The following is a 72089-nucleotide window of genomic DNA, read 5'->3' as shown; positions in this document are numbered from 1 at the left end:
GACCCTATGGACTGTTGCCAGCCAGGCCCTCTGTCCATGAGATCCTCCACATGGGAATACTGAAGTGGGTTGCCCCATCCGCCTCCAGGGGATCTTCCCAACCCAGGAAATGAACCTGTGTTCCTTCTGTCTCCTGCATTGGCCAGCAGATTCTTTAACATTAGCACCACCTGGAAAGCCAGATGAGCCTGGGAGCATTATTACAATCTCCTCCCAGGGGGATTTATATCATTGCTTGCCAGGGGATACTGTATGCCTCCCATTCTTTGCCTTTTTTAAAGGGAATGATTACTGCATGTACCCAGTGCCTGCTCCATCACTGCCTTCTGGGTGTTTGTCCTGGAAAGGGAAGATAATTTACATTTACAGTTGTAGGTCTGTAGACTTTAAGGGAGTCACATCTGCATCTGATGGCACCTAGAGATGTGGACTCTAAGCAGTAATCACTGACCAGATGGAACTTTATATCGCTTTCTCAGGAAACAGTGAAAGTGCTGCATATGTGAAAGTAGGATAAAATTATCTCATAACCAAAATGCAGTGTCAAAGATAATAAGATATATTCATATCACTATCTTCATGGACACACAAAAATCTTTCAAATCTTTCTTGCAGTTAGGTCAGAGATCATATGATTGAATTTTGGCTAGTAGTATACAGGCATAAATAATATAAAACACTTCCAGATTAGGCCAATTGTACAACATCCCCCTTCCTCATTTTCCCTTCAGCAGAGAGTTCAGATCTGAGTATTCCATATCTACATCTGCACAATGGAATGGCCTGATTCCCAAGTCACCAAAGAGGAAGGACCAGACTGCAGCAGGCTGTGATATAATAGGAAGCAAAGACATACTGTGCTAATCCACTGATATTTTGCAACCTATTTGCCATAATAAGAAAGCTACTCTATCCTCTCTAATGAAATTATATAACATACTGATAAAAATACCAAATAAACACAAAGATATAAAGTCCTAATGAGATGACTGAAATAAAAGAAAAATATCCACAAAGTTTCATATAATTGTCTTCTGCTGTCACTAAAACCAAAATCTGCCCTTTGTTTTTCCCTGTCTGTTTTTTGTGATGATTGAGAAGAGAGGAGCAGTTTCTGGTTACATGTTGGCAATGGGAGGATATAAATATCAGATTTATATCTAGCATTGGCAAAGGCTCAGGAGTGTATCCTGAATTGAAGGATTATCCAGTGTCCTTTTATAGAAAAGAATAAATCTTTGCACAGTACTTTCAATTCAATAACTGAAAAAATGTAGAGAGTAAATCCAACAAATGAAACTAACAGCAGTCCAGCTGAGCCCTACTTTCCAAGACCATTGGAAAACAGAAAACTAGACACCAATAGCTCTCCTAAAAAATGAGGAACTGATGGTAAGGGACATAGTGGACCAACATGAGTGGGGTGCAAAATGAGAAGGACACAAAGGAAATGTAGAACTCATGGCCAAAGATGAAAAAACAGGAAATATATATCAAAGTAGTAACCCAAGGGAAAAGAAAGCCAGAGTAAAATAAGACAATAGCAATAATACCAAATATATAGCTCAAAGAAATAATTTTAGTGATATACATTCATTTATATAGAGAAAAATATATTTAGCTATCCCACATATATATGCAGAATGAAGTAAATGAATGGAAAGAAAAAGGCCAGAAAAATGTGAGTATAAGAAATGAGAGAGATCATTAATTTTATATAACATTAATTTAAGGAGGAAAAATTCAATGATAAAAATGTACATTTTCAAATGATGTATAAAAGATTCTATACTGCAGATGTAAGTGACAAGAATGTTTATATACTAAATAACTTTAATAATAGAAAAATACATAAGGCAAATTAAAATGTGCAAATAAGAGACTAAAGACACAAAACAAAGACAAGACTCAGTAGATTATCTGTATCTGTATCTGAACACTAAAATAAAATATGGAAGGAGGAAAATATATATGCATACATATGTATGTGTGTATATATGTTTATAACCAAATATAAATATTTTAAATTGTGTCATAATTGATATATATTTTTCCACTAGTATATATAATTTTTAAAATTTTGTAATAAAGTTAAAGGAGTAATATTAAAAAAGACTTATACCACTGTGTGTTCTGTGTGCCAAGTAATTTCAGTCATGTCTGACTGTTTGCAAACACATGGGCTGTAGCCTGCTAGGCTCCTCAATCCAGTGGGGTTCCCCAGGCATAAGTTCCCATGCCCTTCTCCAGAGGATCATCCCAACCCAGGGATTGAATCTGAGTCTTCTGTGGCTTCTGTATTGCAGGTGGAGTTTTTACCATTGAGCCAATGGGGAAGCCCTTTATAGCTCTATAAGCACTTATAAAAATATAAAATAATGTAAGCATATAATATATTTTATGTGCTCACATATATAATACATATAATACATATCACACACATATCTGTATAAAACATATACAGATGTGTATGTATACTCCCATAAGTCACGTAATTAGTAGAAATTTTTCCAATATTCTGCTGTCATGCCACATATACTCCCATATTCTGATTAAGTCACATGAAACTAAACAATTTTTAGCATTTTATTTTTTCACACAAATTTTGCCTCTAAAATTCTTTCAGTGACTATTTTTTCTCATGAAATTGTTATTTTATGCTTTCACTTAATGACATACTGTTCACACTCAATTTTCTGTTTTATTTTATTTGGAATATTTTATTTCATTAACAGTGTTAAATGACAGGTTTTTTCCTATGTATACATTTTCTCACAGTTATTTTAAGATATCATTTTATTAGTTTCTGGTTTCCATTTTTTTCCTCTTAAAAAATTGTTGTTTAGTCTCATTATTCCTCCTTTTTAGATGCTCCTTTGCTTCTCTGTGTCTAATATTAAATGGTAATTTCTAGTGTTTTGCAGTTTCTTTATGAGCTTTAGATTTGTCTTCCACTTGGACTATATTGTGATCCTTTAATATATGGATTTATGTCTTCATTCAACTTTGGAAATTTCTCACAATTTTTCAAAGTTTTCTTCTCCTTCATTATTTCTATGGACTCTACCTAGTTAGGCAGATTAGGGCTTTCTATCATCCTTGGATCTTAAGTCTCCTACATATTTTCTGGGTGACTCTGCTGATCTCTAGCTGAATCAATAGCTTGAGTTTTAGATTTCTTACTCAATGCTGATGGAAATATTTATACTGTGTGTTGAAATAATGTCTAAGATGTCCCATGCAGAAAAAATAAAGGAAATCTCTCTTCTGCTCATGATTAAATTCTGCTGTAGGGTGTTTATATCCCTGGCAACTTTGGTCTCATCCATGTTAACCCTGAAAGAAATCAGGAGTTTCAGTGGTTTGTAGTAGGACAGAATGAGTGCATATGGAAAAAGCCATGCAAAGAAATATAAAAATGTGGAGACAGTTCTGTACACATAATTATGAACAGAGTTACTCTAAATAAATGAAGTTTCAGAAGTAGGCAGAATAAAATTTTACCACACCATATAGTTTCTACAGGGAACAATACAAAAATGAAATAATTCTGGTATATAACAGGTAAAATGATAATACACAATTAGAACAGGCAATTTCAATCCAATGAAATCATACCATAAATTACTAAGAACATAATAAGTAGTTTGGCAATTCCAAAATTTACTTTAATAATAATTTCAAATAATAATATAATTGTCTTGAAACTCTATGTGCCAAAAGAAAGTGCATTATATAGAGAAAGAATTGTTGAAAATTGTGAAAACAAATTTTTATATACAAAATAAAGGTTGACTCATTTGCCTTGATAAATTAAGCAGACAAAAATAAGTATAGATATAAAATAGAGTGCCATACTGGCAAAAGACATCATACTTGTGATCATTCCCTGATGATATATATATGCATTGGCAGGTTTCCTTCATCATTGATATTAATTTTTTAATCACCACGTTTTACATATTATATTTTTACTGATGACTATTTAGGCTAGTGATAAAATAACTAACATAGTTTCCATTTTTCAAAAAAAAATTTCATAATTCTTGATTCCCTCTTATCTGCGTGATCACTATCATATGAAAAGTTCATGAATATGATTATCTATCATATAATTATATTCCTACTGCATGAATTGGTTTTCTACTCCTTATGTTTATATTCTTGCAATAAATCTCATTTAGTAATGATGAATTATTCTTTTAATTCACAGTTTGACATTTTTGCATTTTTAAAAAATGGATTTTGAAACTATTTCTGTTCAAAAGGAAAATTAACGACCCTGAATTTTTTTTCTGATTTCTCTCTCTCCCTGTGATTTCAGTTTTCTGCTATGGATATAAATGTTTTCAAATAGGCTTTTTGTTTTTCTTTTTTACTTTTTGTCTTGGATGTCCCACACCATTCAAGTGTGAAAATTACTTAATCCTGAATTTCTTTGTTTCATCCTCGTGATGCTAATGCAATATTTGCTTAATGCAATGCTCACATTATCTTGCTCTCTACAGTTAATGTCCTAAAAATTAATATGGGCTCCAGGTGGGCATATTTGGATAGTTTGATCTTGAATTCTCCTGTGTCCATACCTCTCATACCACTTCCAGTTTCCCTTCAATCTTTTCTGATTCTAACACATCAGAAACTTCTCTAAACTTCAGATAGGAATGGGTCAGCTTCTATATTTTGCATCAAGCATGTCTAGGCCTTGTCAGCCTGTCATGTCAAGGCCTGTCTTTGGTTTAGTTCCTGTATTCATGATTATACCAGTGGTTTTTGCAGGTGTCAGTATTTTGATTTCAGATAGAAAGGTAAAATCTTCAAAGCATCCATTGGCAAAAATTGGAATAGCAACAGATAGCCTTTAAATGAAATTAGAAATCACCCATGAGCAGTAGCCACAAATTATGAAGAAACACTCATTCAGTTCAGTTCAGTTGCTCAGTTGTGTCCAACTCTGCAACCCCATGACCATAGCCTGCCAGGCCTCCCTGTCCATCACCAACTCCTGGAGTTTACCCAAACTCATGTCCATTGAATTGGTAATGCCATCCAGCCGTATCATCCTCTGTCATCCTCTTCTCCTCCTGCCCTCAATCTTTCCCAACGTCAGGGTCTTTTCCAATGAGTCAGCTCTTCACATCAGGTGGCCAAAGTATTGGAGTTTCAGCTTCAACATCAGTCCTGCCAATGAACACCCAGGACTGATCTCCTTTAGGATGGACTGGTTGGATCTCCTTGCAGTCCAAGGGACTCCCAAGAGTCTTCTCCAACACCACAGTTCAAAATAATCAATTCTTCCATGCTCAGCTTTCTTTATAGTCCAACTCTCACATCCATACATGACCACTGGAAAAACCATAGCGTCAACTAGACATGCGTTTGTTGACAAACTAATGTCTGTTTTTTAATATGCTGTCTAGGTTGGTCATAACTTTCCTTCCAAGGAATAAGCAACTTTTAATTTCATGGCTGCAATCACCATTTGCAGTGACTTTGAAGCCCCAAAACTGAAAGTCAGCCACTGTTTCCACTGTTTCCCCATCTGTTTTCCATGAAGTAGTGGGATCAGATGCCATGATCTTAGTCCCTTGAGTGTTGAAAATAAGTCAAATTTTTCACTCTCCTCTTCACGTTCAATAAGAGGTTCTTTAGTTCTTCACTTTCTGCCATAAAGGTGGTGTCATCTGCATATCTGAAGTTATTGATACTTCTCCTGGCAATCTTGATTCCAGCTTGTGCTTCCTCCAGCCCAGCGTTTCTCATGATGTACTCTGCATAGAAGTTAAATAAACAGGGTGACAATATACAGCCTTGACATACTCCTTTTCCTATTTGGAAGAAGTCTGTTGTTCCATGTCCAGTTCTAACTGTTGTTTCCTGACCTGCTTTCAGTCTTCTCAAGAGGCAGGTCAGGTGGTCTGGTATGCCCATCTCTTTCAGAATTTTCCATAGTTTATTGTGATCCACATAGTCAAAGGCTTTGGCATAGTCAATAAAGCAGAAATAGATGTTTTTCTGGAACTCTCTTGCTTTTTTGATGATCCAGCAGATATTGGCAATTTTATCTCTGGTTCCTCTGCTTTTCTAAAACCAGCTTGAACATCTGGAGCTCTGTGGCACAGGAGCAGCTGAGAGGAGCTACCGCACATCCAAGGCTAAGAGCAGTGTCTACACTTTGCTGGAGCAGTAGTGAAGAGATACCTTATGTCCAAGAGAAACCCAAGTAAGATGGTAGGCACTGAGAGAGGAAATCAGAGGGCAGACATACTGAAACCACAGTCACAGACAACTAGCCAATCTGATCACATGGACCACAGCCTTGTCTAACTCAATGAAACTAAGCCATGCCATGTGGGGCCACCCAAGATGGAAGGGTCATGGTAGAGAGGTCTGACAGAATGTGGCCCACTCGAGAAGGGAATGGCAAACCATTTCAGTATTCTTGACTTGAGAACCCCATGAACAGTATGAAAAGCCAAAAAGATAGGACACTGAAAGATGAACTACTCCCCAGGTCGGTAGGTGCTTAATATGCTACTTGAGATCAGTGAAGAAATAACTCCAGAAAGAATGAAGGGATGGAGCCAAAGCAAAAACAATACCCAGTTGTGGATGTGACTGGTGATAGAAGCAGGGTCTGATGCTGTAAAGAGCAATATTGCATAGGAACCTGGGATGTTAGGTCCATGAATCAAGACAAATTGGAAGTGGTCAAACAGGAGATGGCAAGAGTGAACATTCTAGGAATCAACGAACTAAGATGGACTGGAACGGGTGAATTTAACTCAGATGACCATTATATCTACTACTGTGGGCAGGAATCCCTTAGAAGAAATGGAGTAGCCTTCATAGTCAACAAACACTCACTAGTGTAATGAATATTGTATTGAAGCAACGCATGAATCCAGGTTGCTACAAATTTTTGTAATGCAGAGCTCTTGAAAATAGAATAATCCTTCATGAAGGGTAAAGTCAAGAAATCTTCCTTAATATGGCCGGATGTGTGTCTACTGAAGAATTTTGTGAAGGGTGGCAGTATAGATGAAACAACATTTTTTTTTTTTTTTTTTGGCAAAAATAGAAGACAAGATACAGAGATTATGGCCTCTCCTCCTGCCACTAGCTTGTTTAATTAGCTGAACCAATGGTACTGTGCAATAAATCCACAAAAACATTCTAAAATATACATTTTCAGTAAAAGAGAAGGCTTTTTACTCAAAACATTGCCTAGAGTATATAGACTGGTTTAGTTATAGAGGTGGTGTGTTGATCAAGTTTTCATCCATAACCTAATCCCCAGAGTGATCACTAGAAAATGGTCAACATAGATCCTAAGTAAATTCATTGCATTAAAATATAATAGTAAGTAAGAAAAGTTAATAACATAGATACATGTGTGCATGTCCAACTCTTTGCAACCCTATGGACTGTAGCCCTCCAGGCTCCTCTGTCCATGGAATTTTCCTTGCAAGAATACTATACCATTTCTTTCTCCATCAGATATTCCTGACCCAGGGATCAAACCTGTATCTCCTGTGTCCTCTGCACTGACTGGCAAATTCTTTACCACTGTGCCATCTGGGAAGTCCCAATAACATCTCATGGTTAATATGAAAATTGACACACTGTCTGCAAGCAAGCAAAGAAATAATGTTTGAGCTTATTAGCCATGGGATAAAACATGATCTTTAAATGGCATTCAAATTTTGAAGTTGCAACTGGAGGAAAGAAATAGAAGAGAAATTGCAGGGATAACAACTCCAGAGAAAAGCAGCATATTGTCATAGGGAAGGAGAAAAAAATATGAGTAACATAAAATATTATGAAGATGAAGTTCATTGAGACATATTAAAGAAAAAGTCACTAAGAAGACAAAATAATGAATCTCAAATATACAAAATATGAGACGTGGATGAAGAGATTAAAATCAAGGTCTGAAGCACCAGTAGTGTAGAATAAGTTCTTAACTGTCTTCCTTAGATTTACAGAATATGTGAAGTATTCAATTAATGGCTGTCCTTATGATGTAAGATTTTAAAGAGATTTTCCCAAGGCATTAAGAAATATTATACTTGATATCCTATAAAATGGAGCTTTTAGTATATCTAATTTCAGATGTTAAGCTCTCTTTATCTCTCTTATGCAGGCTAACTTACTCTTTCCTTCAATTAGCCTAATGACACTTGAATTTCAGGCTCCTTATTCAGAATAGGTAGCATATATTTCATGAATTTGCTCTAGGTATTATTGTTACAATGGGGTGAATCAAGCAGAACATAAATATTTTAGGGATAGTTTTGTAAATTCACTGAGTAGATGGGTTTATCATCTCTTTAACTCAATTATACAACTATCAGTGTCATATCTTACACCTAAGTCATGGAAAATTGGAATCTCCCATCTCTTCAGTTACCTGTGGCTACTAAGGTATGTCTTATGAATCTGAAAGTTTGTTTTTCTCGATTATATTCCAGATCATTTTCAGGACATGCTTTAATCTAAATTTATCATTAAAGTTACACAAGAAAAAATAATAAAATTTATTTATATCAACTCCATTTCTTCCTCTATCATGGCCAGTTGGCAAGGTAATAAAAACAGCATTCATGTTCATTGTGTTTGCTAATATTCTGGCTCCTTTTTTATATGATTTCTAAAAATCCACAGCTTTTCTCTTCTTTTTCTTCCTTACTTGAATATATTCTGAATATATATTTTGCATAACTATACATATTGTGAAGTACTAAGTGCATAAATACAAAATTAAAACAGATTCATTATACTAATTCATGTTTATGATTTGAGTTATGGCTAGGTGGTAGAGGAGGGACATATTTATAAATAGGATATAATTTCTGTTTCATGAACTCACAATGTATTGTCACAGAGAAAGTGATAATAAACTTGCACTACAAATTATGTTATTGTCAAAATGTCCACTGTGGAGGAGGCAGTCCTAAGATAGCGGAGGAGACCACTTTCTCCCCAAAAAATTCATCAAAAGAACATTTAAACGCTGAGTAAATTCCACAAAACAACTTCTGTATGCCAACAGAGGACATCTGGCACCCAGAAAAGCAGCCCATTGTCTTCGAAAGGAGGCAGAAAAAAATATAAAAGACAAAAAGAGAGACAAAAGAGGTAGGGATGGAGTTCTGTCCCTGGAAGGGAGTCTTAAAAAGAGAGGTTTCCAAACACCAGGAAACAGTCACTGCCAAATCTGTGGTGAGCCTTGGAACCACAGAGGGCAACATAACTGTGAGGAAAAATAAATAAATAACTAAAACCCACAGATTACGTGCCCAATGGTAACTCCCTCAGCAGAGAAGCAGCACAGATGCCTGCACCCGCCACTAGCAAGCAGGGGCTGGGCAGGGAGGCGCGGGCTGCATTGCTTAGAGTAAGGACTGGGCCTGAATGCCCCGAGGGCAATCTGAGGGAACTAACTTGGGCTAACAAACTGGACCATGGGATAGCTACCACGCAAAAAGCCTTAACCTAAGACACAGCCAGGCCCACTCGTAGAACAAAGTACAGAACAGAGCAGGCCGTCTGCAGACCATCTCCCTCCAGTGACAGGCAGCCAGAGCTGGAAGGGGGCAATCATGGCCCCAGAGAGGCGTTATCTACCAAACTGCAAGCAGGCTTCGTTGCTAACTAAGACTTCTTGGGGTTCTGGATAGTCAACATCCACCTGAGAAGGTGCACTGGTTGTACACCCAGAAAACCAAGCGGCAGGGACTGGGGAGGCTATAAGTCTCAGTGACCCCACTCGCCAAACACCTGATCACCTGAGCTGCTCGGACCTGGGAAGGGCACACGATGCAGGCCAATAGAGTCTGCTCCTCCGAGGACCACCTGAGTGCCTGAACCTGAGTGGCTTAACCTGAGAGGTACAGGCAGCCCAGGGCCGGCCTCTGATGGGTCCCAGTGGAGCAACCTAGAGCCTGAGCAGTGTGGGCAGGGAGAGCACATGTGCCGTGAGTGGGGGCAGGCCCAGTGTGAGCCTGCGAGCAGAGTAAGGCACTGCGAGCAAACGCCAGTGTTATTTGTTTGCAGCATCCCTCCCTCCCCACAGCGTGACTGAACAAGTGAGCCTAAAAAAGTGTCCACCACCGACCCCTTGTGTCAGGGCAGAAATTAGACACGGAAGAGACCAGAAAACAGAAGAAGCTAAAACAGAGGAAACTGCCTTGGAAGTGACAGGTGCAATAGATTAAAACCCTGTAGTCAGTGTCGACTACATAGGAAGGGGCCTATAGATCGTGAGAAATATATGCCAGACCAAGGAGCTATCTAGAAATGAACTGACCTCACATTGCCCACAACAACACCAGAGAAAGTCCTAGATATATTTTTACTATTTTCACTATCATTCTTTTTAATTTTTTTTTTAATTTTTAAGTCCTCTATTATTCCTTTAATTTTCATTTTTATAACCTATTATTACTTTGCAAAAAAAAAGACCTTATTTTTTAAAGCAAACTTCATATATATATATATATATAATAATTTTTGTGACTTTGTATTTTTTCCTTTTCTTTAATATTATATTTTTGAAAATACAATTTTTAGTCTTTGCTTTTTGGTATTTGTTATCAATTTTGTACCTTTAGGAACCCAATCTTCAGTACCCATTTTTACTTGAGAGTGAGATTACCGGCTTGACTGCTCTCTCACACTTTGGACTCTCCTTTTTCTCCACCAGGTCACCTCTATCTCCTCCCTCCCCCTCTCTTCTCTACCTAACTCTGTGAATCTCTTTGTGTGTTCCAAACGGTGGAGAACACTTAGGGAACTGATTACTGGCTGGATCTGTCTCTCTCCTTTTGACTCCCCCCTTTATCCTCCTAGACACCTCTGTCTCCTTCCTCCCTCTTCTCTTTTGTGTATAACTCCATGAACATCTCTGAGCAGTCCAGACTGTGGAGCGTGTATAAGGAAGTAATTACTGGCTAGCTTGCTCTCTCCTCTTTTGATTCCACCTCATCTCACTCGGGTCACCTATCTCTCCCTCCTCCCTCTTCTCTTCTCCATGTAACTCTGTGAACCTCTCTGGGTGTCCCTCACTGTGGAGAAACTTTTCATCTTTAACCTAAATGTTTTATCAGTGGTGCTGATGGAGAAGTCTTGAGGCTACTGTGAAAATAAGGCTGAAAACCAGAAGCAGGAGGCTTGAGTCCAAATCCTGGAACACCAGAGAATTCCTGACTCCAGGGAACAGTAATCAACAGGAGCTCATCAAAAGCTTCCATACCTACACTGAAACCAAGCACCACCCAAGAGCCAACAAGTTCCAGAGCAAGACATACCATGCAAATTCTCCAGAAACAAAGGAACACAGCCCTGAGCTTCAATAAAAAGGTTTCCCAAAGTCACTCCAAGCCCATTGACATCTCATAACTCATTACTGGACATTTCATTGCACTTCAGAGAGAAGAAATCCAGCTCCACCTACCAGAACACCGACACAAGCTTCCCTAACCAGGAAACCTTGACAAGCTACCCATACAACCTCACCCACAGCAAGGAAACTCCACAATAAAGATAACGCCACAAACTGCCAGAATACAGAAAGGCCACCCCAAACACAGCAATATAAACAAGATGAAGAGAGAGAGGAATACCCAGCAGGTAAAGGAACAGGATAAATGCCATGAAACCAAACAAAAGAGGAAGAGATAAGGAATCTACCTGATAAAGAATTACAAATAATGATAGTGAAAATGATCCAAAATCTTGAAAACAAAATGGAATCACAGATAAATAGCCTGGAGACAGGATTGAGAAGATGCAAGAAAGGTTTAACAAGGACCTAGAAGAAATAAAAAAGAGTCAATATATAATGAATAATCCAATAAATAAGATCAAAAGCACTCTGGAGGGAACAAATAGTAGAATAATGGAGGCAGAAGATAGGATTAGTGAAGGAGAAGATAGAATGGTAGAAATAAATGAATCAGAGAGGAAAAAAGAAAAATGAATTAAAAGAAATGAGGACAATCTCAGAGACCTCTGGGACAATGTTAAATGCCCCAACATTCAAATCTCAGGAGTCCCAGAAGAAGAAGACAAAAAGAAAGACCATGAGAAAATACTTGAGGAGATAATAGTGGAAAACTTCCCTAAAATGGGGAAGGAAATAATCACCCAATACAAGAAACCCAGAGAGTTCCAAACAGGAAAAATTCAAGGTGAAACACCCCAAGACACATATTAATCAAATTAGCAAAGATCAAACACAAAGAACAAATATTAAAAGCAGCAAGGGAAAAACAACAAATAACACACAAGGGGATTCCCATAAGGATAACAGCTGATCTTTCAATAGAAACTCTTCAGGCCAGGAGGGAATGGCAGGACATACTTAAAGTGATGAAAGAAAATAACCTACAGCCCACATTACTGTACCCAGCAAGGATCTCATTCAAATATGAAGGAGAAAACAAAAGATTTACAGACAAGCAAAAGCTGAGAGAATTCAGCACCACCAAACCAGCTCTCCAACAAATGCTAAAGAGTCTTCTCTAGAGAGGAAACACAAAAAGGGTGTATAAACTCGAACCAAAACAATAAACTAAATGGCAACGGGATCATAGTTATCAATAATTACCTTAAATGTAAATAGGTTGAATGCCCCAACCAAAAGACAAAGCCTGGCTGAATGGATACAAAAACAAGACCCCTATATATGTTGTCTACAAGAGACCGACCTCAAAACAAGGGACACATACACACTGAAAGTGAAGGGCTGGAAAAAGATATTCCACACAAATAGAGACCAAAAGAAAGCAGGAGTAGCAATACTCATATCAGATAAAATAGACTTTAAAACAAAGGCTGTGAAAAGAGACAAAGAAGGACACTACATAATGATTAAAGGATCAATCCAAGAAGAAGATATAACAATTTTAAATATATATGCACCTAACATAGGAGCACTGCAATATGTAAGACAAATGCTAACAAGTATGAAAGGAGAAATTAACAATAACACACTAATAGTGGGAGACTTTAATACCCCACTCACACCTATGGATAGATCAACTAAACAGAAAATTAACAAGGAAATGCAAACTTTAAATGATACAATAGACCAGTAGACCTAATTTATATCTATAGAACATTTCACCCCAAAACAATGAATTTCACCTTTTTCTCAAGCACACACGGAACCTTCTCCAGGATACATCACATCCAGGGACATAAATCTAGCCTTGGTAAATTCAAAAAAATAGAAATCATTCCAAGCATCTTTTCTGACCACAATGCAGTAAGATTAGATCCCAATTACAGAAGAAAAACTATTAAAAATTCCAACATATGGAGGCTGAACAACACACTGCTGAATAACCAACAAATCACAGAAGAAATAAAAAAAGAAATCAAAATATGCATAGAAATGAATGAAAATGAAAATGCAACAACCCAAAACCTGTGGGACACTGTAAAAGGGAAAGGTTCATAGCAATACAGGCATACCTCAAGAAACAAGAAAAAAGTTAAATAAATAACCTAACTCTACACCTAGAGTAACTAGAAAAGGAAGAAATGAAGAACCCCAGGGTTAATAGAAGGAAAGAAATTTTAAAAATTAGGGCAGAAATAAATGCAAAAGAAACAAAAGAGACTATAACAAAAATCAACAAAGCCAAAAGCTGGTTCTTTGAGAGGATAAATAAAATTGACAAACCATTAGCCAGAGTCATCAAGAAACAAAGGGAGAAAAATCAAATCAATAAAATTAGAAATGAAAATGGAGAGATCACAAGATACAACACAGAAATACAAAGGATCATAAGAGACTACTATCAGCAATTATATGCCAATAAAATGGACAACATGGAAGAAATGGACAAATTCTTAGAAAAGTACAACTTTCCAAAACTGAACCAGAAAGAAATAGAAAATCCTAACAGATCCATCACAAGCACAGAAATGGAAACTATAATCAGAAATCTTCCAGCAAACAAAAATGCAGGTCCAGATGGCTTCACAGCTGAATTCTACCAAAAATTTAGAGATGAGCTAACACCTATCCTACTCAAACTCTTCCAGGAAATTGCAGAGGAAGATAAACTTCCAAACTCATTCTATGAGGCCACCATCACCTTAATACCAAAACCTGACAAAGATGTCACCAAAAAAGAAAACTACAGGCCAATATCACTGATGGACATAGATGCAAAAATCCTTAACAAAATTCTAGCAATCAGAATCCAACAACACATTAAAAAGATCATACACCATGACCAAGTGGGCTTTATCCCAGGGATGCAAGGATTCTTCAATATCTGCAAATCAATCAATGTAATGGTGTGCTGCGATTCATGGGGTCGCAAAGAGTCGGAAACAACTGCACGACTGAACTGAACACACCACATTAACAAATTGAAAAATAAAAGCCATATGATTATCTCAATAGATGCAGAGGAAGCCTTTGACAAAATTCAACATCTATTTATGATAAAGACTCTCCAGAAAGTGGGAATAGAAGGAACATATCTCAACATAATAAAAGCTATATATGGCAACTCACAGCAAACATTATACTCAATGGTGAAAAATTGAAAGCATTTTCCCTAAAGTCAGGAACAAGACAAAGGTGCCCACTTTCTCCACTACTATTCAACAGTTTTGGAAGTTTTGGCCACAGCAATCAGAGCAGAAAAAAAATAAAAGGAATCCAGATTGGAAAAGAATAAGTACAACTCTCACTGTTTGCAGATGACAATGTACTCCACAGAGAAAACCCTAAAGACTCCACCAGAAAATTACTAGAGCTAATCAATGAATATAGTAAGGTTGCAGGATATAAAACCAATACACAGAAATCCCTTGCATTCCTATACACTAATAATGAGAAAAGAGAAGGAAAAATTTCCATTCACCATTGCAACCAAAAATATAAAATACTTAGGAATATATCTACCTAAAGAAACTAAAGACCTATATATAGAAAACTCTAAAACATTGGTGAAAGAAATCAAAGAGGACACAAATAGATGGAGAAATATACCATGTTCATGGATTGGAAGAATCGATATAGTGAAAATGAGTATACTACCCAAAGCAATCTATAGAGTCAACGCAATCCCTCTTAAGCTACCAACGGTATTTTTCAGAGCTAGAATAAATAATTTCACAATTTGTATTGAAATACAAAAAACATTGAATATCCAAAGCAATCTTGAGAAAGAAGAATGGAACTGGAGTAATCAACCTATCTGACTGCAGGCTCTACTACAAAGCCACAGTCATCAAGAGAGTATGGTACTGTCACAAAGACAGAAATATAGATCAATAGAACAAAATAGAAAGCCCATAGATAAATCCATGCACCTATGGACACCTTATCTTTGACAAAGGAGGCAAAAATATACAATGGAGAAAAGACAATCTCTTTAACAAGTGGTGCTGGGAAAACTGGTCAACCACTTGTAAAAGAATGAAACTAGAACACTTTCTAACACCATGCACAAAAATAAACTCAAAATGGATTAAAGATCTAAACGTAAGACCAGAAACTATAAAACTCCTAGAGGAGAACATAGGCAAAACACTCTCTGACATACATCACAGCAGGATCCTCTATGACCCACCTCCCAGAATATTGGAAATAAAAGCAAAAGTAAACAAATGGGATCTAATTAAACTTAAAAAAGTTCTGCACAACAAAAGAAGTTCTAAACAGGGTGAAAAGACAGCCTTCAGAATGGGAGAAAATAATAGCAAATGAAGCAACTGACAAAGAACTAATCTCAAAAATATACAAGCAACTCCTTCAGCTCAATTGCAGAAAAATAAACGACCAAATCAAAAAATGGGCCAAAGAACTAAATAGACATTTCTCCAAAAAAGACATACAGATTGCTAACAAACACATGAAAATATGCTCAACATCACTCATTATCAGAGAAATGCAAATCAAAACCACAATGAGGTACCACCTCACGCCAGTCAGAATGGCTGCTATCCAAAAGTCTACAAGCAATAAATGCTGGAGACAGTGTGGAAAAAAGGGAACCCCCTTACACTGTTGGTGGGAATGCAAACTAGTACAGCCACTATGGAGAACAGTGTGGAGATTCCTTAAAAAACTGGAAATAGAACTGCCTTATGCCCCAGCAATCCCACTACTGGACATACACACCAAGGAAACCAGAATTGAAAGAGACATGTGTACCCCAATGTTCATTGCAGCAATGTTTATAATAGCCAGGACGTGGAAGCAACCTAGATGTCCATCAGCAGACGAATGGATAAGAAAGCTGTGGTACATATACACAATGGAGTACTACTCAGCCATTAAAAAGAATACATTTGAATGAGTTCTGATGAAGTGGATGAAACTGGAGCCTATTATTCAGAGTGACGTAAGCCAGAAAGAAAAAATGAATACAGTACACTAACGCATCGGAAAAGGTGATGGCACCCCACTCCAGTACTCTTGACTGGAAAATCCCAAGGAGGGAGGAGCCTGGTAAGGTGCAGTCCATGGGGTCGCAGAGAGTCGGACACGACTGAACGACTTCACTTTCACTTTTCACTTTCATGCACTGGAGAAAGAAATGGCAACCCACTCCAGTGTTCTTGCCTGGAGAAACCCAGGGAAGGGGGAGCCTAGTGGGCTGCCATCTATGGGGTCACACAGAGTCGAACACGACTGAAGCGATTTAGCTGCAACAGCAGCATACTAATGCATATATATGGCATTTAAAAGTTGGAAAAGATAACCCTGTATGCGAGACAGCAAAAGAGACACAGATATATAGAACAGTCTTTGGAATCTGTGGGAGAGGGAGAGGGAGGGATTATTTGGGAGAATGGCATTGAAACATGTATAATATCATATATGAAACAAATCATCAGTCCAGGTTTGATGCATGATACAGGATGCTTGGGGCTGGTGCACTGGGATGACCCAGAGGGATGGTATGGGGAAGGAGGTAGGAGGGGGGTTCAGGATGGGGAACATGTGTACACCCATGCTGGATTCATGTTGATGTATGGCAAAACCAATACAATATTGTAAAGTAATTCAGTTCAGTTCCGTTCAGTTCAGTCTCTCAGTCATGTCCGACTCTTTGCGACCCCATGAATCGCAGCACACCATGCCTCCCTGTCCTATCACCAACTCCCTGAGTTCACTCAGACTCACATCCATTGAGTCAGTGATGCCATCCAACCATCTCATCCTCTGTCATCCCCTTCTCCTCCTGCCCCCAATCCCTCCCAGCATCAGAGTCTTTTCCAGTGATTCAACTCTTCGCATAAGGTGGCCAAAGTACTGGAGTTTCAACCTCAGTATCAGTCCTTCCAAAGAAATCACAGGACTGATCTCCTTCAGAATGGACTGTTTGGATCTCCTTGCAGTCCAAGGGACTCCCAAGAGTCTTCTCAAACACCACAGTTCAAAAGCATCAATTCTTCGGTGCTCCGCTTTCTTCACAGTCCAACTCTCACATCCTTACATGACCACTAGAAAAACCATAGCCTTGACTAGATGGACCTTTGTTGGCAAAGTAATATCTCTGTTTTTCAATATGCTATCTAGGTTGGTCACAACTTTTCTTTCAAGGAGTAAGCGTCTTTTAATTTCATGGCTTCAGTCACCATCTGTAGTGATTTTGGAGCCCAAAAAATAAAGTCTGACACTGTTTCCACTGTTTCCCCATCTATTGCCCATGAAGTGATGGGACCAGATGTCATGATCTTCGTTTTCTGAATGTTGAGCTTTAAGCCAACTTTTTCACTCTCCACTTTCACTTTCATCAAGAGGCTTTTTATTTCCTCTTCACTTTCTGCCATAAGGGTGGTTTCATCTGCATAACTGAGGTTGCTGATATTTCTCCCAGCAATCTTGATTCCAGCTTGTGCTTCTTCCATCCCAGCATTTCTCATGATGTACTCTGCATATAAGTTAAATAAGCAGGGTGACAGCCTTGATGTACTCCTTTTCCTATTTGGAACCAGTCTGTTGTTCCATTTCCAGTTCTAACTGTTGCTTCTTGACCTGCATATACGTTTCTCAAGAGGCATGTCAGGTGGTCTGGTATTCCTGTCTCTTTTAGAATTTCCACAGTTTATCGTGATCCACACAATCAAAGGCTTTGGTGTAGTCAATAATGCAGAAATATATGTATTTTTTTGGAAATGTCTTGCTTTTTCAATGATCCAACAGATGTTGGTAATTTGATCTCTGGTTCCTCTGCCTTTTCTAAAACCAGCTTTAACATATGGAAGTTCACGGTTCACTTATTGCTGAAGCCTGGATTGGAAAATTTTGAACATTACTTTAGTAGTGTGTGAGATGAGTGCAATTGTGCGGTCGTTTGCGCATTCTTTGGCACTGCCTTTCTTTGAGATTAGACTGAAAACTGATCTTTTCCAGTCCTGTGGCCACTGCTGAGTTCTCCAGAGTTGCTGGCATATTGAGTGCAGCACTTTCACAGCATCATCTTTAAGGATTTGGAATAGCTCAACTGGATTCTGTCACCTCCACTAGCTTTGCTGGTAGTGATGCTTTCTAGGCCCACTTGACTTCACATTTCAGGATGTCTGGCTCTAGGTCAGTGATCACACCATCATGATTATCTTGGTCGTGAAGATCTTTTTTGTAAAGTTCTCTGTGCAGGCTTACCACCTCTTCTTAATATCTTCTGCTTCTGTTAGGTCCATACCATTTCTGTTCTTTATTAAGCCCATCTTTGCATAAAATATTCCCTTGGTATCTCTAATTTTCTTGAAGAGATCTCTAGTCTTTCCCATTCTGATGTATTCCTCTATTTCTTTGCACTGATTGCTGAAGAAGGCTTTCTTATCTCTTCTTGCTATTCTTTGGAACTCTGCATTCAAATGCTTATATCTCTCCTTTTCTTCTTTGCTTTTTGCTTCTCTTCTTTTCACAGCTATATGTAAGATCTCCTCAGGCAGCCATTTTGCTCTTTTGCATTTCTTTTCCACGGGGATGGTCTTGATCCCTGTCTCCAGTACAATGTCACGAACCTCCGACCATAGTTCATCAGGCACTCTATCTATCAGATCTGGTCCCTTAAATCTATTTCTCACTTCCACTGTATAATCATAAAGGATTTGATTTAGGTCATACCTGAATGGTCTAGTGGTTTTCTCCCCTTTCTTCAATTTCAGTTTGAATTTGGCAATAAAGTGTTTTTGATCTGAGCCACAGTCAGCTCCCGGTCTTGTTTTTATTGACTGTATAAAATTTCTCCATTTTTGGCTGCAAAGAATATAATCAATCTACTTTTGGTGTTGACCATATGGTGATGTCCATGTGTAGAGTGTTCTCTTGTGTTGTTTGAAGAGGGTGTTTGCTATAACCAGTGCATTTTCTTGGCAAATCTCTATTAGTCTTTGCCCTGCTTCATTCCATATTCCAAGGCCAAATTTGCTTGTTACTCCAGGTGTTTCTTGACTGCCTGCTTTTGTATTCAAGTCCCCTATAAGGAAAAGGACATCTTTCTTGGGTATTAGTTCTAAAAGGTCTTGTAGGTCTTCATAGAACCATTCAACTTCAGCTTCTTCAGCGTTACTGGTTGGGGCATAGACTTGGATTATTGTGATATTGAATGGTATGCCTTGGAAATGAACAGAGATCATTCTGTCGTTTTTGAGATTGTATCCAAGTACTGCATTTCGGACTCTTTTGTTGACCATGATGGCTACTCCATTTCTTCTGAGGGATTCCTGCCCGCAGTAGTAGATATAATGGTCATCTGAGTTAAATTCACCCATTCCAGTCCATTTCAGTTCACTGATTCTTAGAATGTCGACATTCACTCTTGCCATCTCTTGTTTGACCACTTCCAATTTGCCTTGATTCATGGACCTGACATTCCAGGTTCCTATGCAATATTGCTCTTTACAGAATTGGACCTTGCTTCTATCACCAGTCACATCCACAACTGGAAAGTAATAGTAATTACTGTAAAGTAATTAGCCTCCAGTTAAAATAAATAAATTTACATTAAAAAGAAAATAAAATGTCCACTGTGCATTATAATAATCTAGAGACTAAAATTAGCTATGAATAATTTTCAGAGATGATATCTTGGTGCCTGCTAGTGAAGATGAATAAGTCTTTTTCAAATAGATAATAAAAAATAATAAGTATCATATACAAAGTCATCACAAAATCAAGAATATTGATGTAGAAAGAAATAATTAAAATTTCATTACAGCTGGAGGTTAGAGTCTCTGTTAGCAAATTGTGGGATGCTTCCAGTGTCATGTAATGTTACCTATAGTAAAAAGTTTTTTTTTATTCCAATATATATTTTTTAGAATCCACTTCACCTTTTAGAATCCACTTCACGCTGTTTAGAAGGAGCATTACACAAAAGAGTTCTGTCCTTGATGACTTGATTTATGTATATCTTGTAAAATAACAATCACAATCAAGGTTGTTAACATATACATCACCTCTCACATTTACCTTTTTCTTTTCTTTTTCTTTTTTTGGTTTGATTTTCTTTTTTCATAGTGAGATCACTTTAAAAATCTGCCCACTTAGCAGTTCAATTATGCAAATCAACACCATCAACTATTATATTATTGTACATTAGATCTCTGGAATTTATTCTTTCTACATAACTAAAACTTTCTTGATCAACATTTTATATGTACCCCCAAGCAGCCTCCAGCTACTACCATGCACTCTTTGCTTCTATGAGTTTGACTATTCTAGATTCAACACATAAGTGAGATGTAGTATTTGTCTTCCTGCATCTGGCTTCTTTCATTCAGGGCAATGTGATCAAAGTTTCATCTAATTTGTTGCAAATGGCAGGAAACACCCTGTTTGTCAACCAATGAATAGATGAAAAAATGCAGTATACATATACAATAAAATAGCATCTCAGTATTTTGAATATATACTCATGGTTACATCCTCACTAATGGAAGTGTCTGTTGTTGTAAGCAGTATGGGTTCACACAAAAATTATTCAATTTCAGGTTAAATAAAACTCTTTCATTAATAAATAAAATGCTGTCTAGAATAATTCAGATAGAAGTTAATTTGTGGCACTATGAATATGCTGTTAGTTTGATGTGCAATTATTGATTTTTTCCAGTCACTATATTATATTTCTAGGTTGGGATTCATAGAAAATAAAATTTTAAAAAAATAGCTGGAGTCAGGGTAAGGAAGATGAAATTAATTTTAACGTTGATAAAGGTGATAGAGTATGACAATAATGAGCTTCCTATGACTGCACCCCAAAATTGAACATAAATCACTCACTCATTCTTATCACTTTCAAGCCCTACTGCAAGCAATTTTCCCTGAGGAAGAACCTGTAATAGCTTTTAAATGGAGTAGCAGAAAGAACCTCTCTAGCAATCAACAAGATTTTGCAAAAGAGACAAGGCAGAATTCCTACCTTTTCAGTTTATCCTTACAAACATCTAATAGAGCAGTGATGCCATTCTGGTGAAAGGTACACTTGTCTTTATTTAGTGGTACCCCCTACACATGAAAATGTGAGTCCAGGAGAAAGGAAGATTTCTGACAACAATGTTTAAAGAATTAACTGTATTTACATGTGTCTTTCAAATAAGTAGGTAATGCTGACAGAATATATTTTTTTTCACTAAGATCTAATTTCACTAAGATTTTTCACTATATATATATATCATTCATTGCCCCAAATAAATATTCTGTAGCTAATACAGAAATTTTTCATGTAAGAAAATGCTACTCACTACGTATATATTTCCATCTTTATCAAAATACATTCTGCTATATGAGATATATTTATATAACATAAACATTAATGAGTACATTCTTTGTAATACATACATACGTAGGATGTATTATATATGTATGAGTCAGTGAAAGATGTTCAGTCATGTCCAGCTCTTTGCAACTCCATGGGCTGTAGCCTGCCAGGCTCCTCTGTCCATGGAATTCTCCAGGTGAGAGTAATGGTGGAGGTTGCCATTTGCTCCTCCAGGGGTTCTTTCCAACCCAGGAATTGAACCTGGGTCTCCTGCATTGTCGTCAGATTATTTTTACCATCTGAATCACCAGGGAAGCCTAACATTATACACATAAATAAATTGAATATAATTTCTGATAAGTGTGTAAGTTTGATAATGAGTTTTCAACAGACTGGCAATTTCCTTTTTCTTTCTGAAGTAGGACATAAAGTCATCTATAAGAAACAAACAATGAAGGTGGACCATAAATTTGGATACACTAAGTAACTTTTATTCTGATTATCTGTTATTTTTATAAACATAAAGTCCACATAATTAATTTACAATTATATATATGTATAAAGTATTTTAATTTTTTTCAAAATAAATATTTTAATCTTTTATTAAAGTATACCCAGTTGAATAGGATTCCCATGTGGCTCAATTTTAAAGAAACTGCCTGCCAAGGTAGGAGACAGAGATGCAGGTTCAATCCTAGGGTTGGGAAAATCCCTTGGAGAAGAAAATGGCAACCCATTCTAGGATTATTGCCTAGGAAATCTCATAGACAAAAGAGCCTGGTAGGCTAGAGTCCATGATGTCACAAAAGAGTTGGACATGACTTAGCGACTGAACAACAACCCAACTGAATATATTAAGATAATTTCTCCAAATTATCAAATTCTAATAACATGTCACATGGGAGTCAACATAAATGGGAAAGTTTCAGTCTGATGCAAATAATTAAATCTAAGGCACAAATTATATCTATATGTAGCTAATTGCTTTTTTATAAACATGTATTCCAAATTTCTTTCTGTGTCAGAAAATGAAAGTAAATACTTTTACCATAGCTGTATGAGTCTGCAAATTTTATATTTATCCACAAAAAATAAATAAATAAAATAGGCAAACCATACTAAATTTCCAAACGTGTAATGAGATTAAAAATTATATATAGATTTCATGGCTTGGATAATTTCATATTTGTTTCATTGTTTTAAAATCTCCTTCCCTGGTAAGAAACATTTCCATTAAAAGGGAAGGTACAATAAAACACATACTCTTGGATGCACTGCAATAATTGTCTAAACTAGGTCTTTAGTCATAGTAAGTTTAACTTTTTATTTTAATTTAAATAGCAGAAGGCAATGGCACCCCACTCCAGTACTCTTGCCTGGAAAATCCCATGGATGGAGGAGCCTGGTAGGCTGCGGTCCATGGGGTCGCTGGGAGTCGGACATGACTGAGCGACTTCGCTTTCACTTTTCACTTTCATGCATTGGAGAAGAAAATAGCAACCCACTCCAGGGTTCTTGCCTGGAGAATCCCAGGGACGGAGGAGCCTGGTGGCTGCTGTCTATGGGGTCACACAAAGTCGGACACGACTGAAGTGACTTAGCATAGCATAGCATAGCATGATATAAACTCTTAACAACGTAAAGAATACTATGCTCAACTCCAGTCTATATATCTCATTTCAAAATTTAAATGCACACATTTGTAGTTTAAAAATGTATCTACTTATTTATATTTTATATGGTTTTTGGTTTTGTACAAATTTTAAATTATACTTGCCATAATTGGAATTACTATTATTTTTAGATTAAAAGCAAGCATCTTTTCCAAATGCAGTTATTGATTATTATCATCAAATATATTATTCACAGGAATATACTAGGTTCTTAATAATGATAACAATATAACTCTTACTCTTCTGAGAATTTAACAATCTATTTATAGATGTGTGACAAAGGCAATAGAATAAGTAATGATGTATGTCACCTCTATGGTTTATATATAAATTCAGAAAATAAAATAATTCCTACTAATTGTAAATCCTTGAGGAATGAAGCTATATTTGTCTTCATTTTATTTTCAAGGCCTAATTTAATATAAAGCCTACTTAAGCATGTCATAAGTACATGATAAAATTAACAAAATAATGGTGAGATTACAAGGAAAAGATTGACTTTAATCCACGCATGAATGGAAGATTAGAGAATAAATAGAATAGCAATTTTTTTACAGTCATGATTTTGTTTTGATATACATTCAGAAAATAGTTTCCAGTAATAATAAAGAAGGTGTGGTACATGTACACAATGGGATATTACTCAGCCATAAAAAGGAACACATTTGAGTCAGTTCTAATGAGCTGGATGAACCTAGACCATATTATACAGAATGAAGTAAGTCAGGAGAAAGATAAATATCATATACTGACACATATATATATAGAATCTAGAAAGATGGTACTGATGAATTATAGAGAAGAGACTAATGGACGTGGGGAGAGGGAAGGAGAGGGTGTGATGTATGTAGAGAGTAACACAGAAACTTGCATTATCATGTGCTAAATAGATAGCCAACAGGAATTTGCTGCATGTGTCAGGCAACTCAAATAACCTAGAGAGTTGGGAGGGGGAGGGAGATGGGAGGGAGGTTCAAGAGGAAGGGAACATATGTACACCTATGGCTGATTCATGTTAATGTTTGATAGAAAACAATAAAATTCTGTAAAGCAATCATCCCTCAATTAAAAATAAGTACATTTTTAAAAAAGAAAAGAAAATAGTTTCCAGGAATACATGGTAACTATAAATAGAGACTGTGTTTACTATGATGTTCATCATATTTATACTTAAATTTTAGATTTAGTCATATTTTCAGTATAGGAGAATACATTTCATAAGTATCCCATTACCTTTAAAAAATAACTATTTTAAAAGTAATCAGTTATGTATACAAATCAATTGGAAAAGATATGGCCTTGTTTAGTCCTAATCTTCCCACACAATTCAGGGAAGAATTAGTTTTATGTTTTACTTTTATTTCTTTGTCTGTGCTCAGTCACACAGTTGTGTCCAACTGTTCATCACCCTTTGCACTGTAGCCCACCAGGCTCCTTTGTCCATGGGATTTATCAGGCAAAAATACTGGAGTGGGGTGCCATTTCCTCCTCCAGGGACTCTTACTGACCCAGGGATTGAACCCACATCTCCTGCATTGCAGGTATCTTCTTTACCTGCTGAGTCACCTTCATAAATACCAATAAAAGTGTGTATTTTCTTCTAGATAGCAGATATATTCCAGATGAGAAAATGGTAGGGATAAATGGAGAACAAGTAGCTGTGCAAAAACCAACCAGTTTTTAACATTAGAAAATTACCCATTAAACTTTGTATTAAAGATGTTTACATTTGATATAAAGTAAATAAATGCCATCTGACTGGCTTAAAATATTCTACTATAGCAGAATGGACATTGAATTGGGTGAATTATCCTACTAACTGCTGGTATGAACTTAGGAAACTCTTAGAAATTTTCTATGCCTCAAGAATCTAAGCTGTGAAAAAAGAAGTGTGGAATAGACTACATTAAGGCTCTTAGAGTTTATGAACCAGATTCATTCAGTTCATAAACTGTTCTTCACTATTTAGAACAGTGCCTTTGGAAGCTGCATTAACTCCTTCTAGCCAATTAGCTTAATTTACGTGTAAGGCATAACTTTATATGCAAGGATATTTGGCTTCATTGAATTCCAATTATTTTCCTTTATGCTAAACAATTTAGTTTTTTTGGCCTTTTTCTGCAAATAAGCTAAACTCATTATGAGATTTACAGCAAATAAAATGAGCCACCTGTATTGAAATCATTTGATGGGCACTAATCAAAGTCATTCTATATTATTCACTTTTTCATTTCATTGATTACTGTTTTTCAAATATTCTAGAAAAGAATGGAATAAGTTATTACAGATATTTTTCATAAGCTCTACATTTGATCCTCAATTTCAAATCATGCTTGGCCTTGATAAAATTCAAATTTACTTCCTTATCAACTTATCATAATTTTTTCAGAATTTAATGACATATGAAACCTCTAGCCTTTCTAGAAGGCTAGCAATTTATGAAAATTTATTTTAAAAACTAACTTTGCTTGTCAGTTTTGTTTTGTATTTTTTTGCCTTGCATCCAGTTCATTATTATGAACATCATTTTTTTTTCCTTTAATATTTATTTCCTTCTTCTGTGCTTGCTTGTTTTTAATCTGTTCATTTAGTTCTAGTTTCCAAAAATGGAAATGTAAAGTTTAAGAATTCTTTTCAAATGTGAAAATTTAGAACTATACACTATTCCCTTAGCACTGCTGCTACTAAGTCGCTTCAGTCGTGTCCGACTCTGTGCGACCCCATAGACGGCAGCTCACCAGGCTCCACTGTCCCTGGGATTCTCCAGGCAAGAACACTGGAGTGGGTTGCCATTTCCTTCTCCAATGCATGAAAGGGAAAAGTGAAAGTGAAGTCACTCAGTTGTGTCCAACTCTTAGCGACCCCATGGACTGCACCCCACCAGGCTCCTCTGTCCATGGGATTTTCCAGGCAAGAGTACTGGAGTGGGGTGCCATTGCCTTCTCCGATTCCCTTAGCACAGCTTTGGGTAATTACATTAGTTAATTTTGATATGGTACGGCTTCATTGGCTTGTGATTCAAATTTTAGCAAAATACCTCATTACTTCTTTGAACATTGGTAGTTGACTTGCCAAGACAGGGTGAGTGGCAAAATAAAATAGCTCTGTTTCTATAGAGGAAAGAATTTTTTAAAGAATGAAGAGACAAACCCACTTAGGTCAATTGGCCTTGTCACTTAAAGTAAGGAAGTCAGTTGGAATTTAAGGGAGGGGAAAAAAAAAAAAAAAACCATAAACCTGAGTTCAGGGTCCTAGCTGGGAGAGCAGGTGACTAGTTAGCAATTTAATGGAGAAATCCTAGAAAATTTGAGAGATATTAAGGTTTTCAGTTCACTTCAGTTCATTTCAGTCACTCAGTCCTGTCCGAGTCTCTGTGACCGCATGGACTGCAGCATGCCAGGCCTCTCTGTCCATCACCAACTCCCTGAGTTTACTCAAACTCATATCCATTCAATCCATGATGCCATCTAACCATCTTATCCTCTGTTGTCCCCTTCTCCTCCCACCATCAATCTTTCCCAGCAGCAAGGTCTTTTACAATGAGTCAGCTCTTCACATCAGGTGACCAAAGTATTGGAGTTTCAGCTTCAACATCAGTCCTTCCAATGAATATTCAGGACTGATTTCCTTTAGGATGAACTGGTTGGATCCCCTTGCTGTCCAAGGGACACTTAAGGGTCTTCTCCAACACCACAGTTGAAAAACATCAATTCTTCTGTCCTCAGCTATCTTTATAGCCCAACCCTCACATCTCTACATGAATACTGGAAAAACCATACCTTTGACTAAATGGACCTTTGTTGACAAAGTAATGTCTCTGCTTTTTAATATGCTGTCTAGGTTGGTCATAACTTTCCTTCCAAGGAGTAAGCGTCTTTTCATTTCATGGCTGCAGTCACCATCTGCAGTGATTTTAGAGCCCCCAAAAATAAAGTCTGACACTGTTTCCATTGTTTCCCCATCTATTTGCCATGAAGTGATGGGACAAGATGCCATGATCTTCGTTTTCTGAATGTTGAGCTTTAAGCCAACTTTTTCACTCTCCTCTTTCGCTTTCATCAAGAGGCTTTTTAGTTCCTCTTCACTTTCTGCCATAAGGGTGGGGTCATCTGCATATCTGAGGTTATTGGTATTTCTCCCAGCGATCTTGATCCAGCTTGTGCTTCATTCAGCCCAGCATTTCTCATGATGTACTCTGCATATAAGTTAAATAAGCAGGGTGACAATATACAGACTAGACGTACTCTTTTCCCTATTTGGAACAAGTTTGTTGTTCCATGTTCAGTTCTAACTGTTGCCTCCTGTCCTGCATACAAATTTCCCAAGAGGCAGGTAAGATGGTCTGGGATTCCCATCTCTTTTAGAATTTTCCAGAGTTTGTTTTGGTCCACATAGTCAAAGACTTTGACATAGTCCATAAAGCAGAAATAGATGTTTTTCTGGAATTCTCTTGCTTTTTTGATGATCCAAAGGATGTTGGAAATTTGATCTCTGGTTCCTGAGCCTTTTCCAACTTGAACATCTGGAAGTTCATGCCTTACGTACTGTTGAAGCCTGGCTTGGAGAATTTTGAGCATTACTTTAGTAGTGTGTAAGATGAGTTCAATTGTGTGATAGCTTGAGCATTCTTTGGCCTTGCCTTTCTTTGGGATTTTAATGAAAACTGATCTTTTCCAGTCCTGTGGCCACTGCTGTGTTCTCCAAAGTTGCTGCATATTAAGTTCAGCACTTTCACAGCATCACGTTTTAGGCTTTGTAATAGCTCAACCGGAATTCTATCACCACCACTAGCTTTGTTCGTAGTGATGCTTCCTAAGGCCCACTTGACTTCACTTTCCAGGATGTCTGGCTCTAGGTGAGTGATCACACCATCGTGATTATCTGGGTCGTGAAGGTCTTTTTTTTTGTATAGTTCTTCTGTGTGTTCTTGCCACATCTTCTTAATATCTTTTGCTTCTGTTAGGTCCATACCATTTCTTTCATTTATTCGGCTCATCTTGGAATGAAATATTCCCTTGGTATCTCTAATTTTGTTGAAGAGATCTGTAGTCTTTCCCTTTCTATTGTTTTCCTCTGTTTGCATTGATCACTGAGGAAGGCTTTCTTATCTGTCCTTGCTATTCTTTGGAACTCTCCATTCAGGTGGATATATCTTTTCTCCTTTGCCTTTCACTTCTCTTTTCACACCTTTTTGTAAGGCTTCCTCAGACAACCATTTTGCCTTTTTGCATTTCTTTTCCTTGGGGATGATCATGATCACTACTTCTTGTCAAATGTTATGAACCTCCACCCAGAGTTCTTCAGGAACTCTGTCTATCAGATTTAATCCCTTGAATCTGTCACTTCCAGTGTATATTCATAAAGGATTTGATTTATCTTGCCTGACCTGATCTTTAAGGTTTTAAAGATCTCTGAACATGTCCTTGGGTTCCCCTGGTGGCTCTGCTGGTAAAGAACCTGCCTAGTTGGGAAGACTCCCTTTAGACATAAATAGCAACCCACTCCAGTATTCTTTCCTGGAAAATTACATGGGCAGAGGAACTAGGCAGGCTATAGTCCATGGAGTCCCAAAGAGTAGACACAACTGAGCACACATGAATACACACACACTTACATATCTTTGGGAACTACAAGCATGCAAAGGAGAGAAATAAGAGTGAATAGGGGCAAGGTAAACTTGAAGTACATTTTTAGTCCTTTTGGGTTTGATTGTTCTACACAAGCTACACTCAGATCCATTGGCAGTAATGGAAAACTTCTGTGCTTGCTTGTGGCATTGGCACACAACTGTTGTATAATCACAGGTCCACCAGAAACACAGGCAACTCCTGGGAGGCAAAGCTAAAAATTTAAATAAGAAAAATAAGCATCAAAAATGGAGCAGAAACAACAGCAACCTCAAATAACAAGGGGGACTTCTTACAGAATAAGTTCAAACAAGTTATAGACACAGAAATAAATAAGTAAATTAAAACGAACTCAGGAGGACTTACTTGGCATTCCAGTGGTTAGGACTCTATTATTCCACTGCAAGGGGCATGAGTTGTATCCCTTGTCAGGGAACTAAATCTTATCTGCTGTCATTGTGTGGCAAAAAAAAAAAAAAAAAAAAAAAAAAAAACCCTAAAAAGAACCTAATACAAAATTCAGAGTTGCTGCAATATGCTAAGTAAAATATGCTTTAAAGAGAAAAGAGAGACAAAGGGTTTGAAACAATATTTGATGAAGCAACGTATGACAAAAATAATAATCATAAGTTCCATAATGCTGATGAACCTCAAATAAATTTAATACAGGCACCCACACATAGTACATAACTACTAAAATTAAAGTGTAGAAAGTATTGAAAACAAGAAACAATTCTTATTACATAGGGAAACAAAAATATTATAAATATATGACTTTCCATCAGAAAGTATGGAGGCCAGAGGATAGTGGAATGAATAATACATTCACAGAACTGAAAAACCACAAACAGAAATTGTCAACCAAGAATTCTATATATAACAACATATCCAAAATCAACATGAATTAAAACATTACCAGAAAAGGAAACATGGAAAATTTGTTACTAGAATGCTTAATTTATAAGAAATGTTATAGTAAAGATGAATGTGTGGTTAGTATGAAAGATATACACATATATCTTTCTATGTCCTTTTAGAAATTTCTTTAAAAATTACTTCTTTAAATCATTAGTTGTAACACTTTGTCAGATTATAGTGTGTGTAGATTTAAAGCATATGACTATTTATAAAATAACACTAAAAACTGAGGAGGAAAAAGAGTTATATTTTAATAAATAATGTTTTATTTCTTAGAGGAAACATACACAAATACATTTACCTTGAATTTTCATTAAAAACCATCAATATATGAAAATGTGCACTGAAATGTATGAACTTAATTCTCTGAAATGTCAGTATAGTATTATACATTGCAAATATTATAACATATGCATTTTTCCTATATTGATCATATCTACTTCTGACTTTTTAATTTTATAATAAAACTACATTGGAATGCTTCATAGATGGATTAGCACTCTATTAGAAAGATTTCTAACAGAAAATACATTTTTTATATAAAATTGACATAGACAATGTGTAAACATTTTAATTTTGAGAGGAATTTAAATTGTCCCCATTATACACTGAGAGAAACAATTGTTCCCATTTTTTTCCAACATGGAACATTCTTAAATTATTATTTCCTATACCTGTGAACATAAGCAAATATATTTCATGGACTTTTTTTTTAATGTTCAATTGCCTGAATCTTAGTTTGAAGTTGAACTAGTTTTCATATGCATTTGTTTTTAATCTATTTTATCAGGGACTTATATATATCTGTGAAATTTTGACTTCCCTAATATTAACTTTTGATCACATGTATTTTTTCACTATTTTTTTTTCTTTGCCTTTAACCTTAGTTATTGGTGTTTCTCATTATGAAACAGTGTTAACTTTTTCTGTAGTTAAAAGTGTCAATATATTTCTTGTGGATTGGTCAAAACAAAGAGCAGCAGAAACATTTGTGAATAGATGCTGTGGAAAGCTCAGAGCTGAGCACTTTTATAATGAGGACAGTGGCTTGTTGAAACTGGAGAGATAGGACACAATTTTAATGGAATGACAATATCTAGGGTCAGAACAGGGCAGTTACAATAGAACCTTCTAATCGGGTACAAGCCATCCTGTGAGAGAAGAGGAGCTCCCGTTTGTGAGAACACTGTAAAGCCTTTGAAATGTTATGAGATTAAAGAAAGAATGGTGCAAGAGAACAAAAGTCTTCAGTTCTACATTGGAGATTATTGAGGTGGAAGATAATGAAAATATTGTGTCATCATCTAAAGAAGATATCTATATTACCTTTTAAAATACCTTTCCTATGCACTGATACAACACTGAATACAGATGAATATCTGTGTATTCTAAAATAAATTTGAGGATGGTATATATGTAACATTTCGTAGCCTGCTTATTTTAAATTATCGGTAAATTGTAAAGCTTTTCTCAAGTCATTAGCATATTAAGTTCTAAGATTAGAGTGTAATTTTGATGTTTATAAAACATCACTATATCATTAGGATTGTATATTATTTCTTAGATATTTAATTATAACAAGTTTAGTTGTTTTCTATTCATTGATTACATTATAAGAAAAATAAACTTAATTTTAAATTAATGTGAAAATAAACCTATACATAAAATTTTTGTGGGCTGTTGCATAGATAATAGATAAACTTAAAAAATAACATTCATACTTAGAACTGAAACAGGCTCAGAATAATGTTCTCTGGTATAATATTCTACTTGAGAGCTTTTAGAGGTAAAGAACTTTTCTCACCATCCATTATGTGTTATCATTAAAGTTAATTTAAATAAAATTTAGTTAGCAAAGACAATATCCATCTGGTAGAAGAGTCAAATATACAGTAAATACTCCAATTATAATTGAAATGTTTACCTCACCATGCTTTCAAATAATTCAGAATTTAAATACTATTTCTGTAACTTTAGTGAGCATCTTATGATTTAGGGGAAAAAGTATAATCTATTTCTGGACTGCATTTTGGCTATGTTTGTGTTCTTATTAGAATTTTATAAAATGTGCAGTCGTACTTAAAGTGTGAATCCACATTTTTTTGAGAGACTGTATCAGGTGAGAAGATCCTATTTCAATACTCCAACACTGTTCAACCACTCAGTTTCCTGATATTTTTATCTTCCTGGGTAGCATCAAAAGTCAGTATTGTGGGTGTTCTGAGATCCTTAACTCTGTAACTTTTCCAGTTTCTGACCCATCATGCTGTTGGCTATATTGTGGATATTAAGAAACATTTATTTCCTCTGTGGCATTTCTTAGATTTCCCTTGAGAGGCGGTTAACAAAACATTGACCAGAATTATTCAATCCTAGAGTTGCTTTGTCAATTAAGAAAACTGTGGGGCTCCCAGTGTGTTCCAAGATGTTGTGTATTATTGGAAGCAAATACAGCCATTCTTTTACCACTGGCTTCAGAAACCTGCCTTGCATATTGGTTAAAAAAATATTCATTTTGATATTTGGCAAATCTAATACAGTTATGTAAAGTTTAAAAATAAAATAAAATTAAAAAAAAAAAAAAAAAAAAAATATTCCTTCAATTTCATGTTGAAAATCATTCTTGAGATCTTGCCAACTCTCAAGAAAACATGGATGATGGCCTTTGGACTTCATACAATAAATCCAAATACTGAATGAATGTGTGCATTGTTATTTAACCCAGAAATATTCTTTCTCACAATTGCTATTCATAATCTTTAGGGTACCATCAACAAAGATAGTTACAATAGAGAAATACCCGATGGTAACAGTCTACAGCATAATAACACTTTTGAGCCAAAATTTTGTAGATATGTTTTAAATGATTTTAAGAAAATGTTTGCAAAGCAATCAAGTTGCTTGAAAGGAAGTTCAAATGTCAACATAAATTATACTAAGAAATAAATTTGGGGTGGATTATAGAAGGTTACTTTATTATTTTATCTGCAATGATCTACTGCATGTTTTTTGACAATTCCACTATGTCTCATATTTCCTGTCTATAAAGTTAAGGAGTTTTATAATTTTCCAAAGTCCCAGTGAAAGTGCTAAGAAACTATGTCTTATCTAAACATTATATTTTAATTTTATGAAAATAATTTCTGTTGCATTTAAATTAGAAAACTTCACTTGGATTTATTCAAGTTGAAATTATATCTATGGATAAAAATAGACTGGTGAATATTGGAGTTTTAAAGGAAAAATAATCTTGAGAAAAAATTTAACCATCAAGTTTTAATTTGTGTATCTGTGGTTGTATCTTCTTTTTGACTAAACTTTATATTTATCTCTCCAAATGCTGTATTTTTTACCTTATATCATCATTTCTGAAATATATACATACAATTACATAAAATTAATTATCAAAAAATCAGATTTAAAGCTTTAGCAACATAATGATTTTATTAAAGATACTTTGCCTTCAGCAGTTTGTATTTCCTGAAATAGACACTAAAATATATGTGTCTATATTGAAGACACACAAAGGGCAGTGGAAAAGCAGCATATAGTACAGCCAAATTTTCCTGGTGGGATAGAGAATTGTATATACAATGTTAATTTTTCAACTTGAAATATATAAAGTTTTATATGAAGAAAAGGGTGCATTTGTTTTCCAGTAATAGCACACTTTCTAAAGCTTGGAGCTGTAAAAGTCCCACTACTTCAGATTGTGACACAATAGTCTGTGATGAGTGGAAAATATAGCTGGAAAGCTGATATGGAGCTGGGAGCTTTGAATGTTTCAATAAAGAAATTTAAAATGAAAACTCCTGACATTTATAATAAGAATGGGGAAGAGTGAAATTATTAGGTAAAGAATGATCTTTAGATAAATAACTACTGGACAATGTAAGCAAAAACAGTTTTATATTATTTGTGTAACACCAGCCTAGTGGATAAGTTGAATATAATCTGAGTAAGATATTATTTTAAAACTAACATAAATGTTAGATTTCTAAAAGTCTTTGCATCAAGTCGTCCTGTGTCAGGGCTATATGCTATTCTACACTACTCTGCACAGTCTGTATGTCATACATTAACACACACACACATCACAATCATCATTGTCATCCACTTAACCATCATCAAATAAAATTATCAGAGATTAAAATATAGATACTTCCAGAAAGTATCTGGAAGTATCATACTTTATTCACCCCATAAAAAAATACAGCTTTCTTATTCTAAATATTTACAGTGGCATACAATTTGAAAAAATAGATGAAAACCAGATATTTTTCAGTGAAATAATATGACTGGAAAAGTAAGGAAGATAAGATGAGAAATGCAGGTGTTCACATTACAGAATAGTCTCCCAGATTGTAATGAGATAGCAACAGGGTCAAAAAATCAATAACCATCATTCTGTATTTACATGTCACTTTAGAATTAAAGCTGTTATAAATTTGCTAGGTAATTTGATTCCCCAATTGTTCTGAGGTAGATAGAGAAAAAGAGACTTGAAATGAAACTGCAGTTCCTGTAATAGGATGCATTATGCACCAAACTATAAAATTGCATGCATTCATATTCTTTTAGTTCAGTTCAGTTCCATCACTCAGTCGTGTCCAGCTCTTTATGACCCCTTTGGACTGAAACATGTGAGGCGTCCCTGTCCATCACGAACTCCCAGAGCTTGCTCAAATTCAGGTCCATTGAGTGATGGTGATGCCATCCAACCTTATCCTCTGCGGTCCCCCTCTCCTCCTGCCTTTAATCCTTCCCAGCATCAGGGTCTTTTCCAATGAGTCAGCTCTTTGTATCAGGTGACCAAAGTATTGGAGTTTCAGCTTCAACATCAGTCCTTCCAATGAATATTCAGGACTGATCTCCTTTAGGGTTGACTGGTTTGATTGTCTTGCAGGCCAACGGACTCTCAAGAGTCTTCTCCAACACCACAGTTCAAAAGCATCAATGCTTCAGTGCTCAGCTTTCTTTATAATCCAACTCTCCTATCCATACAAAACTACTGGAAAAATCATAACCTTGACTAGATGGACCTTTGTTGGCAAAGTAATGTCTCTGCCATTTAATATGCTGTCTAGTTTAGTGATAGCTTTTCTTCCAAGGAACAAGTGTCTTTTAAATACATGGCCTCAGACACCATCTGCAGTGATTTTGGAGCCCTCAAAAATAAAATCGCTCACTGTTTCCATCATTTCCCTATCTATTTGTCATGAAGTGATGGGACCGGATAACATGATGTTAGTTTTCTGAATATTGAGCTTTAAGCCAACTTTTTCACTCTCCTGTTTCACTTTCACGAATAGGCTCTTTAGTTCTTCTTCACTTTCTGCCATAAGGGTGGTGTCATCTGCATATTTGAGATTATTGATATTTCTCCCTGCAATCTTGATTCCCTAGCCTGGTATTTTTGCATGTAAAATTCAACATTCAGAAAAAGACCATGGCATCTGGTCCCATCACTTCATGGGAAATAGATGGGGAAACAGTGGAACCAGTGTCAGACTTTATTTTTTGGGGCTCCAAAATCACTGCAGATGGTGACTGCAGCCATGAAATTAAAAGACGCTTACTCCTTGGAAGGAAAGTTATGACCAACCTAGATAGCATATAAAAAAGCAGAGACATTACTTTGCCAACATAGGTCCATCTAGTCAAGGCTATGGTTTTTCCAGTGGTCATGTATGGATGTGAGAGTTGGAATGTGAAGAAAGCTGAGCGCCGAAGAATTGATGCTTTTGAACTGTGGTGTTGGAGAAGACTCTTGAGAGTCCCCTGGACTGCAAGGAGATCCAAACAGTCCATTCTAAAGAAGATCAGTCCTGGGTGTTCTTTTGAAGGAATGATACTAAAGCTGAAACTCCAGTACTTTAGCCACCTCATGCGAAGAGTTGACTCATTGGAAAAGACTCTGATGCTGGGAGGGATTGGGGGCAGGAGGAGAAGGGGACAACAGAGGATGAGATGGCTGGATGGCATCACTGTCTCAATGAATGTGAGTTTGAGTGAACTCCAGGAGTTGGTGATGGACAGGGAGGCCTGGCGTGCTGCAATTCATGGGGTCGCAAAGAGTCGGACACAACTGAGTGACTGAACTGAACTGAACTGAACTGATGATGCATATAAGTTAAATAAGAAAGGTGAAAATATACAGCCTTGATGTACTCCTTTTCCTATTAGAAACCAGTCTGTTGTTCCATGTCCAGTTCTAACTGTTGCTTCCTGACCTGCATACAGATTTCTCAAAAGGCAGGTCAGGTGGTCTGGTATTCCCATCTCTTTAAGAATTTTCCACAGTTTATTGTGACTTATGCAGTCAAAGACTTTGGCATAGTCAATAAAGCAGAAATAGATTTTTTTCTGGAACTCTCATGGTTTTTTGATGATCATATTCTTTAGTTACTCACTTTTTTCTTTTTTTTTTAATTCTTTAAAATTTGATAATAAAGCCCATCTTTTAATATGAAGCATTTTGTTTACACATGCATTTGATTTTATTCATGATATATGTACATGCAATTATACAATAGTTATTCACAACATTAAAATAAATCTGAATAATTTATATAATATCTTAATATGTTAATATAATTCAAATAGGAGATAGCATCTTACATACTGTATGAGTTTCCTTTTGATTGTTGTAAAAATTAGTATAAATATGGTGGCTTAAATAATAAATATTTATTCTTTCACAGTTCAGGAGGCCAAAAATTTGACATCACTGTCACTGGGGTGGCAGGGCCACAATTCCTCTGAAGACTCAAGGTCTAATCTGCCCTTGTCTTTCCAGCTGACATCCCAGCATTTTTGGCCTGTACTACGTCACTCTACATCACTCTTGACTCTACGTCACTCTTGTAGGCTACAGTCCATGGGGTCGCAAAGAGTTGGACACGACTGAGTGACTTCACTTCACTTAAGTTCACTCAAGTCACTCTAATCTTTGTATCCATAGGCAGATTGTCTTCTTTGCTCTGTGTCTAATCTCCATGTCGCCTTTTCCATATGGATCTTTTGTTGTTTAATCGCTGTGTCTGACTCTTTTGTGACTCCATGAACTACAGTCTGCCAGGTTCCTCTGTCCATTAGATTTTCCAGGCAAGAATAGTACAGTGGGTTACCATTTCCTTCTCCAAGGCATCTTTCTGAGCCAGGGGTCAAACCCAGGTCTCCTGAATTGGCAAGCTGTTTCTTTACCCTGAGCCACCAAGGAAGCCCATTTCCATATGAATACATATGATTAAATTTAGGGATCACCCATATAATCTGGATATCTCCTCATTTCAGCATGTTCATTTTAATCAGGTCTTCAAAAGCCTTTTATTTTTCCCAAATAAAGTTATAAATGCTTTGTGGGTATTTGCTCAAGGGACTAGGTCTTAATATATTTAGGGGACCCAATTCAGCCTTCTATAATCTTCACTTTAGCCTTCAATGATTCATGTCTATAACAGATGCAAAATATATTCACCAAGGCCAAGATCTCCAAAAGTATCAACACTATAAAGCATCAACACCAGCCTAAAATGTCATCTAAATACCTGTTACAAAATTCCAAATCCCATTATCTAAATCATTTAAATTAAGATTGTATGAGATATTGGGTACAACCTATTCTGAGGTCAATTTTTCCTCACTCTCCAAACCTGTGACTTGGATAACTTGGAAAGTTATCTGTTACCAAAATACAATTGTGGGATAGACGAAGTATAATATTTATAGATGTTCCCATTGCAAAAGGAAGAAAATGGTTTCAGAAAGAGAATATTCACAAATTCCAAGCAATTTTGAAATCAAGCAGGTAGATTCCATTAAGTTTTAAGGCCGGGGAATGATCCTCTGTAGCTCTAGATAGCTGCAACACAGCTCTATCTTCAGCTGTTATGCATTGACTTACAATTCTTCTGAGCCCACTGTTATGGCCTCTGAGCCCAAGTCTCTGGCCTCAGCATCATCTTTCCTTTTACTTGAGAGTGAACATATGTGTTTCTCAGTAGTTTTATCACCCTACTTTCTGCCTGTAGAGTTTTTGTAGTCCAAAGGCCTTTTTCATTTTATATTGTGTTATTCATTCCACTCAAAGCTGGTCATGTTTATGGTGTATGACATTCTCAGAAACCTCTGTGGGTTGCCCATGTACATCAAAGAGATTCACACCTTTAAACACAGCATCCTCCACAGATCTTTGTTTAGTAACCCATCTCTATTCCAGACTTCTGTGGTTGGGTGAATTCATGAATCACTTATATAATCTCTTCAGCAATAAAGACAGTTTTCCAGCCATACCATTGGCCTTCTCTTCAAAGTATGCTTACAGTTTTGTTGTTATTCAGTCACTAAGTTGTACTCAACTATTTGTGAACCCACAGACTCTAGGAGGCCAGGCTCCTTTGTCCTCCACTGTCTCCCGCAGTTTGCTCAAATTCATGTATTGAGTGATGGACAGTGATGCTATTCACACCATATCATTCTCTGTTGATTACTTCCCCTGCCCTCAATTTTTCCCAATATCGGGATGTTTTCCAATGAGTCAGCTCTTCACATCAAGTGACCAAATTTTTGGAGCTTCAGCTTCAGTATCAGTCTGTCTAATGAATATTCAGGATCGGTTTCCTTTATGATTGAGTAGCTTGATTTCTTTACAGTCTTAGGGATTCTCAAGAGTCTTCTAACAGTTATTATCCTAATTTTATCATATTTTGCCATCTGAATAGCTGTTTCCCAAATCATTAAGTGCTGATTTCCTTATTTTATATGTCTACCTGTGTTTTGCTACTATCAGCTAACACTTTCAATGTTTTGCTTAGAAATATCCTAAGCTAAATATCAAAATTCCTTGTTTATGAGTTTCTTTCTTCATACAGTTGGAGAGCATAATTTAGGTAAGTTCTCTATCTCTATATACCAAGATCTGCCTTTCCTTTGGTTTCCAATGATGTACTCCTTCTGAGCCCTTGCCTTTAAACCACTTTTTGACCAAAAGCTCATTTATGTGCATAGTCATTTTCTATAATGTGTCATAGAATTCTTCCAGCCTCTATACTTTATTTGATTCCAAAGCCCCTTCCATATGTTTGGCATTTATTACACAATACCATACCCATGTACTTAAATCTATATTAGTTTCCTATGGGTCGTTAAACCACTATAAACTTGGTGATCAAAAATAACAAAACATTTTGTTGTCTCATTTTTCTGGAAGCCACAAGTTCAAAATCAGTGTTAGTGGACCAAAACCAAAGTGTCGGTAGGGCTTGTTTTCCTCCAAAGGCTCTAGGGGAAATTTGGTAGACTGCCTCCTCCAGCTTCTGGTGGCTGTCAGCATTCCTTGGCTTATGTTATATTACTCCACTCTGACTTTATTTTCACAATACCTTGTGTACTTCAAATCTCCTTTTGTATCTCTTATAAAGATATATGTGCCTGCTTTTCAGACCCATGACTTAAGATCCTTAACTTAAACATGTGTGTAATTTTTTTCTCTAAATAAATTGATATTTACAGGCTCCAGGTGTTAGAACCTGATATTTTTAAGGAGACTTATTTTTCAGTCTACTATACATACTTTGTCTATGGGGTCGCACAGAGTTGGACACGACTGAAGCGACTTAGCAACAGCAGCAGCAGCATACATACTTTGCATAACGTTACATTTCAAGAAGAAGTTTCATTTTATTTAATTTCATGAAAATTTTGCTATCATTACTCTTTAAAGATCATCAGTTTTCCCTTCTGAATAAATCATTTAAGGGATGTTAGAGCATGAGCTATTTTATTGTTTTCTTTTCTTATTGTTACACAACATGTAGGCTTTCTCTAGAATAATGATGCTATCTTAGTGGGCTGTTAGACTTATTTACATACTATTTTCAGGCATTCAGTAAATGGTGTATCATGTGATTATCATTACAGACTTAAAATGTTATGTTATAAAATGGACAATTCTATTTATATTTCAAATCACATGACAATTCATTACCTTATGAGAAAAACCAAGCTATAACATTAATGCATATATTTAATATTCTTTGTTAAGTAGCAAGTTATTTCAAGACAGCCTGCTGATTTGAAGTAATAGGATGATATAAAAATAAAGCAATTATAGGTGTACTATGCTTCAGAAATTGCCAGTCCCTGTATTTCAGCTCATTATCTACACACTTCTTCAAAGGACCAAATGAGTCTCCATCATTTGCTCCGGGGGAGTGAAACTGTTGCAATTTGATTTTTGGAATGATATTTCCAGAAGTATAAAATACTTGTACTTTGAAATGCAGATACTTATTCTTTCACAGATCTGCCTGGTGATACTCTGCTTACCATAAGTGTATGTTCAGTATGAATCACTTAGGGAATTTGAACCAGCAAAGAGCGAGATCCTTTCTGCTCACTTGTTAAATGCAAATGCAAAGTGTAATTAGCGTCTTGTTTCCGGGGTATAAGATTAAGTATATTTGAAAAAAGAAGTGTCATAACACAAAATAGTGTCAGACATAATAAGGTAGACTTTGGAATCACATCGCTTGAGGTGAACTCTACTTATGCCTCCAGCCAGCCGCATGACATTGATAGAGTTATTTATCTTCTAAAATAGGAAAAGCGCCTTTGGTCAATTGTATTATTGTTTCAGATTATTTTCTTCTTTCATAAGAAACTCATACAAAACTCCTAGGGTCATAGTGCTTGAGGTCCCCTTCTGCATGGGAAGAATGCACATCACTACACCACTGGCATTAGAATCAATCATGTGATTTGCCTTTGGCCAATCAAATATGAACAAGGTGGTAATTACCACAGAAGCTTTTTTGTCTTCTCCTCCCCCACTCTTCCCAGGTGACTATAGTGGTAAAGAACCTGTCTGCTAATGCAGAAGATATAAGAGATACTGGTTTGATCCCTAGATACGGCAGATCCCCTGGGGAAGGAAATGACAACCCAATTTAGTACTTATGCCTGGAAAATCCCATGGACAGGGGAGCCTGGCAGACTACAGTTCATGGGGTCGCAAAGTGTCAGACATGACTGAAGTGTCTTAACACATGCCCTACAAGTAATCCCCGACTCTTGCACAAGGACAGTATGCCTCAGATAGAAGTTGTTTAAACCTGAATCTTAGAGTTAAGAAGCTGTGATAAATAGAGCCACAGCCAACCCACAGACAGCATATCATGAGCAAAATATACACTGCTTTTTTGTAAGCTAATAAGCTACTGAGGGGTTTCCCTGGTAGCTCAACTAGTAAAGAATCTGCCTGCAATGCAGGAGATCCTTTTGGGAAGATCCCCTAGAGAAGGGATAGGCTACTCACTCCAGTATTCTTGGACTTCCCTTGTGGCTCAGATGGTAAAGAATCCACCTGCAATGCGGGAAACCTGGTTTTGACCCCTGGTTTGGGAAGATCCCCTGGAGGAGGGCATATCAACCCACTCCAGTATTTTTGCCTGGAGAATACCCATGGACAGGGGAGCCTAGTGGGCTACAGTCCATGGGGTTACAAAGAGTTGGGCATGACTGAGCTACTAGGCACAGCCTAGCACAAGATACTGTGGATAGTGGAGAATTGCACATAATCCAGCAAACCTGAATATAATAGTAGTATCTACTTCATGTTCTTATTTTGAATAAGGCTCAGAGAAAGCACTTAGTAATAAGGTGGATTCTTATAAGTATAGAAAGAGGTTTTGTTATTATTGTTACTGTTATATTTAGAAATCCAAGGAGTGACAGTGTAAAGATGGTCACATGTTACAGTGTAAAGGTATAAGGAAAAAAATATGTTTCACTAGTTGTAATATACTATATTGAGTCTTGTGGCTCCCTGGTGGCTCAGAGGTTAAAGTGTCTGCCTGCAATGCGGGAGACCAGGGTTTGATCTCTAGGTCGGGAAGATCCCCTGGAGAAGGAAATGGCAACCCATTCCAGTATTCTTGCCTGGGAAATCCCATGGATGCAGGAGCCTGGTGGCCTACAGTCCACGCAGTCGCAGAGTTGGACACGCCTGAGCAACTTCACTTCATACTGAGTCTAGGAGTAATGAGCATAATTTTCCAAATTATATTGAGGAATAACAATAGACACTGACCTTGGAATATGTGGGGTTTCAAATACTCATAAGATTTATTCATTCAAAAAAATAAATAGACTCCCAAATTTTTCATATTTAAAACTCTGCCATTTCCCTTTACCCACCCCTTCTCCAACAACAAAACTGGCAAAAACATTATTTCCCAGACTGTATTCAGTCTTTGTACTCTCAAATATATTTTACAAGGTTTCATTTGGAATAGGATAAAAGAAGCCTCACTGGTAGCTAAGTTGCTAAAGAATCTGCCTACAATGCAGGATACTCTAGTTCAATTCCTAGGTCAGGAAGTTCCCCTGGAGAAGGGATAGACTACCCACTCCAATATTCTTCGGCTTTCCTGGTGGCTCAGACAGTATAAAGAGTCCACATGCAATGTGGGAGACCTGGTTTGATCCCTGGATTGGGAAGATCCCCTGAAGGAAGGCATGGCAACCCACTCCATTTTTCTTACCTGGAAAACCTCCATGGACAAAGGAGCCTGGTGGGCAATGGTCCATAGGGTTGCAAAGAGTCATACACGACTGAGCAACTAAGCACAACACAAAAGTAGCTTTCAGTAATTATTCTTTAATAGTTAAAATTATCTGTAGATTGATTAGATGCTCAATCACATAACACACAGGCACACAGGGGATTAAAAAATTGTTTAAGAAAGTCACAGTAATGCCTTGTTTGCCACTATATAAAATCCTATCTCATGAACTGTCACCTATTTGAAATTGAAGTGGCCACACTTGCCTTCTGAACTTTAAGTATTCATTGTTCTATAACTTAGTACATACCAGTCTATCAGTAGATTCTTACAAACATGAGTTGATCATTCTATTTTTCTGTATCTATCTCTATCATTGGCCTTATATGACAGTTAATTTAACAAGTTACAGGAAACCCTCTATATATGCAAGTTCTGGATTGCAAATTCGACAAACTGCAGATCAAAAGTATTAAAAAAAATTCAGAAAGTGCCAAAAAAGCAAAACATGAATATTATCTTTGATAGGAAATTTTTTACATAGCATTTACAATACAATGTTGATTTGATTTAAAACATAAAGGAAGATGTGCATAGGTTATATGAAAACGCTGTACCATTTGATTGGCTCTGTACCCTAGGCCAAATTCAGATTTAAATTGAACAAAGTATGGAAAACCACTAGGCCATTCAGGTATGAACTAAATCAAATCCCTCATGATGATACAGTGGAAGTGACAAATAGATTCAAGGGATTAGATCTGATACAGTGCCTAAGAACTATGGATGCAGGTTCATGACATTGTACAGGAGGCAGTAATCAAGACCATCCTCAAGAAAAAGAAATGCAAAAAGGAAAACGGATGTCTGACAAGGCCTTACAAATAGGTGAGAAAAGAAGAGAATCTAAAGGCAAAAGCGAAAAGGAAAGATACACCTATTTGAATGCAGAGTTCCAAAGAATAGCAAGGAAAGATAAGAAAGACTTCCTCAGTGATCAATGCAAAGAAATAGAGGAAAATGCCAAAGAATGTACAAACTACCGCACAATTGAACTCATCTCACACACTGTCAAAGTAATGCTCAAAATTCTCCCATCCAGCCTTCAACAGTATGTGAACCATGAACTTTCAGATGTTCAAGCTGGATTTAGAAAAGGCAGAGAAACCAGAGATCAAATTGCCAACATCCACTGGATCATCGAAAAAGCAAGAGAGTTCCAGAAAAAATCTATTTCTGCTTTATTGACTATGCCAAAGCCTTTGACTCTATGGATCACAACAAACTCTGGAAAATTCTTAAGGTGATGGGAATACCAGACCACCTGACCTGCCTCCTGAAAAATCTGTATAGAGGTCAAGAAGCAACAGTTGGAACTGGACATGGAAATACAGACTGGTTCCAAATCGTGAAAGGAGTACATCAAGGCTGTATATTGTCACCCTGCTTACACGCAGAGCACATCATGTGAATTGCTGGGCTGGATGAAGCACAAGCTGGAATCAAGCTTGCTGGGAGAAATCTCAATAACCTCAAATATGGACATGACACCATCCTATGGCAGAAAGCAAAAAAGAACTAAAGAGTCTCTTGATGAAAGTGAAAGAGGAGAGTGAAAAAGTTGGCTTAAAATTCAACATTTAGAAAACTAAGATCACTGCATCTGGCCCCAGCACTTTATGGCAAACAGATCAGGGAAAAATGGAAACAGTGAGAGACTTTATTTTCTTGGTCTCCAAAATAACTGCAGATGATGACTGCAGCCATGAAATTAAAAGACGCTTTCTCTTTGAAATAAAAGTTATGACCAACCTGACAACATATTAAAAAGCAGAGACATTACTTTGTTAACAAAGGTCTGTCTAGTAAAAACTATGGTTTTTCCAGTAGTCATGTATGGATTTGAGATTTGCACTATAAAGAAAGTTGAGCACTGAAGAATGGATGATTTTGAACTGTGGTGTTAGGGAAGCCTCTTGAGAGTCCTTTGAACTGCAAAGAGATCAAACCAGTCCATCCTAAAGGAAATCAGTCCTGAATAATCATTGGCAGGACTGATGCTGAAATTCCAAAATTTTGGCCACCTGATGTGAAGAACTGACTCATTGGAAAAAAAACTCTGATGTTGGGAAAGACTGAAGATGGGAGGAGAAGAGGATGAAAGAGGATGAGATGGTTGGATAGCATAACCGACTTGATGGACATGAGTTATAGTAAGCTCCAGAAGCTGCTGAAGGCCAGGCAAGCGTGGCATGTTGCAGTCCATGAGGCTGAAAAGAATTGGACATGACTGAGTGACTGAACTGAACTGAACTGATAACATTTTATAGAAGGACCTTGGGTATCTGGGGATTTGGGGGCATTTTTGGGGATCCTTGAACAAATCCCTTATGAGAAATTCAGATTCAGATTCAGATCAGTCACTCAATCATGTCCGACTCTTTGCGACGCCATGAATCGCAGCACGCCAGGCCTCCCTGTCCATCACCAACTCCTGGAGTTCACTCAAACTCACATCCATTGAGACAGTGATGCCATCCAGCCATCTCATCCTCTGTTGTCCCCTTCTCCTCCTGCCCCCAATCCCTCCCAGCATCAGAGTCTTTTCCAATGAGTCAACTCTTCGCATGAGGTGGCTAAAGTACTGGAGTTTCAGCTTTAGTATCATTCCTTCCAAAGAACACCCAGGACTGATGTCCTTTAGAATGGACTGGTTGGATCTCCTTGCAGTCCAGGGGACTCTCAAGAGTCTTCTCCAACACCACAGTTCAAAAGCATCAATTCTTCGGCGCTCAGCTTTCTTCACATTCCAACTCTCACATCCATACATGACCACTGGAAAAACCATAGCCTTGACTAGATGGACCTTTGTTGGCAAAGTAATGTCTCTGCTTTTTTATATGCTATCTAGGTTGGTCATAACTTTCCTTCCAAGGAGTAAGCGTCTTTTAATTTCATGGCTGCAGTCACCATCTGTAGTGATTTTGGAGCCCAGAAAAATAAAGTCTGACACTGTTTCCACTGTTTCCCCATCTATTTCCGATGAAGTGATGGGACCAGATGCCATGATCTTTGTTTTCTGAATGTTGAGCTTTAAGCCAACTTTTTCATTCTCCTCTTTCACTTTCATAAAGAGGCTTTTGAGTTCCTCTTCACTTTCTGCCATAAGGGTGGTGTCATCTGCATATCTGAGGTTATTGATATTTCTCCCGGCAATCTTGATTCCAGCTTGTGTTTCTTCCAGTCCAGCGTTTCTCATGATGTACTCTGCATATAAGTTAAATAAACAGGGTGACAACATACAGCCTTGATGAACTCCTTTTCCTATTTGGAACCAGTCTGTTGTTCCATGTCCAGTTCTAACTGTTGCTTCCTGACCTGCATACATATTTCTCAAGATGCAGATCAGGTGGTCTGGTATTCCCATCTCTTTCAGAATTTTCCACAGTTTATTGTGATCCACACAGTCAAAGGCTTTGGCATAGTCAATAAAGCAGAAATAGATGCTTTTCTGGAACTCTCTTGCTTTTTCCATGATCCAGTGGATGTTGGCAATTTGATCTCTGGTTCCTCTGCCTTTTCTAAAACCAGCTTGAACATCAGGAAGTTCCCGGTTCACATATTGCTGAAGCCTGGCTTGGAGAATTTTGAGCATTACTTTACTAGCATGTGAGATGAGTGCAATTGTGCAGTAGTTTGAGCATTCTTTAGCATTGCCTTTATTTGGGATTGAAATGAAAACTGACCTTTTCCAGTTGTGGCCACTGCTGAGTTTTCCATATTTGCTGGCATATTGAGTGCAGCACTTTCACAGCATCATCTTTCAGGATTTGAAGTAGCTCAACTGTACAATAGCATCACCTCCACTAGCTTTGTTCATAGTGATGCTTTATAAGGCCCACTTGACTTCACATTCCAGGATGTCTGGCTCTAGGTCAGTGATCACACAATCGTGATTATCTGGGTCATGAAAATCTTTCTTGTACAGTTCTTCTGTGTATTCTTGGCATTAGTGTCCTGCATATGGAATGTTGGGCTTCCCATGTGACACTAGTGTTAGAGAACCCTCCTGCCAATGCAGGAGATGAAAATATATGGGTTTGATCCCTGGGTCAGGAAGATACCCTGAAGGGCATGGCAACCCACTCCAGTATCCTTTCCAGGAGAATTTCATGGACAAAGGAGCCTGGAGGGCTATAGTCCACGGGATCACAAATAGTCAGACACCACTGAGGTAACTCAGCACAGCACAGCATATATGGCATGTTAATATGATGCAACTAAGAAGAAAAATTTTATTTCCTTATTCTTATGGCATGCTTGGTTCCACCAGTTTCCAAAATTTATCAGCCATACTCTTTTAATGGTCTCCCTAGAGAAGGAAATGGCAGCCCACTCCAGTACTCTTGCCTGGAAAATTCCATGGACAGAGGAGCCTTGTAGGCTACAGTCCATGGGGTCGCAGAGAGTCAGACAGGACTGAGTGACTTCACTTCACTTCACTTATAAAGGAAAAATTTCTAGATATCAAAGGTAGATATTTTGGTAGCACTGTCCTTCTAGAATGTTTATTAAATCTAAAACTCAATAATAAATTAAATAAATATTTGATTTGCAAAAGTGCACTTCTTTAAATATTTATAATCAATGTAAAATTAACTAGAGATAAAATTGATCTGGTAATGTCAAACAAATTGAATGTTCTGACTTGTCTAATTGCCATTTAGAAATTATAAGTATAAATCAGTTGAACTTTTCCAAGGCCAATTGTGCTTTTAAAATATTTTTATTTATTATTAATATGTGTTGAGTACCAGTACAAAATATTATAGGAGAGCTAAATTTGTACACAATGATAATTTGATTATGAAACTACTGACTTTAATGTTGCTCTTTCTCATATCTATAAAATTATTATTTTGTCCCAAGTAGTATGTTGCTGCTGCTGCTTCTGCTAAGTCACTTCAGTCGTGTCCGACTCTGTGCAACTCTATAGACAGCAGCCCACCAGGCTCCTCTGCCCATGGGATTTTCCAGGCAAGAGTACTGGAGTGGGGTGCCATTACCTTCTCCGAAGTAGTATGTTAGGTACATGCATTTTCTCATTTAAACAATGCAATGATTCAATATAGTAAATGTAATTATAAATCCAGAATTATGAAGGTGTTAAAGAGCTGTAAATATCTTTATCAAGGTCATAGACCTAGGACTTTACAGTCAACAGAAGATAGGTTTATATCATTAAAAACAAGTTTATATCATGAAAAAAAGTTTATATCACTGCATATTATGAGTTTTTAATGAAATATTTGGCTTCTTTTACTTCATTTATGTAAGATTTGAAAATAAGCTTTGGCTTTTGTTTTAGTTTTAAGATTAAAATAGCACATGTTTATTAAAGAAATATTTGAGAAGTGTGGAATAACATAAATGAACTGAAGAAAGAAAACATACAATGCCAACAACTTATTTCCCTTAGTCTTCTTTCAGAGCCTTACATTACAGTTGAGATTAACACATACACACACAAACACACACAATCTTTAACACTGTATATCAAAATTTTTACTTAATTTTATTGCATAAGTGGGCTTCCCTGGTGGCTCAGATGGTAAAGAATCTGCCTGCAATGCAGGACACCTGGGTTCGATCCCTGGGTTGGGAGGATCCCCTGGAGGAGGGCATGGTAACCCACTCCAGTATTCTTGCAGTAGAAGCCCCATGGACAGAGGAGCCTGGTAGGCTTACAGTCCACAGGGTCACAAAGACTCGGACAGGACTGAGCAACTAAACACAGAACATGGCATAAGTAGTTTTTAAGTCATTGACTATCCTGATAAAAGGCTTCTTCCCCTGTGGCTCAGAAGGAAAACAATCTGCCTGTAATGCAGGAGACCCAGGTTTGATCCCTGGATCAGGAAAATCCCCTGGAGGAGGGATTGGCAACCTGCTCCAGTATTCTTGCCTGGAGAATTCTATGGACTGAGAAGCCTGGCCGGGCTAGAGTACATGGGGTCACAAAGAGTCAGATGCAACTAAGCGACTGTCACTTCACTTCATCCTCATAAAACACTGCTAATTTGATGCATAAGAACTCTATCGTGTTATTATACACAATAAATATCATTGTATTATTACACTTGGAGTGTTTTCTATTTTGAAAAGAAAAATAAATATTCATTGGCATTACAAGTGTGTGGTATTTAGGCAGAATGCCATGAATGCTAGGTCAAAAGGAATGAATGCTTTTAAGTTTCTACACAGCTCTTGAACAATTTGCATTTTGAAAGGTACATAAAATACCATGTATAATGCAAGTAAAATATACAAACAGATGCAAAGGAATTTAGGGTAACTTTTACCTTGAGACATGTTAGACCTATTACAAAGGAGGAACTTTTCAATGGAATGTTTGAGAATAAGAATTTCTATAGTAATAACTCTATAAATGCTAGCTAAATACCTCTCATAAGCAATCCATTATGTTGTGCAGTTATTGATACTATTATTCAGTCAGCTGCCTTTTCTCAGTCTTGTTATCATTCTGTGAGAAGATTTTTCAATTGTTATGTGGTTTGGTTTTTGACATTTTTAATTGTTTATTTCTTTGGTCATTAAATCAGCATATATTCTATTGTGAATTATATAGCAGGTATCGTTCTAGGTGGGAGAATACAGTAAACAAAATAAAACTAGCAAACAATGAAATCTGGCTTTCATGTTGCTTTTAATCCACTGGTAATGGCATCCTTGACTACACAAGAAGGGGCAAACGTTTGTATCAATGAAGCTATAAATTCCTGGGTTTATATATATTTTCCTAATATTCTCTTCAACTGATTTAAATAGTGAAATGAAATATTCATTGTGCATAGTAATTTTATCAGGTAAAAGGATGAGAAATATTCATTAAAGTGTGTCATGGGTCAGAGTTATAATTGGAACATTGTCTTCAGGTAACAATAAACTATACATACATGCACATACACTTAGTCGATCTGTCGTGTCTGACTCTACAGACCCATGGACTGTAGCCTGCCAGACTCCTCTGTCCATGGAATTTTTCAAGCAAGAATACCAGAGCTGGCTGCCATTTATTCCTCCAGGGGATCTTCTTGACCCAGGGATGAAACCTGCATCTCTTATGTCTCCTGAATTGGCAGAGGGTTCTTTACCACTAGTGACACCCAGGAAGCCCCAGTAGCATGGTACAGACTCTGAAATGTTATAGGGGAAGAGAATTATCATATTTTTTGTTCTAGAGAGGTAATTTGGTGACACTGGGGAGCTAGGATATGAGTGAGCATGGGGGTAAAACCATGTATGTGAGACTGGAAGACATTATTCAACTACCACTAAAGTCAAAGTCAAAGTGTGGTATTGCAGAAGACTCTTGAGAATCCCTTGGACTGCAAGGAGATCAACACAGTCAATTCTAAAAGGAAATCATGTATAGAACAGTCTTATGGACTCTGTGGGAGAGGGAGAGGGTGGGAAGATTTGGGAGAATGGCATTGAAACATGTAAAATATCATGTATGAAACGAGTTGCCGGTCCAGGTTCGATGCACGATACTGGATGCTTGGGGCTGGTGCACTGGGACGACCCAGGGGGATGGTGTGGGGAGGGAGGAAGGAGGAGGGTTCAGGATGGGGAACACATGTATACCTGTGGCGGATTCATTTTGATATTTGGCAAAACTAATACAATTATGTAAAATTTAAAAATAAAATAAAATTAAAAAAATAAAAATAAAAGGAAATCAATTCTGAATATTCATTGGAAGGACTGATGCTGAAGCTGAAACTCTAATACTTTGGCCACCTGATGCAAAGAACTGACACCTTGGAAAAGATCTTGATGCTGGGAAAGACTGAAGGCAGGAGGACAAGGGCATGAGAGAGGATGAGATGGTTGGGTGGCATCACCAACTCAACAGACATGAGATTGAGCGAGCTCCAGGAGTTGGTGATGGATAGGGAAGTGTGGCATGCTGCAGCTCATGAGGTCTTAAAGAGTCGGACACCAATGAGTGACTGAACTGAACTGAAAGTCAAAGTGTAACTTGATGGTTCTGAATTAATACCATGACAGTGAAAATGGATAAAAAACATATAATCAGAAGAAAATCAATATTTGGTCAAAGATGCATTTAAAAACCATGTTTTAAGGTATTTTGAGATATTATTATTCTTCTACGCAGAGGTTTTTCTTAGTTTCTTGTCAATCTCTCACCTTTACGCGTCCAGTGCATCCTGCTGTGCCAAGGGCATGGTATGGTATTGGAGCTGGAGGAACTTTTTTTGAAATATTTTCCTGGTTTTTTATTAATTTTGTTAACCTTTGACTCTATTGCATAGTAGGTATATTAAAACAGATTATATACCTGAAGTATTTTGTAATATATATATTGCTTTATATACCTTTTGAGAATAAGAGAAAATTATGTTTATATGTAGACCACCTTTTTTATTCATTCATATTAATAAATGATCTTGATATTTATCCTCTATTTATAAATGTATTCAGAATTATTTAAAAGACTTTTTGTGTTCATATTGTGGGTTTTATATGGTAATTGTCTCAACTCCAATACAGCAAAGGTGAGAAAGCAAATATTTCATTCTTTAAGGATTAGTGCATTTTTCTGTCTCCTTGCTGACCTATAGCACAATTATAGTCTATATTAAAAAAAATGACTATATTTTAGTCTACCTCTCTGTTTCTAATTAAATACCTTGTCACCTAAGTGTCACTGTGGAAGGAAGTAAATTAATCCCTTTAGATATATTGCCAATTGATATTGATTAATCCCTCTGTTTTATTTTCTTCTTAATTTTGTCACATTCATAGTGAGAACAGGAAGTGATAATAGGATGTCAGGGAAGGTATTTTGGAGAATAGGTTCCTTCCTTCTAATACATATAAGTGTAAAGAAGAAAATGCCACACAATTACAGGATTTTAATTATTGGTAAAAATTTCTGCATGATTTACTTGCCTAAATGAATCTTTTCCTAGCTTTTCCAAGAAAACAATAATAAATACTATGTACATTTATTGCTTTATGGTCAAAATAAAGTTATTTCAAAAAAATAGAGTTTAAAAAGAGTCATTGAATCTGGATATGCAGGCCAAAGAAGATATGCTAATGTCTAAAACATATGAGAATATATTAAACAAAGATCTTTGTGAATAAAATAGATATAATTTCTGTCAGCTATATTCTCAAATTAATCAATTTTCTGAAGAATATTGTGAAAAGGCACTGCATACAGCTGCTGATTAAATCAATTAGAAGCTGTGAATAGTACCTTCCTAGTATATCTCTAGAGATTTAAATATGTTTATACCCTTTGTCCTATTATTTAGTTTTTAATATTATGTATTATGCAGAAATATCATCTAATTGTAAGGTCACAAAATCTGCTTTTATTCAATTCTGAAACAACCCAAGTTTAATAATAAGCTTATATTTATTTTAATATGTCTGAATTAGTCATTTTGAAGGTTTTGAATAGACTGGAATGTGAAGTATGGCAAAAGGACAAAAGAAATACTCATATGTTATGTAACATATTTCAAGTAAATCACAATGCATTTAAAAATAAAATTCTATCACCTTTAATTTACATATTCAGGATAAAATAAAATATTTTCTCTTACTAACCTTTACTGTTTTCTTTACATATATTTTCTCCCATGATTACAATCTAAGATAAAGCAAAAGGTTAGCATGACATCATCTTAAGCCAAGGTATAAAAATAAAGTTTGCTAAAGAGTAACATAAATATCGCTGCTATTGATAGTTTTCTGCAATGTTCTATAAATCTAGGCTCCTTTAAACGTGCCCAGAAGCCACATGTGGCAATTAAGTTTTGAAATGCTAGTAATTATTTCCTTTAAACTTCAGTGTAAAGGCTTGTGGCTATCATGTTGGATAGAGCAGGTCTAAACTTTGAATGAAGCAAAACTATATGAAACAATGTGGGGAAGGTAAAGTAAAATTGTAAGGACAGTACCAAAGAAAAAGTCAGTACAAGTTATTGAGCAGAAATAAGAAAACACTCAGGAGGAATGTGGAATCCAAAACCATTCAGTCAGGGAAAGCTGAGGAAAATGATTAAAAATCAATCATCACAGAAGAACAGATCCTTTACTATTCTCATTTGCCACTGATCAAGTTTGCATACTTGATATTGCTAATAAAAATATGTAACTCTGTTAATTCTAATTTCCTAATGCATTTGGGAAGAGATTTCATCAAAAATGTTATGCAAGTTGAAATTCTACCACATTTTACAATACCAGCTCTAAAACATTTACTATCATTTAAAAGTTCATTTCTGTTAAACTGATGTGTATTTTGTTGTTGTTGTTCATTTTTTTGCTTTCTTGGCATGTGTGTGTTTTGGCATTATATAAAAAGTTCTATATCAACTTTATAAAAAGTGATTCATATGCATATCAATTTTATTATATCACTATTTTTACCTCGCAGGCATAATTATATCAATATTAACTATTATGGCTTTCTAAAGCAATTTTTGGGCTTTCCTGGTTACACAGTGGTTAAGAATCTGCCTGCCAATGCAGTGGACACAAGAGACATGGGTTTGATCCCTGGGTCGAGAAGGTCCCTGGAGAAAGAAATGGCAGCCCACTCTCCAATATTCTTGCCTGGCAAACCCTATGCACAGAGGATCCTGGCAGGCTACAGTCCATGGGGTTGCAAAAGAGTCTGACTCAAATTGGCAACTAAACAATCTAGTAATTTTTAACCTGTTTTATTGTTATATTATTATAGATATATAATAAAACAGAATTGTATTTTCTGCATGTAGTATATATATATATATATAGTATATATATATATATATATATATACTATATATATAGTAAACACAACTCTACTAATCAGTTTTTGGGTCATTTTCAATTCATTGATAGACATGAATTTGGCCATGTTTTATCAATTTCTATTGCAAGATAATTCCCAGTGAGTAATCAGAATAAAAAGTACCCAAAGGTAACTTTGTTTCTCTAAAATATAATCATATTTGCACACTTAATGGGATGTGAGTAACATTTAAACTGTATGACTTCATAGAAGTTGCTCTGTGGCTTTGCTTGTTGAATATATACATATATATGCATAGATGTTACATATAGTTATAACTAAAAACTATATATATTTTTATAGCATTAGTTACACATTTTAAAGTTTGAAATAATAAATGATAATCACAAGGAAAAAAACAGTTTTAAAGTAAAAAATTATAGCTTCATTTGATCTCTCTATAGGTAATAATTTTAATAGGTCTGGATATATTCTTCCAAATCTTATTCAACAATTCTATATATATATATGTAAATCTTATAGCAACAATATTCTTTATCTTTTTATTCAACTGGCTATTTTAATTATATTTTTATTTGACTACTTCCCTTGCTTGTTAAAATATGGAGTGTAACGACTATGTAATATTCCAGAGCATAGACACACCATGTTCTATTTAACCAATACCCATATGATACATGGGCTTCCCTGGTGACTCAGACAGTAAAGAATCTGCCTGCAATGTGAGAGACCTGGTTTCGATCCCTGGGTTGGGAAGATCCCCTGGAGGAGGGCATGGCAAGCGACCCCTGTATTCTTGCCTGGAGAATCTCCATGGACATAGGAGCCTGGTGGGCTACAGTCCATGCGGTCACAAAGAGCTGGACACAACTGCGCTACTAAACATACCGCACACATGTGATACATATTTAGGTTATATTTATAGTTAGATATTAAAAAGAAAGAAAGACCTATGGAAACTTTTGTGCCTATATCCTGCACACATATATGATTCATCCTTGGACTATACTATCAAAAGTTTAATGGTGGATTCAAATAATAGTCATGCTTTAAATTTTGTTCTCAATTATCTGTACCATTCTAAATAGTTATATGTTCAACTGCATTTTTTCCCCCGAGCTCACAATAAATTTTATAATAGGACAATTTTAAATGACAATCATAATTCATAATTAATATTTTTGGTTTTCATTATATGTCTGATTATTAAAGTGATTTAACATCTGTCCATATATTTACTAATTTACAAAAAATATCTTCAAGTTTCTAGTTTTGAAATAATTTTAATCTTTTTTTTAATTTTATTTTATTTTTAAACTTTACATAACTGAAATAATTTTAATCTTAAACAAACCTCTTAGAAAAATATGGAAATATTGAGGCAGACTCTATAGATATTTTTTCCTTTAACCAGCTGGCCTGATGTTTGGCTTTGCTGATAGAGGGTGCTAGAAGGAGGAAGAATGCATTTTCTTTTTTCTTTCTTGTCTCTTGAAATGGGCTGTTTTTCTGCACAGTAGTCATAGACTTTGATGGAATAGGTGTTGTCCTGGGTAACCTTCTCTGCAGTGATCCTGTTGCAGGAGGGTAAACCTCTTCCAGGGCCCACAAGTAGACTTTTGTCTAACATTCTAAAATGAATTGTTCAAGGAGACACAAGTGCGGACAAAGCAAAAGACTGGGAAGTGATGCCTGGGCAGAGACCAGTAGGTAGGGGAAACCACAGAGAACTGCTCCACCATATGGCTCACAGTCTCAGGTTTCATGGTAATGGAGTTAGTTTCCAGGTTATCTCTGGCCAAGCATCTTACTTGTGCCCATATTTGGCCTGATTCAGGGTCCTCTCTGGTGGTGCATCAGAGAAGGCAATGGCATCCCACTCCAGTACTCTTGCCTGGAAAATCCCATGGGCGGAGGAGCCTGGTAGCTGCAGTCCATGGGGTCGCGAAGAGTCGGACACAATTGAGCGACTTCACTTTCACTTTTCACTTTCATGCATTGGAGAAGGAAATGGCAACCCACTCCAGTGTTCTTGCCTGGAGAATCCCAGGGACAGGGGAGCCTTGTGGGCTGCCGTCTATGGGGTCGCACAGAGTCAGACACGACTGAAGCAACTTAGCAGCAGTAGCAGCTGGTGGTGCATACACTATCAGCCAAGATAGATTCCAGTATGAGAATTTCTAGGAGGTTTGTAGGACATATCATCTCCTCTTTCATCCTTCTTGCCACTCCTTAATTCTCCACAGTAGCTTTCAGTGGCAGCACCACAATCTTTATCCTGACCCCCTGTTTTGAGACAACTCAGTTCAGTTGCTCAGTCATGTCCGACACTTTGCGACCCCATGGACTGCAGCAAACTAGGCTTCCCTGTCCATAACCAACTCCTGGAGCTTGCTCAAACTCATGTCCATTAAGTCGGTGATGGTATCCAACCATCTCATCCTCTATCGTCCCCTTCTCCTCCTGCTTTCAATCTTGCCAAGCATCAGGGTCTTTTCTAAGGAGTCAGATCTTTGCGTCAGGTGGACAAAGTATCAGCGTTTCAGCATCAGTCCTTCCAATGGATCCTAAAGGACTGATTTCCTTTAGGATTGACTGGTTGGATGTCCTAGCAGGCCAAGGGACTCTCAAGAGTCTTCCCCAACACCACAGTTCAAAAGCATCAATTCCTCAGCCCTCAGCTTTCTTTATAGTCCAGCTCTCACATCCGTACATGCTGCTGCTAAGTCACCTCAGTCGTGTCCGACTCCATGTGACCCCACAGATGGCAGCCCACCAGGCTCCCCAGGCCCTGGGATTCCCCAGGCAAGAACACTGGAGTGGGTTGCCATTTCCTTCTCCAATGCATGAAAGTGAAAAGTGAAAGTGAAGTCGCTCAGTCGTGTCCAACCCTCAGCAATCCCATGGACTGCAGCCCTCCAGGCTCCTCTGTCCATGGGATTTTCCAGGCAAGAGTACTGGAGTGGGGTGCCATTGACTTCTCTGATCCGTACATGACTACTGGAAAAACCATAGCTTTGATTACATGGACCTTGGTCTGCAAAATAATGTCTCTGTTTTTCCATCAATGCTTCTTTTTTTTTTTTTTTTTTTTTTTTTTTTATTTTATTTATTTATTTTTTTTTTTTAATTTTATTTTATTTTTAAAGTTTACATAACTGTATTAGATTTGCCAAATATCAAAATGAATCCGCCACAGGTATACATGTGTTCCCCATCAATGCTTCTTTATCTCTCCAACAGTCCAGATAGATAAATTAAGCTGACACTTACTGGCAAGGTTCTCCATCAGCCAGTAGTGGGCATCTCCTCAGACCTGCTGTGGTTCACAGACTTCAGCCCCCACATGCATCGTCAGTCAACGGACATCTCTTACAGACCAGAGGTGACCTGAACACTCTAGCATTTCTCATTCTCACCAGATGGTTGCTGCTTATTTGGTGGCTATTCTTTTCTTTAGTTGTCTGAAACTCAGTGTTGAGTTCCCTGGCTTGAATTTCTAAGTCTATCCTTATTCATTCTTTGTCAGCCTTAGAAAAGTAATTGTCTTGTGAAATTTCAACTTATGTACTCCTTGAAGTTCTCTGTCAACCTATTACTAAAATTTAAAATTTAAGTAAAATCCTTTTTAGATAAAAAATGTTCCCTTTACTGGTGTGGTTTTCACCTCCCAGCAGGAATCTGGCTGATAAATTGTTTGTTTTGCTTTGTGTTCTGTTGTTTTCTTTTTTCTACATATTTTCCTGTTTTTAAGCATGAACAAATTTATCCAACAGTGATTGCTGAATGGCCAAATGTCTTCCTATTACTTTGAAAAGGCACTTTTGTTCAGTTAAATATCTCATAGCTTGCTCTTTTTGTTTTACTAAAGTGCCTTTTTGTCACTTGAATTCTGATTAAGCTATGTTTTCTTTATTTTACATATTAATCTACTTTGAAGCAAACTAACCTATATTATCCTGCCCTCAACTGAAAATAAATAAATAAATTGACCTGTAGACTTTCCAGGATATTATTTTAGTATTGTTTAATTTTTTTGTAACCACTATTCTCTTCTGTTTTTATACTTTTTTTAAAAATCAACTTCTTAATCTGTCTTTTTTTCCCCAGACTACAAAGTGTTTTATGTGTTTGTTATTGAATTGCAAGGCAAATTTGAAAAGTAGATTTTAGTACTTCATCAATAAAGTTTTAAAAATATTAATTTTCCTCCTAAAAGTTGCTCATATTACTGATTTTCAAGTTTCTCAATGTACACAAGAAACATCCTAGCAGGTATTTGGGGCATATTAAACTCTTTCTGTATTATATCAACTGGGGGAATGTGAACTTTAGCCTTTGTAATCCCCACAGGGATATATATATATATATATATTCTCTTCCCTCACTTAGAAGAAAGTTTGGTGGAATTTTATTGCATTCCCTCTAAAGTACACTGATTTAGTTTCCTGGACATCTCTTCCTGGAGTTTATTGCTGAATTTCAGCCAAATGTATAATTATTCTCCAAACAATTAACAGTAGGAGGCTGATCACAGTTATTTTGATAGTCTATTCAAGAAATTCTGCCAGTTTTTCAAACAGTGTATTATTAGCTTAATTTTGGTCCCAAGGATAAGCTATATTTAGACTGTATTTCTTAATCAAATCATATCTAATCTACCTCTAATTAGACATATACTGTGGCATTATAGAATAGTTTGCCAAATCCACGGGGGTATCACCATAAAAATTATATAAAGAAAATATTTCTAAGGGGAATAGGATAGGGCTCTTAGGTGATAACTTTCATCATGTATATTCATTCATTATCTTAACAGATAGAAATGTAAATCTGCTACTCTGTACATTAGGTAAGCCTTAGTGCTCAGTTGTGTCCAGTTCTTTGTGATCCATGGACTATCGCCCATCAGGCTTCTCTGCCCATGGGATTTTCCAGGCAGGCAAGAATACTGGAGTGGGTAGCCATTCCCTTCTTCAGGAGATCTTCCCAACCCAGGGGATTGAACTTGGGTCCCCTGCATTGCTTTGATTCCAAGTTTAAGAAGTAGCCAATGAAATGTAAATATATTTTGGATGGAAAATAGCAATGCATTTTTTAAATATAATTTCATTGTTCAGAAATGATATGAATACACTTCCATAGCTTCTTCTTTCTCCCAAATTTAGTGTACAGAAATGTACATAGGTGATGTTACCCTATCAGACATGTTGCACAATAACACATTAATTATATTAATTATAACAATTATATTTGGGCTTCATTTGTAGCTCAGTTGGTAAAGAACCTGTCTACAATGAGGACACCTGGGTTCAATACCTGGGTCAAGAAGGCCCCCTGGAGAATGAGATGGCTACCCACTCCAGTATTCTTGCCTGGAGAATCCCATGGACAGAGGATCCTGGCAGGCTATAGTCCATAGGGTCACAAGAATCAGACATGACTTAGCAACTAAACCACCACACACCTGCATTGTAGGTAGATTCTTTAATGTCTGAGTCACCAGGGTACTCAGGAGACCCTGAATTGGGTACCTTTGTGACTAACACTAGAATAACAAAAAAAGGCCAAAAAGTTAAAACACTATATATCTTTAAAGGAGTGTATCCAAAAACTATAGTGAACAATTATCATAAACATCTGAAACCTTAATATGTTTAGTGAAATGCTACCCAAAAAGGATTGATGAGCCTCACCTTATAATATAGAAAGAAAATACAGTAATTCAATAGATTTTATTATGGTTTCCCATTATCCACTGCCTTTAGTATAAAAGGATTTTACATCTTGGTCTTTTGTCAAATTAAGTGCCCCTTTATGGCAGGAGTTTAATTTCCTGCCCCATTACCACCATACTTGGCCATGTAACCTGCTTCCATCAATGGAATGTGAGCAGAAGTCACCATATGCAGTGTCAGAGCAGAAACCTCCATAGATATCACATCATTCTGCTCTCTCACTCTAAGTCCTAAAATGAAAACAGGTAAGGAGTAGAATCTCAGTTAACAGCAAAGCCAGCCTGTAAAGCAAGATATATGTTACCTTGATAGAGTTGGGGAGGGGTGGTATTTGTTGTAGCACAATCAGAAGGAAGCTATCAGTACGCTTACTCTCCTGCCTAACGTATGGATGTGTCATATAACCTCAGCCCATTGAAAACACTCATGAAGTAAGAGATAGTGACAAACATGCACAAAAAGTGGAGAACATATTCTGTTGGAGGTGGCACATGCATTTTCCATGGAAAAGAGTATCCATTGCTTGATGCTGCAATGGAAGCAACAGTGAAAGTGTTTCTCTAGCTTATCACAAGAAGCAGATCTCTGTAGTCTCTGTCACTTGGTTTTGACTGCAAATCCAGATTCTGTCCAGGTTCTTTTTCACCAGATCTAATATCTCATCTATTCTGTGAACTAAGCAACAATCCTTGGGCTTAAATCACACAGTCAGCTTTTGGGCCTTGCAAATAAATATCAACTGTTCCAAAAAATGTCAACAAAAGGAGTTCTGAGTAACCATTCAGGGAAATGGAAATAATCCCTTATTAATTGTTCATATTAAAGATGAAGGCATTTTACCAAGCTCATAGATACAGAGGACAGATTAGGGGTTGGCAGAGGTGGAGGTGGGGGAGCAGGGTGAGAGAAAAAGGTGAAGGGAGACAGAATTTGCAAATGTCCACTTATAAAACATATGAATCATGGGGATGTAATGTACTGCATGGAGTTTCTCTGATAATTCAACTGGTAAAAACTCCCCCTGCAATACAGGAGACCCTGGTTTGATCCCTGGGTCAGAAAGATACCCTGGAGAAGGGATAGGCTACCCACTCCATTATTCTTGGGCTTCCCTGGTGGCTCAGATGGTAAAGAATTTGCCTGCAATGCAGGAGACCTGGGTTCAATCCCTGGGTTGGGAAAATCCCCTGGAGGAAGACATGGCAACCCACTCCATTTTTCTTACCTGGAGAATTCCCATGGACAGAGGAGCCTGGCAGGCTACAGTCCATGGGGTCGCAAAGAGTCAGACACGATTGAGTGACTAAACATAACACAGCGCAGTGTACAGCATGGTGACAATAGCTGTGTGAGAAACTGACTCAGTCATGTCTGACTCTTTGCGACTCCATGGGCTATAGCCCAGCCTTGGAATATTCCAGGTAAGATTACTGGAGTGGGTAGCCACATCCTTCTCCAGAAGATCTTTCTGATCCAGGGATTGAACCTGGGTCTCCTGCCTCAGAGGCAGATTCTTTACCATCTGAGCCACCAGTTAAAGATTCTGTATTGCATATCTGAAAGTTGCTAAGACAGTAAATTAAAAGGTTTCATCATTAGAAAAAAAATTCTGTAGCTGTGTATCGTGACATATATTAACTACATTATTGTGCTGATCATTTCACAATATATACAAACATCAAATAATTTTGCTGTACACATGCAACTAATATAATGTTGTATGTCAATTATGCCTCAATTTCAAAAAAAAAAAAAGGAAGAAAACATTTAAATTCTGCTCGTCTTTTTGGGTGATTTTCAAGCATCTTGGCCCACAATGGGAGAAAAAAAAATTTAATCTATCATCATCTAGAAAAGGTGTACAAAGAAAGAAAAGACTTAAGAGACTGAATGAACACTCTCAAAGAGCAATATGAAAAATATAAACAATATAAAAACAATGAGGTGAGGGAACTCTTCCCAACATTTTGAGTAGCTTAAGAAAATTTTTTAAGAAAGGTAAATTTTTAAAATATAGTCCTCAAGGCAATGGCTGAGGTCTAAGAGCACTCAAAACTATACTAAGGAACCACTTATTGTTTGGATCAGCTGGGTTGCAACAGATACTAGAAGTGGAAAGTTTGAATTTGTGAGTTGTCAAATGGCAACTTTGATTCCATTTACTATCTGACTAAGTTATTGGGCATTTTTCTGATGTTTTTATTTACTTTTGTATCTCAATATCTCCCCAGGTTCCAAACATTCTGAAAGAAATGAAACAATATCCATTATAATCTTAATATGAAAAGAATTCTGAATCCTACCTCTTAAATGGTAGAATGTTACTATCCAATTTCCTAGAGCTGTTGCTGATATTTTATGCCAATCATAAATACCTCCCCTAGAAATGAAATGAGAATTTACTAAAACTAGAAATACATTATTCCTTTCTCCATCCAGGTCAGATTCTTGATCCTACCAAATTTTATATCTAGTGAAATTTGGTTCTAGTAGTGGTAGAGTTGTATACAGTATACATCAGGCTCAGATCAGTTCAGTTCAGTTGCTGAGTCTTGTCCAACTTTTTGTGACCACATGGACTGCAGAAGACCAGGTTTTCCTGTCCATCACCAAATCCCAGAACTTACTCAAATTCATGTCCATTGAGTCGGTGATGCCATCCAACCATCTCATCCTCTGTCATCCTCTTCTCCAGCCTTCAATCTTTCCCAGCATCAGGGTGTTTTCTAATGAGTCAGTTCTTCACATAAGGTAGCCAAAATATTTGAGTTTCAGCTTCAGCATCAGTCCTTCCAATGACCACTCAAGACCGATTTCCTTTAAGATGGACTGGTTAGATGTTCTTGCAGTTCAAGGGACTCTCAAGAGTCTTCTCCAACACCACAGTTCAAAAGTATCAATTCTTCCATGCTCAGCTTTCTTTAAGTCCAACTCTCACATCCATACATGACTATGGGAAAAACCATAGCTTTGACTAGACTGACTTTTGTTGACAAAGTAATGTCTCTGCTATTTAATATGCTGTCTAGGTTAATCACAGGTTTCCTTCCAAGGAGCAAATGTCTTTTAATGTCATGGCGGAAGTCACCATCTGAAATGATTTTGGAGCCCCAAAAAGTCTGTTTCCATTGTTTCCCCATCCATTTGCCATGAAGTGATGGGACTGGATGCCATGATCATAGTTTTCTGAATGTTGAGTTTTAAGCCAACTTTTTCACTCTCCTCTTTCGCTTTCATCAAGAGGCTCTTTAGTTCTTCACTTTCTGCCATAAGGATGGTGTCATCTGCATATTTAAGGTTGCTGATATTTCTCCCTACAATCTTGATTCCATCTTGTGCTTAATCCACCCCAGCATTTCACATGATTTACTCTGCATATAAGTTAAACAAGCAGAGTGACCATATAAAGCCTTGACATACTCCTTTCCCAATTTGGAACCAGTCTGTTTTTCCATGTCCAGTTCTAACTGTTGCTTCTTGACTTGCATATCAATTTCTAAGGAGGCAGGTCAGGTGGTCTGGTGTTCCCATCTCCTTAAGAATTTTCCAGTTTGTTGTGATCCACACAAAGGCTTTGATATAGTCCATAAAGCAGAAGTAGATGTTTTGCTGGAACTCTCTTGCTTTATCAATGATCCAGTGGATGTTGGCAATTTGATCTATAATATAAAACTGTGGAGTCATTGTTAAGGTTAAAATCAGCAATTTGATACTGGGATCCCAAAGCGGGAGTAGACAGAAATTCCTCTTCAACACTCCCCTCTTCTTCTACACGGACCTGATGGATTTAGATCCCCTCACTGCAGATGGTGACTGCAGCCATGAAATTAAAAGACGCTTACTTCTTGGAAGGAAAGTTATGACCAACCTAGATAGCATATAGAAAAGCAGAGACATTACTTTGCCAACAAAGGTCTGTCTAGTCAAGGCTATGGTTTTTCCAGTGGTCATGTATGGATGTGAGAGTTGGAATGTGAAGAAGGCTGAGTGCCGAAGAATTGATGCTTTTGAACTGTGGTGTTGGAGAAGACTCTTGAGAGTCCCTTGGACTGCAAGGAGATCCAACCAGTCCATTCTAAAGGAGATCAGCCCTGGGATTTCTTTGGAAGGAATGATGCTAACGCTGAAAGTCCAGTACTTTGGCCACCTCATGCGAAGGGTTGACTCATTGGAAAAGACTCTGATGCTGGGAGGGATTGGGGGCAGGAAGAGAAGTGGACGACAGAGGATGAGATGGCTGGATGGCATCACTGTCTCGATGGATGTGAGTTTGAGTGAACTCTGGGAGTTGGTGATGGACAGGAAGGCCTGGCGTGTTGCGATTCATGGGGTCACAAAGAGTCGGACATGACTGAGCAACTGAACTGACTGACTGACTGATAGAAACAGTATACTCTGTTTCTTGTTATTTTCTCCAAATTTACTAAAGTAAATTAGTCTACTTTCCCAGTTAAGAAAAGACAAGAGGATGGATGGAGACCAGGAATGTGTTTGGAGAAGAAATCCCTTCTTAGAGAGATCAAAAGTTAAAAAAAAAAAAAAAAAAAAAAAGGCAAAGAAATGCCAGGTAAATAGGAACTAAAAAAAAAGTATATGCTAATATCATAGTATCATAGACTAATACAATAGTTAATAACATAAAATATTGAATTTTGGCAGAGGAGGCTCAAGTAAAATAAAGTATTATTGAAAATGCCAGAAAACTGTGCCACTGGGAACTGCTCGTTTTACATGAACCTTTTCTGGAGAGCAGTATGACAGTAACTGATCAAAATAAAAAATAATCATTGCATGAAATCTATACTGATATTTTTTGTCCTCTAAGGAATAAGCAATAAATGTGGTATAAACTTGAGAGAAATCAGGTAGAAATCCACAATCATAGTACAAACTTCATGTCTCCAAGTAAAAACTAATGGCTGAAGGATGAAGAAAGGTGAGCAGAGATCCCATCTACAGAGAACAATATTTGGAGATTCAATATAATCCCATTATAAAGGCTTCGAAAACATTTATTATTCTGTTAAAACCCCAGAAGGATCATCTTTTTATGATAATAGCTATACCAAAGCTATAGATTCACTCCCACTTTAAAAGTTAAATATAAACAAAAAATAAAATTGATATATCCTAGCAAGACTGATTAAAACAAAACTAGAGAAAGTACTAATTATCATTATTAAGAATAAAAGAGACATTACTTACAAATCCTTTACAAATTAAACACATAATAATGGGAAATTATGAATAATACTTTGCTAGTTATATGAAAAACTTAGATATAATGGAAAAATTATTTTTAAAAGAATTAATGGAAAGATTAATAACTCAAGAGCAATCAAATAAAGTGAATACTAGTCCAAAACACTCTACTCATATATATATATATATATACACACATATATATATATACATTCTACTCATATATATATATATGTTTGTAGTGTATATATGTATGTAAAATATAAAGTTACATATACCCTGTATTTATATATAATAGTAGTGGTGTTAGGCATTCAGTCGTGTCCAACTCTTTGCCACCCCATGGACTGTACTCTGCCAGGCTCCTCTGTCCATGGGTTTTCCCAGCCAAGGATAGTTTAGTGGTGTGCCATTCCCTTCTCCAGGGGATCTTCCTGACTCAGGGATCGAACTCAGATCTCCTGCATTACAGGAAGATTCTTTACCATCTGAGTCACCAGGGAAGCCATCAGGGAAACCATATATATATATATATATATATATATATAAAAATAAATAATTATTCATCAATATCCCTCATAAATATAACAGATGCATTTATACTCAATATTAGTATAGTATATTCTATCTCAGTAATATCTAAAATGTTTAATACATCATGCACAAATCAGGTTTGTTCCAGAAATACAAGATGAAATTAATGTTTGGAAAATTAATCAAATTTATTTATATTTTAACACATAATAAAAGATATAATTCTTAAATGGATATTAAATTTTGAGGAAGTCAAAAACTCATTAATGAAAAGAATGCTCAGGAAGGTAAGAATTAAAGTGAATATCTTCAAACAGATCATGATTATGCATGAAAATCCTACATGTACATTTGATGAAATATTAAGCTAATTCCCAGTAAGCATGAAAAAAAGATAATAGTTTCCACCCTCTTACTGTCACTACTTCTTTTCAATATTGCACTGAATGAGCTAGACTTTAAGATATTTAAAAGAAATATATGTATAAAGTATAAAGATAATAGCAAAAAAAATTATGTAAAATTAGTATTAAAACTATTCCTACTCAAAGGTAAGATATTTATATTAAAATACTAAAAAAAATGCTAAATAACTACTAGAATAAGTAAATAGAGCCAGTTTTCTGTATGAGAATCAAAACAGAAAACATTATTGTACTTTGAAATACAAGTAACAAGCAACGGGAAAAAAATAAAATAAACCAATTGAAGTATTATATTTGCCATAAAATAGTTAGGAGTGTGTATAATAAAATATTTAAATTCTCTACACTGTAAACTACAAATATTGCTAAGAGAAATTAAGAACTATGTAAGCTGGGAGTTTCCTGGTCCAGTAGTTAGGACTGCACTTTCATGGCCAAGACAGGGGAAGTAAGATCCCATAAGCCACGTAGCACAGCCAGAAAAAAAGAAACAACCCTAAGTTGTTGGAGACAAATAACAAATAGTTGGAATACTCAATATTAAGACTACTCTAATAAATTTTATATAGATTGCTTGATGCAATATTGGTCAAAATTCCAAATGTGTCTTTTGTAGAAATTCATAGTATACTGTAAGAAATGTATAGAAAAATTTAAGCAAACTTTGTTTTCTCTTGGGCTTCCCGTGTGGCTTAGCTGGTAAAGAATCAACCTTCAGTGCAGGAGACTTGAGTTCTATCCCTGGGTTGGGAAGATCCCCTGGAGAAGGGAAAGGCTACCCACTCCAGTATTCTGGCCTGGAGAACTCCATGGACTGTACAGTTCATGGGGTCGCAAAGAGTCAGACACGACTGAGTGACTTTCACTTTCACTTTGTTTTCTTTTAGAGTTAGAGACAGGCACCATCTAGCAAATGTTTCAGATTAGTATTGTCACCAGTTGTTCTGAGGGACAACTGTCTTTACTGTCTTTCATTATAAAAACTTCCATTTCCTCTTATATCCTGATTTCGAGGACCAGGAGCTGTTCCATGCTGGACCCACTCCCCAACGTTCTCTTTACCATCTCTTCAGATAGCATTTTTGAGTCCTGTGCCTTTTGTGATATCTCCACTGCCTTTTGTTAGAGAATTCCTGTCTGTAAAGAACAAGGAGTGTTTCTTCTTTATATTCACATTTATATCTACACTGTAGACTTGTCCTCAATAGATTCCAGAGCTGAAGCTGTGATAAATGTTGAAGCTTGAGTCCCAGGAGTCCTGTAGGTTGCTCAAATTGAATGACTTCCTTTCTTTACTTTTTCTTTTTTTATCTGATTGAGGCACCTTTTTTCCTAACATCCACTTACAGATTTGATATTTTGGTGTTTTTTATCATAGAAGCATGAAGTCAAATCCTCATGTTTCTCCCAGAAGCATCTATTATTCAAATAAATCTCGTCTACCTTTTTCTCTTTTAACAAATCCACAGCAAAATATTCCTCCATTGGTGCAGCCAGGCATATACTTAATAGATAATTATCTTGACTGAATCTCCTTTAGTATCTTTCATATATTTATGCCCTTCTAAGGCTTACTTTTATAATTTCCCCAACAATCACTCAAATTCCCAGCAGTATATCAGCATCTTCATCTGCAGTGACTCTATCCCCTTGAGAACACCTAATATCACTCTAAGTATTTTCTACTAAACTTCATCTTGTCTTCCCTGGTAACTTAGAGGTGAAGAATCTGCCTGCCAATGTAGGAAACGTGGGTTTGATTCCCAGATTGGGAAGATCCCCTGGAAAAGAAAATGGCAACCCACTCTGGTATTCTTGCCTGGAGAATTCCATGGACAGAGGAGCCTGGCAGGCTAGTCCCTGGGGTCAGACATGACAGTGATTGAACAACAACCTTCATCTTAGACTTGTATCAATTTTTCTCTAATCACCAGTTATGGCTGTTACCAGTCTTTAAAGATGAATTCCATATAGTAATGAAATCTTCTATCCTTTCTCTAATGTTCTCTTTTATAGCAGGTTAGCATGGCACTTTTTTTCATTTTATTTTTTTAGTTCAGCATGTATATTCTAAAAAAAAAAAGACTTCACTTTTGCTCTGTAACAGGAGAAAGTTAGCTGCTTTGCACTTTTAAAGCATCAGATACCATTCCTCACACTGATATTTAAGGGGCACATAGGAGCTCTTCTTTCTTGTACAATGAAGCTTTTGCTTCAGCCAAGCAAGCTTTGTAAAAGCCGTGCCTAGATAATAAGATGTGACAGGCTACACACTGGGATCCTCTCTGCTCTTAAGGACACTTCCCTTGTTAACGTTTCTCTAGTCCTTGCACCTTAATTTGTAGACAATCATTTGTAAACAAATATTCTTTGTCCTGTAATGAGCCACCAAGATTAAACACCCTGTGATCAGGTTAAAGACCTTTACTCTAGTACTGGGGAAAAAAAAAAAGAATCACTAAGAGAAAAACCCCCTTGTTGTAAAAACAAGCTTCTCAAAATACTTAAGAAAAATACCTATCTGTCAAAATATAAAATTCTAACACCAGTGCCAAACTTCAGGCTCCACCAAATTCTCTCCATGTAAATACTGTGCTTTTGTGAATTCTACTATTTTGTGTGTTTGTTTTTTATCAGTATTAGCCTGCTAGAAGACATTAAGGACTTTTGGATATTAGCACCCATCTTACCTACCCTATCTGTAATATAAAACTGTGGAGTCATAGTTGAGGTTAAATTTGATACTAAGAGCCCAGAGAACGATTAGACAGAAATTCTTCTTCAAAACTCTCCTCTTTTTCTACATGGACCTGATGGATTCATATCCCTTATAGAAACAGAGTATACTCTGTTTCTTGTTATTTTCTCCAAATTTACTAAAGTAAGTTAGTCTACTTTCCCAGTTAAGAAAAGACAAGGGTATGAATGGAGGCCAGGAATGTGTTTGGAGAAGAAATCCATTCTTAGAGAAATCAAGAGTAAGTTAAAACAAACAAACAAACAAAAAAGGCAAAGGAAAAGAAAGCATATGCTAATATCATAGTACTATAGACTAATACAATAGTTAATAACATAAAATATGGAATTTTGGCAGAGGAGAGTCAAGTAAAATAAAGTATTATTGAAAATGCCAGAAAACCGTGCCACTGGGAACTGCTAGTTGAAGCATGAACCCTCTCTGGAGAGCAGTATGACAATAACTGATGAAATTAAGTCTGTATCCACCTTACAGCTCAGAAATTTCAACCTTAAGTATTTGCTCTAGAGAAAGTTACATTCTGGACCATATATGTCATATACAAGAATATCAGAGAAAACTGCTTTATAACAGTAAAAAATGGTAACTGTATGTCCTAGAATGTACAATATTTAGAAACAATGTATTAGAGGTAGATATAGTACCATGCACTAATTTTTTTTTAAAGTGAAGTTCTCAATGAAACATGAAAGACACAGAATGTATACAGCCATATAACTTAGGTTTATTAGAACACATAAACACTGAAACCAGTACTATATATTTTACAAGGACACATGGAATCCACACATATCTCGACAGTAAAATGAAGGTCCAGGGAAACAAGAAAACAGGGAAGGATCTTGCAGTGATCTGTGAAATTGATTTGCCTTGAGCCAGGAGAGTAATCAATGATCTTCACCAGAAATTGTTCACAAATAAACTGTAAGCAACAGCAAAACATGAATACACAAGAGAAAACATGCCATTAATAAATTAACAAAAAATCATAATGGAGACACAATAACAATGAATATGTTATGAAATTGTCAAAATCACTACTGATTGATGCAAAGAAAATAAAAAGAATAAAGTATCAAATTTTACCATTACATTGTTAAAATAATTTAAAGATAAGAAAGTATTATGTTTGCAAAGTTGTCTGTGAAATAAGTGGTGTTCTCTGATGGTAGAACTATAAATTTTGATACTCATTTTGGAGAAAAATAGTGGAAGAATTAACAAGCAACTCCATTACAAGTTCGTATCATGTACATATGCATAGGGCATAAAAAGAATAAAAATACCTATTATAGTTTTGATTACAGTAGTAGAAAACTATTTTCAACATTATGTGAAAAAGTATAGTTTTCACATACTACATACTACTATACCACTTTAACAGTGGTTAAAATGAATACAATAGATATACATATACCAATAAAGTTTCATAAGATCAGCAATATTTTAAATTTACATAACAAGATAATATGTAATCATGGGTACATATGTATGTAAAAATATATGAAGTTGTCTAAAAGAAAGAACATCATCAGTTCAGTTCAGTTGCTCAGTCGTATCTGACTCTCTGCGACCCCATGAATTGCAGTAGGCCAGGCCTCCCTGTCCATCACCAACCCCTGGAGTTCATTCAAGCTCACATCCATCGAGTCGGTGATGCCATCTAGCTATCTCATCCTCTATCGTCCCCTTCTCCTCCTGCCCTCAATTCCTCCCAGCATCAGAGTCTTTTCCAATAAGTCAAATCTTCGCATGAGGTGGCCAATGTACTGGAGTTTCAGCTTTAGCGTCATTCCTTCCAAAGAACACCCAGGACCGATCTCCTTTAGAATGGACTGGTTGGATCTCCTTGCAGTCCAAGGGACTCTCAAGAATCTTCTCTAACACAACAGTCATAGGCCCCCCAAAAATATATCCAGCAAGGGGAATGCGATTGAATTTGTTTAAATAGGACTACAATGAAAGCATTTAAACAAATTCTGAATTAAAAAAATAAAAGAACAAAAATGTAATTAAGTTGAATTAAATCAACAAATGGGCTTCTCAGGTAGCCAACTGAGTGATAAAAGAAATGCGCCTGCCAATGCAGTAGACATAGGAGATGCAGGTTCAATCCTTGGTCCAGAAAGATCCTCTGGAGAAGGAAAGGGCAACCCACTTCAGTCTTCTTGCCTAGATGATCCCATGGACAGAGGAGTCTGGCAGGCTACAGTTCACAGGGTCGCAAATAGTTGGACATGATTGAATGACTAAGTGTGCATGCAAATTAAGGAATAGGGAGATAGATATAATGTCTTCTTTTTCTTTTATCAGGTCTTTTCTGGTGGTTTGGATAGTAAAGAGCCCGACTACAATGCAGGAGAACTGGGTTCAGTCCCTGGGTTGGGAAGATCCTCTGGAGAAGGGAATGGCTACCCACTCTAGTATCCTTGCCTAGAGAATTCAATGGACAGGGGAGATGGCAGGCTACAATCCATGGGGTTGCAAAAAGTCGGACATGACTGAGTGACTAACACTTTTCTTTTATTGACTTTCTGAAATGCATTTAGTAACAATATTTTCTTATTGCTATCTCAGAGCTCATCTATGTAGATGTTCATATTCTTCTCATGGTACTGCCTGTGCCCAGGCAAAGATAAACATTATGCTAACCCATTGATTTACCTGGTGAATCAGTTAGGATAGACTAGGTTATGCCTGTATAACAAATGACTTACAAATCTTCTTGGGTTACAAAGCTAAGGTGTGTTTCTCACCTATCCCACATGTTTATCCCAAGTCATCTGTAACTTGTCTTCACTTAAGAAAGCATGATGATGAGACTGTTCTGGAATAGTGAAGATAAGACTAACTGAGCCCTGACTCAAAGTTTCTGCTCAGAAATGTCACATTCCTGTCCATATTTAATTGGCTAATGGAAGTTACATGAAGATCTTGAAACTGTTATTGGAAGATGGAGGTATTATTCTTTCCCAAGGAGAAGCAGTGAATAATTTTTAATCACAGATTAATTTTTAATCTAAGCTAGATGGTTAGTGAACATAGTTTGCATTATACAGAAATAGACTTCCAAAAGTAGATTCATTTAAGTCAACACTACAAATATTCTTAACTAGTTGTAAAATGATGTAGTTTACAACACAAATTGTGTCATAAGTGCTTATTAGAGTCACTTGAAGTGTAAGTCATAAGCAACAGCATTTGCAGATAGTGAGGACAATGCTCTGTGACTGATGGCATCAGAGCTGGGAGGGTGGTAAAATCTGACCACTTACTGCAGCTCTTGGAAGACTGCTAATTGTTTCATTTTCTGTGTATTATGAAGGGCTCTGGATAATGGGTACTGTCAAAGGTAAACACAGCTGGACATTAGCTAAAGTGGTGAAAGCATACTTCATTCATTAACTATTGACAATAGGGGGCTTCCTCGGTAGCTCAAACAGTAAACAATCTCCCTGCATTGCAGGAGACCTGGGTTCAATCTCTGGATCAGGAAGATCCCCATGGTGAGGGGCATGGCAACCCAATCCAGTATTCTTGCCTGGAGAATTCCATGGATAGAGGAGCCTGGCAGGCTACAGTCCATGGGTTCTCAAAGAGTCGGATATGATGAGAGACTTTCACAAACATACATAGATATTACCTTCAAAGGTGCTGTACCATATACTTTAAAATTGCTATAAGACTAGATCTGAAATGTTATCATAATAACAAAGAAATAATTCTGTGATGTGATAGACATATTATCTAACTCTACATTGATGACCATATTACTATATATGTGTATCAGATCTGCAGATTGTACACCTTAAACATACACAGGGTTATATGTTAAATATAACATTGGTTATTTAATTAATTGAGAACAAGACAGCAGGGAGGGAGATTGACCAGACCTTAAACAGAATCAGGAAAGGGAAATTTTATAAGCAGCAGCAAAGAGAGCCTGTGCATGTGAAACCCATCTGGGCTTGCTGACTGTTGCTTACTGAAGTTAGCTCACACCCTCTCAGGAGTGGGAGACAGAGGTCCTGAGCATCA

Source organism: Bubalus kerabau, chromosome 18, assembly GCF_029407905.1.
Source record: "Bubalus kerabau isolate K-KA32 ecotype Philippines breed swamp buffalo chromosome 18, PCC_UOA_SB_1v2, whole genome shotgun sequence".
In the NCBI taxonomy this organism is placed as follows: domain Eukaryota; kingdom Metazoa; phylum Chordata; class Mammalia; order Artiodactyla; family Bovidae; genus Bubalus; species Bubalus kerabau.
This window is presented reverse-complemented; position numbering follows the sequence as displayed.